Source organism: Scyliorhinus torazame, chromosome 5, assembly GCF_047496885.1.
Source record: "Scyliorhinus torazame isolate Kashiwa2021f chromosome 5, sScyTor2.1, whole genome shotgun sequence".
Lineage (NCBI taxonomy): Eukaryota > Metazoa > Chordata > Chondrichthyes > Carcharhiniformes > Scyliorhinidae > Scyliorhinus > Scyliorhinus torazame.
Window position 1 is genome coordinate 102,326,474 of NC_092711.1, and position 72,089 is coordinate 102,398,562.

Below are 72,089 nucleotides of genomic sequence, written 5' to 3' on the forward strand. Positions count from 1 at the left end.
CGATGTGGTAAATTTGGCAAAGTCCTGCATAAGAGATTATTGTGCAAGATTAAAACGCATGGAATTGGGGGAAGTGCATTGAGGTGGATAGAAAACTGGTTGGCAGAGAGGAAACAAAGAGTAGGAATTAATGAGTCAATTTTCAATTGGCATGCAGTAACTAGTGGGGTACCACAGGGATCGGCGCTGGGACCCCAGCTATTCACAAGAGATATTAATGTTTTGGATGAGGGAACAAAATGTAACATCTCAAAGTTTGCAGATGATACCATGTTGGGTGGGAGAGTAAACTGTGACGAGGTTGCAGGGATCCTACAGCATGATCTGGACAGGCTGGGTGAGTGGGCAAATCAATGGCAGATGCAAAATAATTTGGATATGTGTGAAGTTATTCACTTTGGACGCAAAAACAAGAAGGCGGATTACTACCTGAATGGTTGCAAATTGGGAGAGAGGAGTCTGCAGGGGGACCTGGGTGTCCTTGTGCACCAGTCGCAGAAGATAAGCATGCAGGTGCAGCAGGCGGTAAAGAAGGCTAACGGTATGTTGCCCTTCATTGCGAGACGTTTCGAGTACAGGGGCAAGAATGTGTTGTTGCCATTATACAGGGCCTCGGCGAGGCCACACCTGGAATATTGTGCACCGTTTTGGTTTCCTTTTCTGAGGAAGGATGTTCTTGCTCTTGAGGGAGTGCAGCAAAGGTTTTCCAGATTGATTCCAGGGATGGCGGGGCTGTCATATGAGGAGAGATTGACTAGGTTAGGATTGTTCTCGCTGGAGTTCAGAAGGGTAAGGGGCTATCTCATAGAGACTTATAAAATTCTAACAGGACTAGAAAGGGTAGATGCAAGGGAAGATGTTCCCAATGATGGGTGTTTCCAGAACCAGGGGTCACAGTCTGAGGATTCAGGGTAAACCATTTCGGACAGAGATGAGGAGATATTTCTTCACCCAAAGAGTGGTGAGCCTGTGGAATTTATTCCCACAGGAAGTTGTTGATGCTAAAACATTGATTATATCCAAGTGGCGGCTAGAGAGAGCACTTGCGGCGAATGGGGTAAAAGGTTATGGGGAGAAAGCAGAATTAGGCTATTGAGTTAGATGAGCAGACTTGATCAAGATAAACGGCGGAGCAGGCTCGAACAGCCAAAAGGCCTTCTCCTGCTCCTATCCTCTATGTATCTATGTATCTATGTACCAGGATCTTTACCTGATTAATTTTGGGCAAAGCTCTGAAGTGCTAGGTTCCTTTGTGAGTGTGGTGGTATTTGTGTGTCGTATGATATTGTGGTTTCGGATCATAGTTTGAGTGGTTTGAGACAAACAGCTAACAAACTGATGTGTAATTAGCAAATCTTTATTTTCAAAAGTTCTCAACCTATATCCATATCTACGGATAATTCCAGGATATGTTTGATAAACATGAGGAATTTTCATCAGGATGCAAATTCAAGCACATAAAATAAGATTATATTAATTTAATAAGGTTCATTGGAAGTTGCGTTAGGCTAAATGCAAATGACCAATCCGGTGTTGGATTAGTTCAGGGTTAAAACTTCCCTGTCACAACTGGCAGCATGCAAAAAGAATAATTCTGAGATTGCAGAAAGTAGTGTAAAGGACAGATGATTAAATAAACTAGGCCAACAATCATGTTTCTTGTTTCAACAAAAGAAGGATGGTGACAAAATGACGTCTGGTGGAGAACTCTTATTCCACCCCTTTTCAAACCAGCAGAGAATGGACACTTGCTTGTTAACAGCTGAAGATCTATTATTTATTGGAAATTACAAACCTTATGTTTTGATTGTCAGATTAGTTAACCCACTTTATTCCAAGCAGAATGGATCTTTTGTGTTTTCCTTTGCAAGTAACTGCAAATGGAACAAGCTTTGCAGTAGCTTCAGGACTTTGAGATAGTTGGGGAGAGGATATGGGTTATATTAAGGTGGCTTAGTAAACAGACACAAGCACGTCAGGGTCGGGTTCAAGCGAAACAGAATCAGGTGCGCAACCACGAGGAAAATAGATATGAAAATATGAAACAACAACAACTGAATATCAGACGTGTTCCGCCCATACAGGCGAAGCTTAATAGGATCAAAACTAACACCTGTCGACGACCAGGACCCTTGCGTTAGCATGAGTTAGCATGGGTAACTTCATCATGAAGTCAGGGGCTGGTAAGGTACCAAGCCACTTTATGTATTGTCAAATTTAATTGGAATATAACTAATGTATGTAATCTACAATCAAGATCCAACCGGAATGTGCTGCGTCGCTATTTAGTAAAATGTACAAAAATGCGTGTTTTCTTTTGTTCGGTGGAGAGACGGTCTGGGCCTTCAACAGACACCACCTCCCCACTGGCGAAATAAACCGTTTAATGCGAGGATCAGCCCTGAGCGTTGAGTGATTTCTTCGAGATTCTCTCCAGCTAACAATGTTATGGGATGTTAAGGGGGCCAATAAAACTGGAAAGTCATATCCTTAGCGATGGGAACAGGTCAAATAGGTTCAGAATTTATAACATAGAATTATCTCCAGTGCTGTTGCTGGTTAGATTTGTTTATATATAGTCCTCATTGACAATTGTTTGGAGTTTGAAGTCGGCTTGCAGCCAAGCAGTCAGTACTGAGGAAACAGATCTTTGAAAAAATATCCAGATGTTTCCTGCAAACAACACTGAACATTCGAGCCTGCCTGCTGCAGGCGTTTGGATTGCTGCCCAATACTGTGTTGGGAAGTTTAACCTGAATATGAATGGACAAAATGGGATTTATCCATTCAAACAATAAATATTTCAGTTGTACATGAAGTGAACCTTTTAAATGGTGTTCCATCTGAATAAATATATTCAGTGAATATTCTGTTCACTCTGAGATTAAAGCCGATCCGAAAATAGTAAACTGACCAGATGCTATTTATTTTATATTAGATTCGAGTAAAAGTCACACGAGTTATTAAATTCCGTTTGTTGAGAACCTAATAAACAGAGAGTGAGTGATGTTGATGCAGCCTATCCACAAGCCTAATCAGATGAGTTGAACTGTAGAAAAATAAGTTAATTTGAAAGAAAATCATAAAACTGCCTTGAACTCACCGGAATGCCTGGAATATTCTCCGAGTTGTTCTCCTCATTTAAACGGAGGCGTCTCGTATACCCGATTAGCCCCGCATTCTGTACAGTTTTAATTTGTGCTGATTTCCATTATTTAACAATCCCTCTCATTGCTACCAATGAGTGTAGAAATGACCAGTTCATGACCTGCTTCAGTGGAAGATAAAACATTTATTCTTGTGATATTGTGTAATATGACGCAAAGTCCTGATATCCTGTGTTCCCAACACCAGTGAATGTGAGACAGCTGTAGACATTAAAATTATCGGCAATGATATGGATGCTGAAGGATAAATTTGCTGATCGCCGTGTCCATTCCGATTCATTACCTTCTCTGTCAAATGTTAATATGAATTTTATGTTTCTCTGTCAACTGACTACTTAATTATCAGGCAAGCGGGCTTCTTCGACCTCTAATGTTCACAGGACTGTCTAAAGATCCGGGGCAGGTCGGGAACTGCCACGGGAATCATTGCACCATATGAGGAGTGTCATCTGGTTTTTAGACCCACATTGTGCAGTGATCGCCACTCGCAATATAAATGTGGGTCTTTGTTCAGCACTTTGTTCATGCCCCGCATTTAGTTCCAGAAATCGATCACAATTCCGCTGATAAATGACACTTTATTGTTGTAATGAGATAAAGATCTGGAATTCTGGCAAAGCAGACTAGCAGTCGGTTTATTCCTCCATATTATATTGTAGTCTGTTCACGTTCTTCCCTTTCTGTTGGAGAGTAGAAATAAAGGGACTAAATTTACAATGGAATTAGTTTTTATTAACAGATGCTCAATGTTATTTCGCCATTAGAACCATTGGAAACATCACCAAGAAAATATTCAGCCGATCAAATACCCCGATTCAGATAAAATGTCCGTTTTAATAATAATCTACTATAAATCTCTGAATCCATTATTTTCGCTGTGCAAGGTGGGACGTGGATCCAGTCGCCGCCTCCACCAGGGAATCAACAGGCGGCGCCTGGAAACCCGCCCCCTTCTGCCGGGTATTTAAATGCCGCTCACTGGGACCCGAATCCAACAGTCCGGGAGCGGGTTTGTTCACTGAGTTCCTGACACAACCATTTCCCCCAAATGACCAGAAGGATGAGGTGGGCCATTTCTCTCAGATTGTTGCTGACTTTCTTATCCCGTGAGTAGTTTTTATTGTCCAAGCCTCTCACTGTTACTGTCTCAGTGTTAGTCTCTCTCTGGAATGTTCCAGACTCACCAATCATTTCACCAGCATTAATCCTCGGGCTTTTTGATATATTTTTACAGGTGTCCAGTCGGAGGTTGTGTTGACTCAGCCAGAGGCAGAGACCGGGCGCCCCGGAGGCTCTCTGACATTGACCTGTAAAACCAGCGGGTTTGATCTAGGTAGCACTTACATGCATTGGGTTCGGCAGGTTCCCGGACAGGGACTGGAGTGGCTGCTGAACCACTATGGTTCATCAAGCAGCAGCGCTGCCCCAGGAATTGAGAATCGATTTACTTCGTCATTGGACGCTTCAAACAATATCTTCTCGGCGGACGTGAAGAACCTGGAGACTGAAGACACCGCCATTTATTACTGTGCATCTACAGCGGTGGGATTGGATGGCAATACGCTGGGCCATTGGGGACAAGGAACTATGGTGACGGTGACTGTAGGTAAGAATCATGCAATTATTCTGCAAGTGATTTACTTGAGTCTCTATTTTATATTTTACTCTATTCCGTCGTTCATTCGAATGCCTGTTTGGCGGATTCTGTACTGTGATTTTTTTTTGCAATATTACATGTGATTCTGCTGAAAAGGGTATTATATAATTCCATTGGTTTTTGACAAAAGGTGCAGTTCTGTGATTCAGTCCCTGGTTATTGTGGTTTTGTTGTTTTTCTGCTCAGTACTGTGTGGCCGGGTTACTTTAAATGCGGAACCTCTGTTATACAATTTGGCGTTGATACAATGTTTAATTTCAGTAATATCTGATGGTTGAAGGTATTGCCATCCAATGCAAAGATTACCTTTTTAAATATGCCTGACACATAACAAAATAAAGAATTAATGTGTTCAAGATTCAAAATAGATTTATTGAACATGTGCTGTATATTAGTAATGATGATGCTATCATTCATAGGGCAGCACGGTAGCACAGTGGTTACCTCAGTTGCTTCACAGCGCCAGGGTCACAGGTTCAATTCCCGGCTTGGGCCACTGTCTGTGCGGAGTTTGCACATCCTCCCCGTGTGTGCGTGGGTTTCCTCCGGATGCTCCGGTTTCCTCCCACAGCCCAAAGCCGTGCAGGTCAGGTGGATTGGCCATGCTAAACTGCTCTTAGTGTCCAAAAAAGGTCAGACTGGGTTTCGGGGATAGGGTGGGGGTTTGGGGCTTAAGTAGGGTGCTCTTTCCAAGAGCCGTTGCAGACTCGATGGGCCGAATGGCCTCCTGCTGCAGTGTAAATTCCACATTCTATTCCATATTTATGTTTGTTTAAACATTAAATTTTTTGGCAATGAGCGGGTTGTCTTTCTTCGATATTGAGCTTTTTAGGCAATGATACATTTGATTCGATTGGAAGTTTTCGTAGAATTGAGCTGTGTCTCCATGAAACTATTTTCAGCTCCTCCGTGATGTGATTTTTTGGTTTCCTGCTGTGGAGGTTGTATGCCTGCGTGACAGTGAATGTTGCAAATTTGTGAAAGGGGTTGGCGTTTCTGCATTGTTTAAAGTCGACGACGTATTTTGAGATTTAAAGGAAACTGTCTCCGTTTGTTGAAACTGCTTGAATAAAATTATAGAGAGGAAACAGGCAGGTTTCAGGAAAGACAAATACACATGTAAGGATATGTTACGGCAATTTTAAATTTAACTGATAATTGCAAGTTAAACTAAACCATGTACTGATCAAATCGATAATTTTTTCCAATACAATCTATTTAATTTACAAAAGGATTTTTTGAGTCCTAAGAAGATATTATAAATGTTCCATGTGCCTGTAATACTCCTTCAGAACATGGTTCGTTACTGGAATCACAAAATATATAATGAACAAATTTTCAAATTGTAGACCAAGATTAATATAATCTAAACAATTATAATGCACTAAAATTGCTCCTTAATAAGCAAATAAACGATCATTCTACCAATAGCATTAATCTTTAATGTCTTTTCAAAATTTTGGTGGGTACTGAGCACATTTAGCAAGAGCGCACGGTAGCAAGTGGTTATCACTGTTGCTTCAATGCGCCAGGGTCCCAGGTTCGATTCCCACTTGGGATGTCTGCATGTTCTCCCCGCGTCTGCGTGGGTTTCTTCCGGGCGCTCCGGTTTCCTCCCACAAGTCCTGAAATACGTGCTGTTTGGTGAATTGGACATTCTGAACTCTCCCTCAGTGTGCCCGAACAGGCGCCGGAGCGTGACGACGAGGGGATTTTCACAGTAACAGTTCTGAATGCACCACTGTGTTCACTTTTTAAATTAATTGTTTTGTCGCTGAATGCATTTGAATTCAGATAGAGGTTTTGCAGTGCACTTTAGCAATACATTTAGCCGGTAATTACATTATTTCTGTGCAGCCGGAACCATAGCTTCAGTGCCAATGGTGGTCGATAGTGAAATAATTGTTGTTTATTTTACCTTAAACTGTTTTCTAAGAGGTGGAAGTAGTTAGCAGTCAAAAAATTATTCAAATTATTTAATTAAAGTTCTGGGGAGGTTGGCTGGAGATTGGCAAGTAAGTTTGAAATTCAAATAAGCTGACCTATGAACAAAAAGTTAAATGAGCTTTCCAGTTAATAATTACATGCCGTTTCCCCGAGCTGTGCTGTACATAAGATAGAATTATAGGTAGAAGAGAAGACAGAATAGAAAAATTGACTAAAGCTGAACTGCATGCTAAATGCCTGTTAAATATTAAATTGAACAAAAAAATATCTAAACTCAATTTGCAACTTATGTTTTCGAGGCCCGCTTTAACGGGTGATGTGACAACCAGGGAACAAAGAACAATTAGTGTGATGCGAACCAGACCAAGGTTGGAAATAAATTGCGCTGAGAATAGAAGGAGTTTATGATTTCTCAAAGCGTTCAGAAATATGCATAAATTGCAACTTTGTGTGTTAAAGCAGAGCGGTTCAGGTAGTATTTTGAAATGTAAAATACCAAAATATGACCACATTTGAGTAAATGTCATTTACATGTTTGAATCTTTCCATATAGCATTTGATATTTTGACATTCTTTAACTGTCAGGTTCATTTCATTAAACTTTTATTATTGCAAAATGATACAGGCGGAAGCAACTTCTACTTTCCGAAAAAAATATGCTTTCATATTTATCGAGTAAAATTCAGCTAACAAGGAAATAATATTAGTGCCAATTAACTCAACTTAAATGGCTCCAACAATTGAAGTACACGTCTCATTGTAGCGATGTAACAAATCAAAGGGATGATATAATTTATCATTCAATGTAAAACCAGATTCGTGTTAAATTCGATAAGATGGTTCGCTACGATGATTTTGTTCGTTACATTTAATTATGAATTCATATCAAATCAGTGGGCAATACGTTTTCAATGTGAGTGTTTCCGAATTTGTTTAATTCTTACGCAGTCACGTCTTTGTTATGGACATCAAACTATGCTGAGTCTTTAATATTTCATGTGCTCATTTTAAGGGAAGCTACATCTAATACTGTTTCGGGATTGCAGAGAGAGCAGGAGAAACAGTGGAGGCTTTTGAAATGAATACAGGCTTAATTCAAAATAAGTTATGCAATTATTAGTCTCATAAATTGACCATTGGTCCATTAGAATCAGAATTTGAATGAAATTGACAGATTAAACAGATGTATCAACTGGGACCTCGATTGCTGCACGGTCTTTGTCATAGAGTTAGAATTTACAGTGCAGTGCAGGAGGAGATTCGGCCCATCAAGTCTGCACCAATCCTTGGAAGGAACGCCCCACGCCTCCACCCTATACCCGTCACCAGTAGCCCCACCTAACCTTTGTGGATACTGAGGGTCAATTTTGCGTGACCAATCCACCTAACCTGCACATCTTTAGACTGTGGGAGGAAACCGGAGCACCCGGAGGAATCCCACACAGTGTCTGTCCGCTCGTCGCCACATTACGGCGCCTGTTCAGTAACACTAAGGGAGATTTCAGAATTTTCCAATTCACCTATCAAGCACGACCTTCGGGACTTTTGTGAGGAAACCGGAGCACCGGGAGGAAACCCACGCAGACACGTGAAGAACGTGCAGACTACGCAGAGACAGTGAACTAAGCCGGGAATCTAACCCGGGTCTTATCTAACCTGGGAAGCAACAGTGCCGCCTTCATGATTGATTGTAAACCTTCTGCTTCCTTGTCCTGTGTTTCAGAGAGCGGAATTTATTTAATTTCTTCAACATTTTTTGCATCTGGAATGTAAAGGGTCACGTCATGTTTGACCAAGCGCCTGAGAAATGAGATTCGTGACATGCAAAAAGAACAATTCGGAAATGACCGATTGATTGTGGAATTAGATTTTGTTTATTTTAAACAGTGATATATCTGTTTGGAACTGTTCGATTATGCAATGCAAGTGGCGTTTTATTTTATTTTAATCCGTATTTAACAGACCTTGACCTGTTTCATGTGACAGAGTACAGCGACAAATTAGACATAATTTTAATCGTATCACGTGTGGTCGGTTCGTTGTCTAGGACAGCATTTGTTGTCTACACCGTACTTCCCTTTGAGAAAGTGTTGATATGACGCCTCCTGTAAAAGTTGGACTCCGTCTGGGGAGATATACCGGCAATTCTGTTAGCAAAGGAGGATTTTCACCAGGCAACATTGAAAGAACGGCGATATAGTTCGAAGTCAGGGTGGTGTTGGCTTAGAGGGGAACGTCCAAGTGGTGATGTTCCCTTTCATCTGCTGCCCTTGCCACTCTAGGTGGTAGAGCTTGCTGGTTTGGAAGGTGCAGTCGAAACTGTATTGGCGAGTTACGATAGTGCATCTTGTCTACATTCCACACTGCTGGTGCAATGCGTGAGTGGTGGAGTGAATGTTTAAGTGATGAGGGGGTGTAAATTTCCCGGGCTCCTTTGTCCTGGAAAATGTTGAATTTCCTGAGTTTTCGGGGAGTTTCACTCATTGAGTCAAGTGGAAGTTATTAAATCACAGTCCTCACTTGCGTCTTCCACAGTGCTGTTACTCGCCACACACTTCATACCCTCTGACCAGCTTTATATCTAAACCGGATTGAACCCTCCACAAGAAATATCTGATGAGACAATGTTCAGGGAGTTTTATTTTTGATGAAAGCAGCGCTGTAACTTACACGGAGTGCTTGACATTTCAGTGAATTCCACCATTGAAAGTTTTGATCAGAGCATTCGCGGGCATGAGTGAGGGTTTTGCTCTGTACCTGAACTTCTCCTGTGTCTGAACTGAAAGACGTTTCCCCGCAGACGTCAAGAAACCTGAATCAGCATCGAACTGACTAGCTGGGAGACGTAGAGTCTGATACGTGAAATTAAATTGTTTGATTGCTCGGGTGGAATGATGCAAGTCAATTAACTTCAACAACCTTTATGAAATAATGCATCAATTAGAATAAATGAATCAAGCTTTAGCATTTTAATATGGGACAATATGAACGTGAGTGCCCTGAGCACCAGCCCAATTTCAGAACAAACAGTACCAGGAAGTGAGGGTAACGCTCCAAAGAGCAGCGTCTGTTCTGATATCATGCACGGTGACACAATGGTTAGCACTGCTGCCTCACATCACCAGGGTCCAGGGTTCTATTCCGGCCTTGGTTGACTGTCTGAGTGCAGTTTGCATTTTCTCCCCGTGTCCCTCCTGCGTGGGTTTCCTCGGGGTCCTCCGGTTTCCTCCCACAGTTCAACGTTCATGCTATATTGTCACTTAGTGGCCAAAGAGTTGCAGGTTAGGTGAGTTCACCGGGATGGGGCGGCGTGTGGTCCTGGGTAGGGTGCGTATTCGGAGGGTTTTCGCAGACTCGATGGGTCGGCTGTCCTCCTTCTACAATGTAGGGATTCTCCGAATAACGACAGGTTAGTTTGACGACTCAAATGGACAATGGCCAGACACACTCCAAATAACTATCGCAATAAACTAATCTCTGAAAATATTATATTGTCAATTATTTTAGAAAGTTCACAATCAAGGAAAAGCTGTCGTGAGATCCGACTCGGTCAGAGCACTGATCACAAAGTTAGCAGACTACATTTCTGTGAACGATTTAAATATTTGCCCAACCCATGGCTTGCGAATGCGCAGTATGCTTACTGTGAGAGTGGGTGAGAGTATGTATGGAAGTATGAGGGTGAATGAGAATATTGGATTTGGGTTTATTGTCACGTGTGCCGAGGTACATTGAAAAGTGTTGTTCTGCGTATTGAGACTGGGAGTGATTCAAACAGACACCCTCACACATCACACTCTCTCACACACAAATGCAAACACGCGCACATTCACACATTCATTCTCCCTTATGCACCCACGCAAAAGCTTTCTCTTACACACAAATACATACAATATCGCGCCCTTTGTCACACTCCGTCACACAACCGCAATCTAACACACACTCTCTCACACACATGTGCACAAACACACACTTGCCAATATGCAATCGCTCTTCAAACTCACGCATTCGCTCTCTCAAAGCCACACTCTCAAGCGAGCTCTTCCCCCGCTCTCTCACATACTCTCTCATACACAGGAACACGCACTCACTCTCTCACATACACACTCTTTCTTACACACACAGACACACTCTCACAAACTCATACCCTTGCGAACACAAATTATTTATCACACACTCTCTTTCAACCTCACGCACATAAGCTATTCTCTCTCACGCAGACAGTAAGATGCACGCACTGGGCTTCAGATCCACACTCTCTCACACCCTCTCACTCATGAACTCTCACACTCTCGCTGTCTCTCGCTGTATAAAAGACAGACAGAAAGCGCACTTAGTAAGCATTGCGCTGGTCAAGGAGACACAGCCTGAGTAAGTGAGACAAAGACAGAGTGAGAATTTGGTAATTTGGTGCAGTGAGGTAATTCGGTGAAGAGTGGGAGAAGGTGCTTTTTCCCGACTGTTTTGTTCTCTCTCTTTCTTCGGGCCTAATTTTGGGAGCCGTTCGGAGGAGGAGGAGCAGTCTCTGTGAGTATAAAAAACTAACGGTAACTTCCTGTTTTCCAGTTTCCCCCCCAAAAGTGACGTCACAGGTAAGCTGTGATCTGATTGGTTGATAGCAAATCTGCCCCAAATTTAAAAAAAACACAGCTAAACTCGTAAACTTAAATTAAACTAATTAATTAATTAGTGATGGCTGGTCAGGTGATGTGCTTGAGCTGCTTGATGTGGGAGCTGGCAAATCCCATTGTGAGCTGCAGCGACCACATCTGCAGTAAGTGTTGGCTGCTCGAAGAGCTCTGGCTCAGAGTTGATGAGCCGGAGTCTGAGCTTCAAACACTGAGGCACATCCGGGAGGGGGAGACTTACCTGGACACTGTGTTTCAGAATGCAGTCACACCTGTCAGCGTAAGTAGTTTAAATCCTGCCAGTGGCCAGGGACAGCAGGGTGTGACTGCAAGTCAGGCAGGTAAAGGGAACCAGCAGTCAGGAACTCAGGAGCCTCAGCACTGACCCTGTACAACAGGTATGAGGTACTTGCTCCCTGTGTGGATGGCGAACAGGGCTGCAGGAAGGATGAGTCAGCTGACCAAGGCACCATGGTTCAGCAGGCCATTCAAGGGGAGGGAGTAAATAGGCAAGTTGTAGTTGTAGGGGATTCTATTATCAGGGGGATAGATAGTATCCTTTGTGAGCAGGATAAAGAGTCCCGCATGGTATGTTGCCTGCCCGGTGCTAGAGTGCGGGACATCTCTGACCGGCTTGAAAGGAACTGGAGAGGGAGGGGGACGTTCCAGTTGTTGTGGTCCATGTCGGTACCAACAACATAGGCAAGTCTAGAAAAGAGGACCTGTGTAGAGATTATAAAGAGCTAAGATTCAAATTAAAAAAACAGGTCCTCAAGGGTCATAATCTACAGATTACTGCCCAAGCCACGAGCAAATTGGCATAGGGAGGCAAGAATAAGGGAAGTTAACACTGAAAGAGTGGTGTGGGAAAGAGGGGTTCCTTTTCATGGGACACTGGCATCAGTTTTGGGACAGGGGGGATCTATACCATTGGGATTGTAACCACCTGAACCGAGCTGGGACCAGTGTTCTGGCGAAAAGAGTAAATAGGGTGGTCAATAGGACTTTAAACTAGAGATTGGGGGGGGGAAGGGAAAGTCAGGGAACCAAGAGGTGAAGTAATCAGTGGGAAGCGTAGCTGCTTAGGAATACAAAAAAGCACGAAAATTCAGAACACAGGAGAGGATACGATAGTCCCCATCCCACAAAATATGACACAGTGTATGGAAAGGTTCAGTAAACCAAGGTCCACCACACTAAGAAAGCAAAAAGGGACTGTCAATAGAGAATTAAAGGTGCTATATTTAAATGCACGCAGTGTACGGAACAAGGTAGATGAGCTTGTGGCCCAGAATGTGACTGGCAGGTATGCTGTGGTAGGCATCACAGAGACGTGGTTGTAGGGAGTTCAGGACTGGCATTGAAACATCCAGGGATTCACAACCTATCGAAAAGACAGAGAGGTGGGCAGAGGGGGCGGGGTTGCCTTGTTAATTAGGAATGAAATTAAATCAATAGCACTAAATGACATAGGGTCAGATGATGTGGAGTCTGTGTGGGTAGAGTTGAGGAACCACAAAGGCAAAAAAACAATAATGGGAGTTATGTACAGGCCTCCTAACAGTGGTCAGGACCAGGGGCACAAAATGCACCACGAAATAGAAAGTGCATGTCAGAAAAGCATGGTCACAGTGATCATGGGGGACTTCAATATGCAGGTGGACTGGGTAAATAATGCTGCCAGTGGACCCAAGGAAAGGGAATTCATTGAATGTTTACAGGAGGGCTTTTTGGAACAACTTGTGATGGAGCTCACGAGGGGACAGGCCATTCTGGACTTAGTGTTATGTAATGAGCCAGACTTGATTAAAGATCTTAAAGTAAGGGAACACTTAGGAGGCAGTGATCATAATATGGTAGAATTCAAGCTCCAATTTGAAAGAAAGAAGGTAGAATCAGATGTAAAGGTGTTACAGTTAAATAAAGGTAACTACAGGGGCATGAGGGAGGAACTGACGAAAATCGACTGGGAGCAGACCCTTGTGGGAACGACAGTAGAGCAGCAATGGCAGGAGTTTCTGGGAGTAATTGATGACACAGTACAGTGGTTCATCCCAAAGAAAAGAAAGGTTATCAGAGGGGGGATTAGGCAGCCATGGCTCACAAAGAAAATTAGGGAATGCATCAAAGCAAAAGATAAATCCTATAATGTGGCAAAGACTAGTGGGAAGTCAGGAGATTGGGAAGGCTACAAAAACAAACAGAGGATAACAAAGAGAGAGATAAGGAAAGAGAGGATTAATTATGAAGGTAGGCTAGCCAGTAACATGAGGAATGATAGTAAAAGTTTCGTTAAACACATTCAAAACAAATGGGAGGCAAAAGTAGACATTGGGCTGCTCCAAAATGACGCTGGTAATCTAGTGATGGGAGACAAGGAAATAGCTGAGGAATTAAATAAATACTTTGCGTCAGTCTTCACAGTAGAAGACATGAGTAATATCCCAACAATTCCGGAGAGTCAGGGGGCAGAGTTGAATATGGTAGCCATCACAAAGGAGTAAGTGCTAGAGAAACTAAGAGGTCTAAAAATTGATAATTCTCCGGGCCCAGATGGGCTACATCCTCGAGTTCTAAAGGAGATAGCTGAAGAAATAGTGGAGGCGTTAGTTAAGATCTTTCTAAAGTCACTGGAGTCAGGGAAAGTCCCAGAGGATTGGAAAATCGCTGTCGTAAGCCCCCTGTTCAAGAAGGGAACAAGGAAAAAGATGGAAAATTATAGGCCAATTATCCTAACCTCAGTTGTTGGCAAGATTCTAGAATCCATTGTTAAGGATGAGATTTCTAAATTCTTGGAAGTTCAGGGTCCGATTAGGACAAGTCAGCATGGATTTAGTAAGGGGAGGTCGTGCCTGACAAACCTGTTAGAGTTATTTGAAGAGATAACAAATAGGTTAGACCAAGGAGAGCCAATGGATGTTATCTATCTCGACTTCCAAAAGGCCTTTGATAAGGTGCCTCACGGGAGACTGCTGAGTAAAATAAGGGCCCATGGTATTCGAGGCAAGGTACTAACATGGATTGACGATTGGCTGTCAGGCAGAAGGCAGAGAGTTGGGATAAAAGGTTCTTTATCGGAATGGCAACCGGTGACGAGTGGTTTCCCCAGGATTCAGTGTTGGGGCCACAGCTGTTCTCTTTATATATTAACGATCTAGATGACGGGACTGGGGGCATTCTGGCTAAGTTTGCCGATGATACAAAGATAGGTGGAGGGGCAGGTAGTATGGAGGAGGCGGGGAGGCTGCAGAAAGATTTAGACAGTTTAGGCGAGTGGTCCGAGAAATGGCTGATGAAATTCAATCTGGGCCAGTGCGAGGTCTTGCACTTTGGAAAGAAGAATAGAGACATGGACTATTTTCTAAACGGTGACAAAATTCATAATGCCGAAGTTCAAAGGGACTTGGGTGTCCTTGTCCAGGATTCTCTAAAGGTAAACTTGCAGGTTGAGTCCGTAATTAAGAAAGCAAATGCAATGTTGTCATTTATCTCAAGAGGCTTGGAATATAAAAGCAGGGATGTACTTCTGAAGCTTTATAAAGCATTAGTTAGGCCCCATTTAGAATACTGTGAGCAATTTTGGGCCCCACACCTCAGGAAGGACATACTGGCACTGGAGCGGGTCCAGCGGAGATTCACACGGATGATCCCAGGAATGGTCAGCCTAACATACGATGAACGTCTGAGGATCCTGGGATTATATTCATTGGAGTTTAGGAGGTTGAAGGGAGATCTAATAGAAACGTACAAGATAATGAATGGCTTAGATAGGGTGGACATAGGGAAGTTGTTTCCATTCGCAGGGGAGACTGGGACGCCGGGGCTCAGCCTTAGAATAAAAGGGAGTCACTTTAGAACAGAGATGAGGAGAAATTTCTTCAGCCAGAGAGTGGTGGGTCTGTGGAATTCATTGCCACAGAGGGCGGTGGAGGCCGGGACGTTGAGTGTCTTTAAGACAGAAGTTGATAAATTCTTGATTTCTCGAGGAATTAAGGGCTATGGAGAGAGAGCGGGTAAATGGAGTTGGAATCAGCCATGATTGAATGGTGGAGTGGACTCGATGGGCCGAATGGCCTTACTTCCGCTCCTATGTCTTATGGTCTTCTGGTCTCTTCACACACACTACCTCTCTGGCACTCGCAAATTCTGCCGACGCCCCTGCTCGCTACACAGTCTCTCTCACATACAGACACTCTTTCGCAGAAGTAAACACTCTCAAATAGGCAATGTCTTTCTCAAAAACATGTTTTTATCCAAAATCACACACGCACTCTCACGCACACACTCCCTCAAGCGCACTCACTCAGGCACTTACACTCGTACAATGTCTCTTTTACATACACATCCGGACTTTCGCTCAGGCACATCTCGCACACACGCGCGCGCAAACACATTATCTATCTCTCCCACAGACTATTTCCCTCTCACACATATACAGTACTTTGCACTCTTACACGCACAAACTCTCACGCACAGACACAATCTGTCAAATTCACGTGATTACATTTTCTCACACATTCTCACACGCTCTCTCCCACATAGAGTCCACTGTCCCTCACACACGGAAACTCACACATACATAAATAGTGTCTTACACACAAACTCTCTCTCACAAACACACACTCACGGCAACGCTCTCCCTCAAACACGCATTATTTGTCTCTGACACACATGCTATCTTTCCTTCAGATATGTACTTCCTCGCACACACTCACAAACAATCATTCGCTCTCTCGCACACTCTCTTTCACACCCTCGTTCTCACTACACACTCTCACTCACAGACACACCCAGACACAATGCTGCCAGTGATACTTGATAGTGTTCGCATTTTTCAAATGTATGGTACGTTCCGAAATTGACAAAATATGTAATCAAAGTCATCAACAGTATCGTTGAAATTTTTCGACATGGCTTCGCTTCCACAATTGTGCTGCACACCAACAAAATTAACAGGAGCTGGAAAATGTTGAGGCTCACGGCAGTATCCAATTGTGTTTTTTTTAAAGTCCTAATTTCGTTGCAGCATTCACTTTAATAAGGAATCTTAAATTAATCGCTTTCTTCCTGGCTTATACAGGCGGCAGTTTGTGCTCAGTATCGGAGCCGCCGTCAGTTAATAATGCAGAAAAGCTTTTGTGTGTTACTTCCGTAAACCAGACATAATTGAGTATTTAATTTGCAATGCTGTTATTAAAATTGAGACTCACGTTAATCAGTGAAAACCTGAGAGATAAAAATCCACCAGCATCATCTGAAATATTGCAACTCAATGAGCACAACAGATACCAATATTAATAAGAAATAAATGTAGCTCTCACTTGTAAGCTGTCAACTGTCTTTAATTCTGTCCCCCGCCCAGCACAGTTTTTGGAGATTTTCTTCAATTCAACAGTTACATTTGTAATTAAGCTAAGCTGTTTGAATTACAATGTTTGTTCATTTCCAGACTTACCATAGAGATCTATCTTTTCAGGGAATGATTCTTGAATTACTTAGACCTGTTCTGTTTCTATGAGCGTGGTCACTGTGCGAATCAGGAATCCCTGTGCATAACAGTGAAACCTCAGGTTCGTTCTCCTGTATTTCAGGTAGCTAAATCTTCGCATTGATTTAAGAAGCTTGTATCTGTGAACAAGGTACAAATCTGTCCTTCAGATGACAAGGTGTCCATGAAATAAGATCAATATCATAGTTTACGAAATTCAAAAGTAGAATTTCAGTGCACACAGTTACGAAAGATGTTCAGTGCTTACTGGATCCGAGCCGCGATTTCTTAATTGCTGCATCTGAATGGAAGTTCTAACGAATAATATAATAATATTATTGTCACGAGTAGGCTTCAATGAAGTTACTGTGAAAAGCCTCTAGTCGCCACATTCCGGCGCCTGTTCGGGGACGCTGGTACGGGAATTGAACCTGGCCTGCTGGCGTTGTTCTGCATTACAAGCCAGCTGTTGAGCCCACTGTGCTAAACCAGCCCCCTATGCAGCCTCGATGAAGTTTTAGAATCATAAAATCACTACAGTGCAAAAAAACGCCATTTGGCTCATCGAGTCTGCACCGGCCCTTGGAAAGAGCACCTTGCTTAAGCCCACACCACCATCCGCTCCCCAAAACCCCACCTAACCTTTTGGGCACTAAGGGGCAAATTAGCATGGGCGATCCACCTAACCTGCACATCGTTGGACTCTGAGTGGAAACTGGAGCACCCGGAGGAAACCCAGCAGACACAGGAAGAAAGTGTAAACTCCACACAGTCACCGGAGGAGCTCCATGGTGGGGCAGCGTTTAGCACTGCCGCCTCATGGTGCCAAGATCCCAGGTTCGACCCTGGCCCCGGGTCACTGTCCGTGTGGAGTTTGCATCTTCTCCCCGTGTTTGCGTGGGTCTCACCCCCACAACACAAAGATGATCAGGGTAGGTGGATTGGCCACGCTAAATTGTCCCTTGATTGGAAAAATTGAATTGGGCTAAAAATGTATTTAAAAAGAGGCAGTCACCGGAGGCCAGAATTGAACCCGGGACCCTGGAGCTGTGAGGAAGCAGTGCTAACAGCTGCGCCAGAATACATTCCATCATTGCTTTACTGCGCTTCGCAGGCCCGTGAAAAGGCAGATTTCGAACTATTTTCCGCTTCCAGAATCTGACCTGTTTCTGTCTGCCCTGGAAGGGCTCAAGGAAGTTTAATTTATATCAAACTAACGACGTGAGAACTACGAGTTTTATCTGTAGGAATGAAGGTTTCATTTCCAAAACACGATTGGTCGAAAGCGTGCCCAAAAGACCTGACCTGCGATTGGCACAAGACGTCATCCACCCAGCCACCCAGCAAATACCTCAATTCAAGGCATCAAACCTGGACCATCCTCTCGAGCTGGGTAGTTCTAATGCGGACTTCTGGACAGGCCTGTGGCACTGTGGCACAATGATTAGCACTGTTGCCTCCCAGCTCCAGGTACCCGGGTTCAATTCCCGCCTCGAACTACTGTCTGCGTGCAGTTTGCACTTTCTCCCCGTGTATGCGTAGGTTTCCTCCGGGTGCTCCAGTTTCCTCCCACAGTCGAAAGATGTGCAGGAAGATGCTACCTCACAGTTATATTTAGTGGCTAGGTATGGATAAGGAAATTGAAAACGTAGTGCGCCAGTATACCCTGGTCAGACACAACCCTCCTGAAGCCAGCCTTTATCCTTGGGAATGCCTGGGGCGTCAATGCACCAGGCGCATGTACCTTTACAGGCCCCTTCTGGCGAAGGATGTTCCTTACATTCATTTCATTTCAGACGTTCATTCCAAATACTGATCCATACAAGAGGTGTGAGTGAAGACCTCAGCGGCCACAGTAGAAGATTTGCTCCGGGTATTTGTCATACATGGCCTCCCAGAAGCCACCGTCTTGGAAACGGCACTCCTTTCGCTGGGGATGAGTTCCAAAACTTCCTTCAAACAAACAGCCTCATATCACCCCGCATCAAAGGAGTTGGCGGCAAGAGCCGTCCAAACTTTTAAAATGCTGTGAAAAAAACAATTAGACCTCCCGTTGCACCATAGGTTGACCAATTTTCTCTTGTCCTACAATCCCCCGTGTTACCCCGGAGGGCAAGACAATCAGAAAGCATGTCGTGAGATGCCGGGGGATGACAACCCCCATTCCTGAGCCGACGTGTGAACGGGTGCTGTCCCAGAGCAGAGCGAGCTGAGGAGTTCCAAGTTGACTCTGCCAGCGGACCAGGTGCGAGCTGAAAAAGAAAGCCACCATACACAAGCTGTGGCGTCTCCTTGACCTTTGTCATCTGCAGGCAACAAGAAAGTTCAGTGAAGGAGGAGCCGATTCGGGAACTGAAGCGCTCCACAAGGACTCGAAGGTTTCTGGACAGACTGACTCTGTGATAAACTAGTTTCCCTTTTGTCTCTTGACCTTTTCACAGGCATATCAAAACAAGCGGCCCACTCAGGGACGGCGCCCACAGCAGACTCCGGGTCGCCGGAGGGGGCGGTGGAGCGCACCGCTGGAAAGGCCAGCACCAGCCTGCGGTACCCCTGGCAGTAGCGACGCGCACTAAGGCCAGACGCCCCCCCCCCACCCCACGGTGCCAGGCACCGAGGGGCCCAGGCATGCAGAGATGAAGGAAGGGGGTGGGGGACATGTAGGGGCAGTGCCTGCAGTGAAAACCAAGGCTATCACCTAGCCCGTTAGACCTTGTTGAGCACGGGGACACGCACCATGCTTACATGTCGGTATTTCGCACCCTGCAGATAATGGATATCGGAACACAACCACCAAGGGTGGCCTTCCTCCCAGTCGCTGCATCCCTGGGTAATGCACTGCGGCTGTACGAGCTGGAGCTGCTGAGGAGGTGGACGTTGCAGCAGCGGAGCCTGCCCCAGAGGAACGGAGGGCAGCCACCGAGGATGGCGAGTTGGCTACTCAACAGGCCGAAGATTAGGAGGTGCAAAATGAGTACTGCATGAGACCTCATGTGTATCTGATGTACCTGTTGTTCTAGCAGCTGCCAGACGAGGTATGCAGTCGAAGGCTCCGGCTGAGCAGTGGGACCGCACCACATATCTGCCAGATCATGGCGCTACTGGCACTGGGCGGGGTGGGGGGAGGACACCTGCTCCCTGTGGTCATCAAGGTGATGGCCGCACTGAACGTTTACGCCACGGATTCCCTCCAGGTGCCGAGTGGGGACCTGCCCGGGATCTCACGGAGTTCGGTGCAACGGTGCATCCGCACCATCACAGAGGCCATATATGCCCAGTCGGCCCAGCACATCCATTTCAATGACCGAGCTCATCGAGATGACCAGACAGCGTGTTTCGTCACCATTGCCAAGATACCCTGTGTCCAGGGGATGATCGACGCAGTGCATGTCGACCTTCGACTGCCTGCAGATTACTCGCTGATATTCACAAACCAAAATGGGATCCACTCGATGAATGCAGCTGATGTGTGACCATGAGGTAAGCATCATGCACCTCTGCACCCGATACCCTGGCAATGTGCACGATGCCTTCATCTTTGTAGACTCGACGATTCCTGGCATTTTCGACACTCACCAACAGCTGGGATATTGGCTCCTGGGGGGGGGGGGGGGGGGGGTCAAGGGTTATCCTCTGTGGTCGTGGCTGATGACGCCTATCCGGTGGCAACAGACGGATGCGGAGACCCGCTACAGCAATGCCCATGCCGCGACCAGGGGCATGATTGAACGGCGCTTCAGCATCCTGAAGAAGCGGTTCAGGTGCCTGGCTCGCACTGGAGGGGCCGTCCAGTATAGCACTGGGGGGTTGCTCATATCGTGCTGGCCTGCTGCATCTTCCACAACCGCGCAGCAGCGAGGCGACGTGCTGGAGGAGGAGATTAACGTCAGTCCTCGACCGACGAGGAGGATGCGGGCTTGGGCGGGGTTGGGCCGGACATGTGGTCCGCGGAAATACGGGAGGACACACAACACGTGCGCCCCAGAGCCAACGCGCACAAGACGCTCTGATCGACTCCAGGTTCACTGAATAGGTTGGGAACTGGCCAGGGGCATGGGCACCACATCGACCCCCTCACCTCCTTCGCCCCACCGGCAACCTCCCCCCCCCCCCCCCCTCCCGATTGCACCCATCACCAGAATTCCTACCTACCTCACTATGGCTGCGGGCTGTAGATTGGCAGTAACAGCGGGTATAGTCCATGGGATGGAGGTTGATGACTACCCACACAGCATTGGGCTCTGTTGCTCCGCATCATTTGAAGACGCCTGACTGTTGCCCACGGTAGCACATCCCACTGCTCACCTGGCTGATGCCTGCATGCGAGCTGACCATTCTACACAAGATCCCACTTAAACACTGGGGTGGTGGGACGGTGGGTATTAGACACCAGAGCTGTGAGCACTGGGTGAACCAAGGTCCCTGCAATCTGCCCATTCCCGCACTCACACCCACCCCACAGCGGCCGGTCTAGACCAACCCATCGCTCAAACCCATCTGACTGAGCTGCTGCAATGACCAACTGACTCTGGCACATTGCTGCCAGTGAGAGGGCAGCCCAGCCCTCGGTCTGAGCCCAAACCTGCACAGAGTGCCCCAGGCCTTGGACACGTTAATCTATGACCGAGATTGTCGCCTCCAAGGCCTCCACCACAATGCCACCCGTGCGTTGTTGGCCTGGGTGGCACGCATGTTCGGCACCATCTCCTGCTGCTGCACGTGGTTGGAATCATCCACCTGCGCCTGCAAACAACAAAGAACAAAGAAATGTACAGCACAGCAACAGGCCCTTCGGCCCTCCAAGCCCGTGCCGACCATGCTGCCCGACTAAACTATAATCTTCTACACTTCCTGGGTCCGTATCCCTCTATTCCCATCCTATTCATGTATTTGTCAAGATGCCCCTTAAATGTGACTATCTTCCCTGCTTCCACCACCTCCTCCGGTAGCGAGTTCCAGGCACCCACTACCCTCTGCGTAAAAAACTTGCCTCGTACATCTACTCTAAACCTTGCCCCTCTGACCTTAAACCTATGCCCCCTAGTAATTGACCCCTCTACCCCGGGGAAAAGCCTCTGACTATCCACTGTGTCTATGCCCCTCATAATTTTGTAGAGCTCTATCAGGTCTCCCCTCAACCTCCGTTGTTCCAGTGAGAACAAACCGAGTTTATTCAACCGCACCTCATAGCTAATGCCCTCCATACCAGGCAACATTCTGGTAAATCTCTTCTGCACCCTCTCTAAAGCCTCCACATCCTTCTGGTAGTGTGGCGACCAGAATTGAACACTGTACTCCAAATGTTTCCTAATTAAGGTTCTAGCCAGCTGCAACATGACTTGCCACTTCTTATACTCAATGCCCCGGCCAAAGAAGGCAAGCATGCCGTATGCCTTCTTGACTACCTTCTCCACCTGTGTTTCCCCTTTCAGTGACCTGTGGACCTGTACTCCTAGATCTCTTTGACTTTAAATACCCTTGAGGGTTCTACCATTCACTGTATATTCCCTACCTGCATTAGACCTTCCAAAATGCATTACCTCACATTTGTCTGGATTAAACTCCATCTGCCATCTCTCCTCCCAAGTCTCCAAACAATCTAAATCCTGCTGTATCCTCTGACAGTCCTCATTGCTATCCGCAATTCCACCAACCTTTGTGTCGTTACATTTTCCTCCAAATCATTTATATATACTACAAACAGCAAAGTTCCCAGCACTGATCCCTGTGGAACACCACTGGTCACAGCCCTCCAATTAGAAAAGCATCCTTCCATTGCTACTCTCTACCTTCTATGACCTAGCCAGGTCTGTATCCACCTTGCCAGCTCACCCCTGATCCCGTGTGACTTCACCTTTTGTACTAGTCTACCATGAGGGACCTTGTCAAAGGCCTTACTGAAGTCCATATAGACAACATCCACTGCCCTACCTGCATCAATCATCTTAGTGACCTCCTCGAAAAACTCTATCAAGTTAGTGAGACACGACCTCCCCTTCACAAAACCACGCTCCCTCTCACTACGTCCATTTGCTTCCAAATGGGAGTGGATCCTGTCTCAACGAATTCTCTCCAGTAATTTCCCTACCACTGAAGTAAGGCTCACCGGCCTGTAGTTCCCTGGATTATCCTTGCTACCCTTCTTAAACAGAGGAACAACATTGGCTATTCTCCAGTCCTCCGGGACATCCCCTGAAGACAGTAAGGATCCAAAGATTTCTGTCAAGGCCTCAGCAATTTCCTCTCCAGCCTCCTTCAGTATTCTGGGGTAGATCCCATCAGGCCCTGGGGACTTATCTACCTTAATATTTTTTAAGACACCCAACTCCTCGTCTTTTTGGATCTCAGTGTGACGCAGGCTACCTACACACCCTTCTCCAGACTCAACATCTACCAATTTCTTCTCTTTGGTGAATACTGATGCAATGTATTCATTTAGTACCTCGCCCATTTCCTCTGGCTCCACACATAGATTCCCTTGCCTATCCTTCAGTGGGCCAATCCTTTCCCTGGCTACCCTCTTGCTTTTTATGTACGTGTAAAAAGCCTTGGGATTTTCCTTAACCCTATTTGCCAATGACCTTTCGTGACCCCCTTCTAGCCCTCCTGACTCCTTGCTTAAGTTCCTTCCTACTTTCCTTATATTCCACGCAGGCTTCGTCTGTTCCCAGCCTTTTAGCCCTGACAAATGCCTCCCTTTTCTTTTTGACGAGGCCTACAATATCTCTCGTTATCCAAGGTTCCCGAAAATTGCCGTATTTATCCTCCTTCCTCACAGGAACATGCCGGTCCTGAATTCCTTTCGACTGACACTTGAAAGCCTCCCACATGTCAGATGTTGAATTGCCCTCAAACATCCGCCCCCAATCTATGTTCTTCAGTTCCCGCCTAATATTGTTATAATGCAGCTGTTGGATGCTCAGTGATAACCCCTCGTGTAGTCAAGAGAAACAGAAGATGCACAATGGTAGAAAGTCCGAAGCATGCATCCTAGGGGGATGTAGATGGTTGCCACTGTAGCCAGGGCATCGACGATGGCGGCCGAAAGGGTGCCAGGATGTGGCGCAGGATGAGGGTTAGTCCACTCTCCCGATGCGCGTGGGAGCGACGGGGCTATGGGTGTGTGGGACGATGTTTGGTGCCGGGGGCATAGTGCTGCCGACTCGCAGTGGCAGCCCTGAGGAAGTCATGCAGTTTCTTCCGGCACTGACGGCCGATCCGGAAGGTGCTGCCCATGGTGATGGACCGACCCTGCCACCTCTGCCCTGTCCTGACGAACGTCGGTCGGTGTAGCATCCTTCCCACCCCGGGGTGAAGAGTCGCCTACCTCTCCTCCAGGGCGTTGAGCCGGATCTCCAATTCAGCATCGGGAAACCGTGGTGCCCCGCATCTTGCTGCCATATTGTTAGCTGGGATGAGTGTCTGTGTGGAGAGAAGTGTTTATATGCGAGTGCAGCTTGTCAGCCTCCTCAGTGTATATCACGGACCTGGCGAATCCAACACCGTTTCCCATTGGAATCGGGCATGTTCCATGTGGCGCTAGTGCTAGCCCCTCAACGGCCGCTGAATCATCGATCATCAGAGAATTTACAGTGCAGAAGTAGGCCAATCGGCCCATCGAGTCCGCACGGTTCATGGGAAGAGCACCCTACTTAAGCCCACATCGCCACCCTATTCCTGTAACCCAGTAACCCCATCTAACCTAAGGGCAATTTAGCATGGCCAATCCACCTAACCCTGCACATCTTTGGACTGTGGGAGGAAACCCACGCAGACACACGGAAAACGTGCAGACTCCGCACAGTGATCCAAGCCTGGAATTGAACCTGCGACCAGATGCGGCGCCAGTTCTCTATCGTAGAATCCTGTACTGGCGTCAACACTTTGTCTCAGGAACAGGAATCTGTACCCAGATGTACAAGCAAAACATTAACAAACTGTTTATTTATTCGTAGAGTAAAAGCTTAACAAATATAACAACTAACTGAAACGATGGCCTACTGGTCTACAGGTTCCCCAAAACCTTGTCCCGTCCTCTATCCAGACACACACAAACAGACACAGAGTGAAGAAATAGGAAATGGGTTATAATAACGGGAATGGAAGGAAAATATCTGAAATTAATCTTCGCTGCTGTGGTTAATCGCTGGTCTTATCAGAATGCAACCCTCTGGGAATTGGGTCATACAAATGATTCAGGTCAGTGCAATTCTGACCTTCGACCACCAGATGGAGCTTTTCCCAGGTGATTCGGATCGATGCAATTCTGAACTCTGAACAGCAGATACAGCTTCATACCTGAGAATTTCAGTCTTTTCAGAAACATCAGCGGTATTACGAAGATTGTTCTCATTTTGCGCTCTAGCACGCCATTCAGACACAGGATTAGTGTATTAAGTCCTGGTAAGAAACTGCCTGAACTCCAGAAGACCCCTTCACAGTTCTGATTGCTGTCTGTCGTTTTAATAGGGCTGCAATCACAGGTCTGATTAGGTGTTTTTAAAATCTTCTGGCGGACAGAGAGCAGAGAGAGAGTGCCTTTCAGCAGCCTCCGGGTGGAATCTCTTCACAGAACACATGACAAAATGGAGCTAATGGGTGGCACGGTAGCACAGTGGGTAGCACTGTTTCTTCACAGCTCCAGGGTCCCGGGTTCGATTCCCAGCTTGGATCACTGTCTGTGCGGAGTCTGCACTTTCTCCTCGTGGGTTTCCTCCCACACGTCCCGAAAGTGTGTTAGGTGAATTGGACATTTTGAATTCTCCTTCTGTGTACCCAAACAGGCGCCGGAATGTGGGGACACTCGGGGCTTTTCACAGTAACTTCACTGCAGTGTTAATGAAAGTCTACTTGTGACAATAAAGATTATTATTATTATTAATAATAATCAAAGGACCCACCTTTCTTTTTTTAATACATTTAGTAAGAAGTCTTACACCACCAGGTTAATATTCAACAGGTTTATTTGGAATCTCGAGCTTTCTGAGCGTAGCCCCTTCATCAGGTGAGTGAAGGAGTAGGTGCCACAAACACAGCATATGTAGACAAATCAAATGATGCAAGATGATAGTTTGTGTAACCGACCTCTTCATTCACCTCATCAAGGTGCGATGTCCGAAAGCTTGTGATTCCAAATAACCCTGTTGAACTTTAACATGATGTGGAGATGCCGGCGTTGGACTGGGGTGCGCTCCTTGGAGATTCACTTGAGGAAGGAACTGCGCTCCGAAAGCTAGTGATTCGAAACAAACCTGTTGGACACTAACCTGGTGTTGTAAGACTTCTTACTGTGCACACCCCAGTCCAACTCCGAATCCTCCACATTATAAATTCAGAGTATCCAATCATTTTTTTCCAAGTAAGGCGCAATTTAGCGTCGCCAATCCAACAACTTTGCACGTCTTTGTGAGACCCACGCAGGCACGGGGAGAATGTGCAAACTCCACACAGACAGTGACCCGGGGCCAGGATCAAAGCCGGGTCCTCGGCGCCGTAGGCAGCAGTACTAACCTCTGCACCGCCGTGCCACCCTAGAACGCACCTTTCTTCAAGTAGGTTCTCAATGGCTCCACCAATCGCGACCAACAACAGGAGATAGCTCAGAATTTCAGATTCACCGATTGACTGCTTGCCAAATTCATCAGACTGAAATCATGGACTCTACCATTGACCCAAACAGGAATCTTGGCTAATTCATTAGATGTGTTTCGGTTTGCCTAAAGTCTGAAGTTTAAGCAAAAGTCTCAGTGTGGCAGCAGCCAGCACAAACTGTTCATTAAAAGCAGGCAAGATAGGAATTCATTATTTTTCCTTTTCCAATGAAGGGGCAATTTAGCGTGGCCAACCTACCTACCCTGCACATATTTGGTCTATAAGGGTGAGGCCCACACAGACACGGCTAGAATGTGCAAACTCCACAAGGACAGTGACCCGGGGCCGGGATTGGAACCCTGTCCTCGGCACAGTAACAAAGGTTTTACAACAGTGTCCCAAAAATACAAAAACTGCAATGCATGCGGCAGGAAATATGCCCTTTGCAGCTGCAGTATGAGAAAATGCAACCATTCCCCTGTCACCCACTGTAGGGAAACACTTTGCAGATGCAGTACAACGAGGTGAAATGAGAAGTCATATACTTCGAAGTGGAAAACGGAAAGGAAGAGCATTACTTAAATGGTAGTTTATTGAAAAGTGTGGATGTGCAGAGGGACCTCGGTGTTCTTGTGCACCAATCAATGCAAGTGGATAAGCAGGTGCAATTTGGAAGGCAAGTGGTATGTTGGCTGGCATTGCAATAGCATTCGAGTCCAGAAGTAAATTTCTTACTGCAGTAAGGCATGGCTGAGATGAGACGACACCTGGAGTTTTGCGTGCAGGTTTGTCCCCGAACAAAGGATATACTTGCCACAGAGGGAGTGCAGCGGAGGTTCACGAGGCTGATACCGGGGTTGACAGACTCTCTTATGAGCAGAGATTGCTTCGACTAGCCCTGTATTAAATAGAGTTTAGAAGGTTGAGTGGACATCTGATTGAAACTTACACAATTTTCACAGCTTTGGACTGGCTAGGTGTAAGGAGAATGTGTCCCCTTATCGGTGAGTCTAAAACCCGGGAGCACAGTCTCGGGCTGTGGGGTGAACCATTTAGTACTCGAGTAGGCTCGATGGGCCAAATGGCCTACCCCTGCTCCGAGCTTCTATGTTTCTCAGGAATTCGAGAAGCATATTTGTTTCCATTTAGGCATGTTGGTAAGTAAAGTAATCTGCTACAAAACCAGCAGCAAAACATTGAAAGGAAAGAGTATGAATTCTTGCTCCACTGAACGGCGTCTGTAGAACCTAGAATTCTCTATCAGAAATAATAGGACGAACAGAATCCAAAAGAGTTCGTAAAATTGGATTACTGTATCGAACATTGCGAAGTGTAAATCGAGCGGGACTGGTAGAGAGATAATTCAGACTTCTCATTGGCCGAATAAACTCCGTCTGTGCTATCAAATTATATTATGCAATGCCCCTGAATCATGCTTTATAATCTTGTTAGAATGTAGTCTAAAGGTAATACAACTATTAGATGTATCAGTAACAGTGACATGATTTCGTAGAATAAATGCTGATGCAAGTTCTCCAAGTTTATACGCTGAAAACTGCAGCAATTTGGGTTTATCTGGCGTTTCTAAACCAGTAGAACGGCTCACGACGATGCACAAATGTAAGCAGATAAAATCCGTCCCTGAACGTTTGTGCAGGTATACGATGAGGCGAAGTTGGAGCAGTGATACCGGAGTAGTGTCATTGGACCAGTGCACTTAAACACTGAGCATGGAGCTCTGGGGACCCAGTTTCAAATCCCATCCCGGCAGCTGGTGAAAATGTAATAATCGTAATAAAATCTGGAACTGAAAGCTGGTCTTCGTAATGCTGCTGCGGAAATTGTCAGCAACTATGGCAAAAATGATGTGTCAGAAACAAAAGTGAAATTGATTGGGGAATGAGAGATGCTATCCTCAAGAGAGCACCAAAAACTGGATGAAGGTCAGGATATAATATTCTAAATTTAAATGCCAATAAAATGGACTCAAGGACAGGATTTCCCCTTTCAGACCCCTGCCCTCACTTGTGTAAAAGTGTGGCCGATGATGAAAGCGTGCTCTCTGTGGTCTACTATCTCATAAATGCAGACTAACATCAGAATGTCTTAGTATTAATTCATATCTATCATAAAACGTCGACCTTTTGCTTATTTCATAATACGAATCAAAATTCTAACTTGCTCACTCGACCATTCTTTCGCAGCAAAACCGTCTGTGCCTTCGCTCTACGCTCTGCTCTCCTGTCAGCAACACAACACCGACGGCCCCCTTACCTACGGCTGTTTGGCGATGGGCTACTCCCCAGAAATCACCAGCCTCACCTGGAAGAAGGATCAAGAGACGATCACCACTGGACTGAGGACTTACCCATCAGTGTTGAACAAGAAAAGAACCCACACCCTCAGCAGCCAGTTAACAATCACTGAATCGGAGGTGGGAAGCAGCAAAATTTACTGTGAGGTTCAACGCGATGGGACGGTCTGGAAGAAGGAGATGCCAGGTTAGTGTTGTTGGATGCACGGGGCGGCAGTGCCGGGTGTGGGTGAAGAGTGAATGTGGACAGCAAATAAATTGTGTTCAAACTATGGATCAAACCGGTCAGAAGCGAGTGCAAGTATTGTGTAGTGTCCAGATTCTCACATCATACTTGCTGCCTTGTGGATAATTATATTACATACCGCACACTTAATGTACTGTGCAAGGTTCTAGTCTCCACATCACACTAATTGTATTGTGCGTACCTCTATTCGTCACATCACACGTGGTTTAGTCTGTACAGTTCTGATCTGCACGTGACACTTTGTGCAATGCGTACAGCAGCTCTTGCCTCCATTTCATACTGAGAGCACAAATTCATTTCACACTCAGTGTACTGTGTACAGTTCCGGCCTCCACATCACACTTAATGTTCTGTGCAAATTCCTGGTGTACAGTTTTGCTCCCCATAATGCACTTAGCCATTAGTGTACATTTCTGGCCCCCACAGGGTGACTTGGTGAGTGGCACAGTGGATAGCACTGCTGCCTCACAACTCCAGATTCCCGGGTTAAATTCCGGCCTCGGGTGACTCTGTGTGGAGTTTGCACTTTCTCCCCGTGTCTGTGTGGGTTTCCTCCGGGTGCTCCGGTTTCCTCCCACAGTCCAAAGATGTGCAGGTTTGGTGGATTCGCCATGATAAATTGCCCCTTAGTGTCCAAAAGGTTCGGTTGAGTTGCGGGTTAGGATGGAGGTACGGTGCACTTTCCAAAGGCTAGTGCAGACTCGGTCGGCCGAATGGCCTATTTCAGCACTGTAAATGCTCTGATTCACAATGCACTTAGTGTTTTGTGTACATTTCTGGTGTCAACTTTACACTTAATATTCCGTGTACAATTTGTCCAGAACATACTTCGTGATTTGGGTACATTTATGGTCCCCACAGCACACTTTGTCTTCTGTGTACATTTCTGGTCTCCAAATTACACGTATAGTGTACTGCATGCAGTTTTGGTCGCACAATACATTTAGTTTTCTGTACACATTACTCCATTATCACTCCTACAATAATGCATTCAATTTATTCCATGTCAGGAGAATAATACAGGGGAATTGGAATAGGAGCAAACCTAATCATGAGGGCGATAGATTATCTTTGCCAAGACAGACTGGATAGCATGCCAGCCTTTTCTCTACTCAGCAGAATTAAGGTAATCAGACTTATGAAGCAGATGGATAGATCAGACTCAAACTACCGTCCATTTGTAAAACAGAATGACTTAACAGATGCAATCCGTATTTGAAAACTCCTTTACAAAAAGAGTGAGCACAACGTAGAGCTTGCTGTGTTTGTGGCGTTACATAGGTTTATTCAGGGAAACATTAATCGATACATACGTACACAAGGAAGAATAAGAATAATGTTGTTTCCATACAGCGAGATGAAGCAGGGTGAGAAGATATTCACGTGGAATATAAACACTGCCGCTGAACCCTGCGGTCGAGTGGCATTGTTCTGTTTTGTGGCGTTTATATCAATAATTCAAATATTTGTAATTGTTTGGTTTGAAACAAAATTAATTGAGAATAACACACATTTTCTCGAAGACCGTGTGGTCCATCATCCAACTATTCTCCTCACATTGAGTGCCAGAGAAGAAATCACAAGCAACAGATTTGCAACTATAGTCTGTTTAATCGTTGATTTTCGTCCGATTTCCATCAACGTGAAGTGGTTGAAGAATGGTCAAGTCATAGACTCGGGCTTCATCACCTCTCCCGGCTTCGAAGTAAAAGGGAACTTCTCAGCGACGAGTCATCTGACAGTGCCTGCTCGGGAATGGTTCAGCAACACGGTCTATACTTGCCAGGTCACTCATAAAAACTCCACTCAAAGCCGAAACATCACCAGATCTCAGGGTAAGAGACCAACCAAGAAAGTTAAAGGTCATTCTTATTTCGCTCAAAGTCAATAATAATATTAGAATCTTTAGAAGTACTAGAATTAGTCCTATTTGTCAATTGCGTAATTTGTGCCGCCTTCCAAATTTCAAAGAAAAGAAAGCCTTTCCTTTACACACTGTCTTTTCGAACATCGGATAGACCCAACCAATGGCCTCACAAATGTGCACATTGTATTAGAGTAGAACACTTGTTAGCGGGTGTGCACAGAACATCCTAGAAAAAGCGATTTTATGCCAATACATTTTTTGGGTCTGATTCTGTTTCTTGAGGGCTACGTCTTTCCCAGGAAATAGTCAGGCTTCATCTGAGTGTTTCAATCGTTTTCCTTATTATTTTCATTGTCTATTTCCAGCATCTACAGATATTGGATTTGAGAATGGTTTGTTTTCCTAACATAACGTCGAGGTATCTTAGCTGACATCACAAGAATACAATCACTAATTATGTGGACTTAATCCAGAGCAAATATTTTCACTGTAACTTCAATTTCATTCTTAGTTTTTCTTCCAGGTAGTAACATAGGAAATTTCACATCACACTGACAAAGAAGATATTCCCTGAGCTTAGCATCTCACGCTAAAATCCATATCTCCCACAATAAAGTACTGGCTCGGTGCCACATTGATAATGTCACTACAATCGTGTGCTAAGAAAAATCTGGCGTGTGAATTCTACCCACGCTCCTTGTGAATCAGAAATCATCAGTATTCAAGGTTCCAAGACCTCACACAATAACGTGACATTTGTTTTTTTTTACTTTTCAAATTAAGGAGCAATTTTGAGGGACCAACCCACCTAACCTGCACATCTTTGGGTTGTGGGGGTGACCCCCATGCAGACATGGGGAGAATGTGCAAACTCGACACGGTCAGTGACCCAAGTCCGGGATTCGAACCCGGGTCCTCAGCATCACAGTCCCAGTGCTAACCACTGCGCCACATACCACCCTTTAACGTGGGATTTCTGATCAAACGTGGGACAGTCAGTGGGTGGCTATTTGTTTCACCTTTATCCCAAATTGGGACTGGTAGTAGCTGACTGCAAAACATTACTGCACACAACTCCAAATCTAGCAATGATATACAAATTATACCTGCTTTTGCTTTCAGTTTAAGCAGCACAGCTGGCAGGTTCCATCGACAAACTCGCATTCCATTGATCGTTAATGATTAATGGTTGAGCTAATTGAGGTGTTTCCGTTAATTCATGAAATTGAAGTTACAGTGAAAATATTTGCTCTGGATTAAGTCCACATAATTAGTGATTGTATTCTTGTGATGTGAGCTAACATACCTCGACGTTATGTTAGGAAAACAAATTTAGCCTTAAGTGATGTATATTTGTATTGTTAAATATTACCAAAATGTATCATTTTAAGTGTGTTTAGTTTAATGTTTCTGTGTAAAACATGGTAAACCTTTAGTTATATTCCAGCTGGACAAAGATGTTCAATGTTTGGAGGTTTTGGTTTCAGTTCAAACTGTGCTTCAAGTGTGCTGAGAGATGTTATGGAGTGAAGAGGAAATAACAGCTAGCAGAAGCGTAAGGCCATTGCTTAGCAAACGGGAACAGGTTTGCGAGATATTATTGTAGTCTGGGAGAAATTATTTGAAATAATCGTGAAATTCGGTGGCTGATCTCTGAGATTGCTAAAAAGCCTTCAAGACTAAATAAACCCTTAAGACGGGATTGTAAAGCGTGGTCAAGTATCATTGATGGAAGGTGCTGAGGGAAATAATTGTTTAAAATAAGATTTGAATGTGCGTTGTTTAAAAAATTGAAGTTGAAATCGCTCGTGTGGAGGCCGGAGTTAAGTGAGACAAGGTGGCTCATGGTGTAAGATTGATCTCGGGGTGGGGGATGGTGAGGATTTTGAGGCGAAACCAATAAACATTCAGATGAAAGGAAATTATTGCGGATGGCGGAATCTGAATGGAAAACAGAAAATGCTGGAAAATCTCAGCTGGTCTGGCTGAATTCTGGAGAGTCAAAAGAGCGAACGTTTCAAGTCTGAATGACTCTTTGTCAGAGCTAGTGGAAACTGGAAATAGGACGAGGTTTATACTGTCGTCGCGATGTGGAACACTGAGTCCCGATAGAGAGTCAGCACTAGGTGGAGGCTCTACGTTGTACTTTTACATACTGCTTATCTTTGTTCTGCCATTAAGGTATTCTGAACTCTTAATGTGCCACTACCCGCACTTTCTTAGTCATTATCGCCACCATTTAAATTCCTTTTGCCTTTTTGTCCACAGTATGTTTGTCAATCTCTCCCTAGCCTCCAGCTGTTGCTGGCCATCTATCCAGCCCCACTACTCCATACCTCCCACTACAATTTAAATTTTCCCTTACGTCCAGTATCTGTTCTGACGAAGAGGAATGCAGACGTTCGCCCTGTTCTCTTTCTACAATGATGTATGACCTGCTGAGATTTTACAGAATTCTCTGTTGTTCTCCAAAGATGTGAAGATGCCGGCGTTGGACTGGGGTTAGCACAGTAAGAAGTCTTACAACACCAGGTTAAAGTCCAACAGGTTTGTTTCGGAGCGCTCCGAAAGCTAGTGACATCGAAAGGAGTAAAGGAATAATGTATCTTAAATGTTTTAATATCATAGAATTTACAGTGCAGAAGGAGGCATTTCAGCCCATCGAGTCTGCACCGGCTCTTGGAAAGAGCACCCTACCAAGGTCAACACCTCCACCCTATCCCCATAACCCAGTAACCCCACCCAACACTAAGGGCAATTTATCAGGGCCAATCCACCTAACCTGCACATCTTTGGACTGTGGGAGGAAACCGGAGCACCCGGAGGAAACCCACGTTGACACGGGGAGAACGGGCAGACCCGGCACAGACAGTGACCCAAGCCGGGAATCGAACCTGAGACCCTGGAGCTGTGAAGCAATTGTGCTAATCACCATGCTACCGTGCTACCCCTGTTAATGTTTAATAAATGCTTTTAGTTATTCTCAAAACCAATTAACGATCCTGTGAGGTGTTCCTCGAGTTTTCTAATATATAAACTAAAGAGCCAGGGTTTAATTCTGGGATTTCCTGTTCAGTTATATAACACCAACAGGGAACATAAAAGCGTTTTTTTCACACTGTAGACCATTATAACTTTAATTCTGCCCAAGAATTTCTATTGTATAAAAAGAGAGATTGCCATTTTCTCGGCAACCACATCACGGCTTCCAAACGAATAAAATATGTGCCACGCTATATGGACTTCTCCTGTATTTTAAATACATTTGAGTATCCAATTATCTTTTTTCAATTTAAGGGGTAATTTTAATGTGGCCAATCCAACTCTCCTGCACATATTTTAGAGTTGTGAAGGTGAGACCCACACGGGGAGAATGTGCAATCCCAACATGGAGTGACCTGGGCCGTGATCGAAGTCGGGTCCTTGGCGCCGTGAGGCAGCTGTGCTAACCACTGCGCCACCGGGCCGCCCTGACCTTCCGTGTTGTGATAGTCTTTTGGTTCTTAGTTTTCTTGCATTCGGTTGTGGGGATGTTCATTCTGTAGCACGATTCCCCCTGTATTTAATGTAATTATTGTCACTGGTATTTTGTTTAGCCATTTCCAATGGTTCGGCCTGGACATAAACAGGAAATTCTATTGAGTCTTCCGGAACTGTTGTAAATCCCTGATTTCCAAATAATGATAGTGTTTGACACGACAGGGAGACATGAAATGTCACAAATATATATTTACCTTGTGAGAGTGAAAACTGAATACCGGTGTTCCTATTTTGAAGATGACATTTTATTTGAAATTCACGTCTGCTTCCCAGATAATTCCCGGTGCACGGATCCTGTAATGACTCTGCTGCCACCGCCAATCGAACAAATCTTACTGGAGGCCACAGTAACCTTAACCTGTATCGTTTCTAATGCTCCCTATGGAGTCACTGTGTCTTGGACCCAGGAGAAGAAGGTGCTGAAATCAGAGATTGCCTTACAACCTGGAGAAGATCCTCACAGTGTGGTCAGCAAATTAAACATCTCGACACAAGCCTGGCTGAGTGGGGGGGTGTTTGACTGCGTGGTGAGCCATCAGGACCTGCCAACTCCTTTAAGAAATTCATTCTGCAAGGAAGGTGAGTGATAAGATTGAAACTACAAGTGAGTGGTTGTGTCTATTTCCAGTTTACAGGTATATTTGTGGTATCCAGTGTATTATCGGACCACTTTGATTGCTAATTTCACGAAGAGGAAACGTCTGCAACGGTATATGATACAGTTCAGGGCAAGTGCACAAGGGGAGCCAGGGAAAGGGTTGGCCCACTGAAGGATAGGAAAGGGAATCTACGTGTGGAGCCAGAGGAAATGGGCGAGGTACTAAATGAATACTTTGCATCAGTATTCACGAAAGAGAAGGAATTGGTAGATGTTGAGTCTGGAGAAGGGTGTGTAGACAGCCTGGGTCACATTGAGATCCAAAAAGACGAGGTATTGGGCGTCTTAAAAAAAATTAAGGTAGGTAAGTCCCCAGGGCCTGATGGGATCTACCCCAGAATACTGAAGGAGGCTGGAGAGGAAATTGCTGAGGCCTTGACAGAAATCTTTGGATCCTCACTGTCTTCAGGTGATGTCCCGGAGGACTGGAGGATAGCCAATGTTGTTCCTCTGTTTAAGAAGGGTAGCAAGGATAATCCAGGGAACTACAGGCCGGTGAGCCTTACTTCGGTGGTAGGGAAATTACTGGAGAAAATTCTTCGAGACAGGATCTACTCCCATTTGGAAGCATATGGACGTATTAGTGAGAGGCAGCATGGTTTTGTGAAGAGGAGGTCGTGTCTCACTAACTTGATAGAGTTTTTCGAGAAGGTCACAAAGATGATTGCTGCATGTAGGGCAGTGGATGTTGTCTCTTTGGACTTCAGTAAGGCCTTTGACAAAGTCCATCGTGGTAGACTAGTACAAAAGGTGAAGTGTCACACGGGATTAGGGGTGAGCTGGCAAGGTGGATACAGAACTGGCAGGTATGATGTGGTAGGCATCAGAGAGGCATGGTTGCAGGGGGTTCATGACTGGCATTTAAACATCCAGGGATTCACAACCTATCGAAAAGACAGAGAGGTGGGCAGAAGGGGCGGGGTTGCCTTGTTAATTAGGAATGAAATTAAATGAATAGCACTAAACGACATGGGGTCGGATGATGTGGAGTCTGTGTGGGTAGAGTTGAGGAACCACAAAGGCAAAAAAACCATAATGGGAGTTATGTACAGGCCTCCTAACAGTGGTCAGGACCAGGGGCACAAGATGCACCACGAAATAGAAAGTGCATGTCAGAAAGGCCAGGTCACAGTGATCATGGGGGACTTTAATATGCAGGTGGACTGGGTAAATAATACTGCCAGTGGACGCAAGGAAAGAGAATTCATTGAATATTTACAGGAGGGCTTTTTGGAACAGCTAGTGATGGAGCCCACGAGGGAACAGGCCATTCTGGACTTAGTGTTATGTAATGAGCCAGACTTGATTAAAGATCTTAAAGTAAGGGAGCACTTAGGAGGCAGTGATCATAATATGGTCGAATTCAATCTCCAATTTGAAAGAAAGAAGGTAGAATCAGATGTAAAGGTGTTACAGTTAAATAAAGGTAACTACAGGGGCATGAGGGAGGAACTGACGAAAGTCGACTGGGAGCAGACCCTAGTGGGAAAGACAGTAGAACAGCAATGGCAGGAGTTTCTGGGAGTAATTGAGGACACAGTACAGAGGTTCATCCCAAAGAAAAGAAATGTTATCAGAGGGGCGATTAGGCAGCCATGGCTGACAAAGGAAGTTAGGGAATGCATCAAAGCAAAAGAGAAAGCCTATAACGTGGCAAAGAGTAGTGGGAAGTCAGAAGATTGGGAAGGCTACAAAAACAATCAGAGGATAACAAAGAGAGAGATAAGGAAAGAGAGGATCAAATTTGAAGGTAGGCTAGCCAGTAACATTCGGAATGATAGTAAAAGTTTCTTTAAATACATTAAAAACAAACGGGAGGCAAAAGTTGACATTGGGCCGCTCCAAAATGACGCTGGTAATTTTGTGATGGGAGACATGGAAATAGCCGAGGAACTGAATAAGTACGTTGCGTCAGTCTTCACAGTAGAAGACATGAGTAATATCCCAACAATTCCGGAGAGTCAGGGGACATAATTGAATATGGTAGCCATCACAAAGGAGAAAGTGCTAGAGAAACTAAGAGGTCTAAAAATTGACAAATCTCCGGGCCCAGATGGGCTACATCCCAGAGTTCTAAAGGAGATAGCTGAAGAAAGAGTGGAGGCGTTGGTGATGATGTTTCAACAGTCACTGGAGTCAGGGAAAGTACCAGAGGTTTGGAAAATCGCTGTTGTAACCCCCCTGTTCAAGAAGGGAACAAGGAAAAAGATGGAAAATTATAGGCCAATTAGCCTGACCTCGGTTGTTGGCAAGATTCTAGAATCCATTGTTAAGGATGAGATTTCTAAATTCTTGGAAGTGCAGTGTCGGATTAGGACAAGTCAGCATGGATTTAGTAAGGGGAGGTCGTGCCTGACAAACCTTTGAAGAGATAACAAATAGGTTAGACCAAGGAGAGCCAATGGATGTTATCTATCTTGACTTCCAAAAGGCCTTTGATAAGGTGCCTCACGGGAGACTGCTGAGTAAAGTAAGGGCCCATGGTATTCGAGGCAAGGTACTAACATGGATTGACGATTGGCTGTCAGGCAGAAGGCAGAGAGTTGGGATAAAAAGGTTCTTTTTCGGAATGGCAACCGGTGACGAGTGGTATCCCACAGGGTTCAGTGTTGGGACCACAGCTGTTCTCTTTATATGTTAACGATCTAGATAACGGGACTGAGGGCATTCAGGCTAAGTTTGCCGATGATACGAAGATAGGTGAAGGGGCAGGTAGTATGGAGGAGGTGGGGAGGCTTCAGAAAGATTTAGACAGTTTAGGAGAGTGGTCCAAGAAATGGCTGATGAAATTCAACGTGGGCAAGTGCGAGGTCTTGCACTTTGGAAAAAAGAATAGAGGCGTGGACTATTTTCTAAACGGTGACAAAATTCATAATGCTGAAGTACAAAGAGACTTGGGAGTCCTAGTCCAGGATTCTCTAAAGGTAAACTTGCAGGTTGAGTCCGTAATTAAGAAAGCAAATGCAATGTTGTCATTCATCTCAAGAGGCTTGGAATATAAAAGCAGGGATGTACTTCTGAAGCTTTATAAAGCATTAGTTAGGCCCCATTTAGAATACTGTGAGCAATTTTGGGCCCCACACCTCAGGAAGGAATTACTGGCACTGGAGCAGGTCCAGTGGAGATTCACACAGATGATCCCAGGAATGGTAGGCCTAACATACGATGAACGTCTGAGGATCCTGGGATTATATTCATTGGAGATTAGGAGGTTGAGGGGAGATCTAATAGAAACTTACAAGATAATGAATGGCTTAGATAGGGTGGATGTAGGGAAGTTGTTTCCATTAGCAGGGGAGACTAGGACCCGGGGGCACAGCCTTAGAATAAAAGGGAGTCACTTTAGAACAGAGTTGAGGAGAAATTTCTTCAGCCAGAGAGTGGTGGGTCTGTGGAATTAATTGCCACAGAAGGCGGTGGAGGCCGGGACGTTGAGTGTCTTTAAGACAGAAGTTGATAATTTCTTGATTTCTCGAGGAATTAAGGGCTATGGAGAGAGAGCGGGTAAATGGAGTTGAAATCAGCCATGATTGAATGGTGGAGTGGACTCGATGGGCCGAATGGCATTACTTCCACTCCTTTGTCTTATGGTCTTATGGCTAGGTCATAGAAGGCAGAGGGTAGCAATGGAAGGACGCTTTTCTAATTGGAGGCCTGTGACCAGTGGTGTTCCGCAGGGATCATAGAACATAGAACATAGAACAATACAGCGCAGTACAGGCCCTTCGGCCCACGATGTTGCACCGAAACAAAAGCCATCTAACCTACACTATACCATTATCATCCATATGTTTATCCAATAAACTTTTAAATGCCCTCAATGTTGGCGAGTTCACTACTGTAGCAGGTAGGGCATTCCACGGCCTCACTACTCTTTGCGGAAAGAACCTACCCCTGACCTCTGTCCTATATCTATTACCCCTCAGTTTAAGGCTATGTCCCCTCGTGCTAGCCATTTCCATCCGCGGGAGAAGGCTCTCACTGTCCACCCTATCTATCCCTCTGATCATTTTGTATGCCTCTATTCTGTCTCCTCTTAACCTTCTTCTCTCTAACGAAAACAACCTCAAGTCCATCAGCCTTTCCTCATAAGATTTTCCCTCCATACCAGGCAACATCCTGGTAAATCTCCTCTGCACCCGTTCCAAAGCCTCCACGTCCTTCCTATAATGCGGTGACCAGAACTGTACGCAATACTCCAAATGCGGCCGTACCAGAGTTCTGTACAGCTGCAACATGACCTCCTGACTCCGGAACTCAATCCCTCTACCAATAAAGGCCAACACTCCATGGGCCTTCTTCACCACCCTATCAACCTGGGTGGCAACTTTCAGGGATCTATGTACATGGACACCTAGATCAGTGCTGGGACCTTTTCTGTTTGTAGTATATATAAATGATTTGGAGGAAAATGTAACTGGTCTGATTAGTAATTTGCAGACGACACAAAGGTTGGTGGAATTGCGGATAGCGATGAGGACTGTCAGAGGATACAGCAGGATTTAGATGGTTTGGAAACTTGCGCGGAGAGATGGCAGATGGAGTTTAATCCAGACAAATGTGAGGTAATGCATTTTGCAAGGTCTAATGCAGGTAGGGAATATACAGTGAATGGTAGAACCCTCAAGAGTATTGAAAGTCAGAGAGATCTAGAAGTACAGGTCCACCGGTCACTGAAAGGTGCAACACAGGTGGAGAAGGTAGTCAAGAAGGCATACGGCATGCTTGCCTTCATTGGCCGGGGCATTGAGTATAAGAATTGGCAAGTCATGTTGCAGCTGTATAGAACCTTAGTTAGGCCACACTTGGAGTACAGTGTTCAATTCTGGTCGCCACACTACCAGAAGGATGTGGAGGCTTTAGAGAGGGTGCAGAAGAGATTTACCAGAATGCTGCCTGGTATGGAGGGCATTAGCTATGAGGAGCAGTTGAATAAACTCGGTTTGTTCTCACTGGAACAACGGAGGTTGAGGAGCGACCTGATAGAGGTCTACAAAATTATGAGGGGCATAGACAGAGTGGATAGTCAGAGACTTTTCCCCAGGGTATAGGGGTCAATTACTAGGGGGCTTAGGTTTAAGGTGAGAGGGGCAAGGTTTAGAGTAGATGTACGAGGCAAGTTTTTTTACACAGAGGGTAGTGGGTGCCTGGAACTCGCTACCGGAGGAGGTGGTGAAAGCAGGGATGATAGTGACATTTAAGGGGCATCTTGACAAATACATGAATAGGATGGGAATAGAGGGATACGGACCCAGGAAGTGTAGAAGATTGTGGTTTAGTCGGGCAGCATGGTCGGCACGGGCTTGGAGGACCGAAGGGCCTGTTCCTGTGCTGTACATTTCTTTGTTCTTTGTTCTTTGTTCTTTGTTTGAATGAATGGGCAAGGACTTGAAGGATTAAAGTTAGATGAGTTATGGAAGGAGGAACATTGTGTTGATCTTGAACACCAGCATAGAGCAGTTGGGCAGATGGGCCTCTTTCTGTGCTGTAAACGTTATACATTGTTCAACCTCCTCATTTCTCCAGTGAAAATGATAATGTCCAACGCTTCTCCGCGCTGGCAAACGAGACAGTTTCCAAAGTTGAGAACGGAAAAAATAAAATCCAAAGCAAAACGCAGTTTTCTCACATCTAACTTGCGGTTCCATTGCCTCCGAATTCCCCATTTATTGATATTTATTGTACATTTCAGTCGATCCGAATCCGCGGGAACCGTCCGTCTCTGTCTTCCTGCCCTCGGCTGAAGGCGTCTCCGCTCAGAGATTCGTCTCCCTCAGCTGCTTAGTGAGAGGTTTCTCTCCCCGAGAGATCTTCGTCAAGTGGACCGTCAATGACAAGCCGGTGAATCCCGGGAACTACAAGAACACCGAGGTGATGGCGGAGAACGGCAATAGCTCCTTCTTCATGTACAGCCTGTTATCCATTGCAGCGGAGGAGTGGGCCAGCGGCGCTTCTTACTCCTGTGCGGTGGGACATGAAGCCATCCCCTTGAAGATCATCAACAGGACGGTTAATAAATCCAGCGGTAAACCGAGTTTTGTAAACATTTCCCTTGCTCTGATGGACACCGTTAATTCATGTCAATGAGAATATATCGAGTAGAATTCTTATTTTCGTATAAATAATAAAGGCATGTTCCCCACTTGTGAGTTAAATACACAAACTCTGAATTAATGGTTTTTCAATTTTGCTGATATTCGACATGTTAAATTTAAGGCACATAGTCACAGCCTCAGCTCTTTTATAACTCAATCTCAAATATACCTGGCTTAGAGACAGAGGAAAGATCATTCATTTCACAAAGTAATTTTATCATCTTTCCTTCCGTTGACGAATGATCTGACAATTTTCTATTTCAGACGAACACATCACATTTAGATCTCGGTGTTCCTGCTTCTCTCAGCGTCCATCCCTTTAAAATTGATGTCAGCTTTATGTTGCTGCATCAACCCACTGGGAGAAAAAATGATTGCCATTCAGGAAAGCAAATTATATCTCTAGTTCCCAACCGAGGTGCAAGGATGGGTATCATTGAACACATTGAACACCCACCTCCCCAACAGAGTGAAAGTTCCACACATACTCTCGGACACAAGATCAATGGCGCGCAAACACAAACACACACACAGGCACACAACAAACGCACACACACAGACTCACAGAGACACAAACGCACACGAATAAACTCATACACACTCTGACATTGGATCACACGTACACTAATAAGGGTCAAAATGTAAAGTCACCGTAGCCCCAGGTGACGATCGGCTGTTTTCCCTTTTGAGGGGGAGAGCTGACTGGTGGTGATTGAACCTGTGGATCACCGCACTTCAGGCGAGGGGCAAGGTTGAGAAGACAGGGATAACCTCTACTACACTAACATACACTAATCTAGGCAGACACAGGCTCAGGCACACACACAAACAGATGCCCGGACAGACGCGCACACAAACATATTCATACACACATACACGAACACAAACATTCATAGAAACACAAAGCTACATGGGCATGCAAAAGCATGTACCCACAGAGACATACTGACACAAGGTAGCAGGCACGAGCATAGACACATCCGCAAACCCACTCTCTCACACACGTACACTTGTAGCGACGAATGATGTCACACAAAAGCAAACCCCAACTCACACAGCAACTCAAACAGACGCTAACATATATACGGACACAGCCAAACACAGTTACACTCACAAAGCCACGTGCACGAATTCATGCATATGCAGCCAGGCATGCAGACAGAGATTGAAACACATACGCAGAGCAACATAGACGCAGGCTGACACAAAATTACTCACATAAACACAAAGATGCAGACACAAAGAAACACCCACCCACACAAGATTATTCATACGCACTTACATGCAACGACAAATGCTCACACACACACATACCTAAAACACAGGCACCCGCACATATATGGACACAAGGACACACAAAGCCCAATGCATCAAGATGCACAACCAGAAACATGCAGATGCAACCACACACGCACAAAGACTGATACAAGATTACTCACAGAAATACACGCACACTATGTAACGCATACAAACAAACACACACACAAAGTGACAGAAGATCACTGACATCAAAATATTACACAAATACACATACAAATGCACAGATTCAAGCACACAGATACAGAAGGTGACATACATGCACACAAAAAAACACATAGACGCAGACAGGGGCAGCACGGTAGCATTGTGGATAGCACAATTGCTTCACAGCTTCAGGGTCCCAGGTTCGATTCCGGCTTGGGTCACTGTCTGTGTGGAGTTTGCACTTTCTCCCCGTGCGTGCGTGGGTTTCCTCCGGGTGCTCCGGTTTCCTCCCACAGTCCAAAGATGTGCAGGTTAGGTGGATTGGCCATGATAAATTGCCCTTAGTGTCCAAAATTGCCCTTGGTGTTGGGTGGGGTTGCTGGATTATGGGGATGGGGTGGAGGTGTTGGCCTTGGGTGGGGTGCTCTTTCCAAGAGCCGGTGCAGACTCGATGGGCCGAATGGCCTCCTTCTGCACTGTAAATTCTATGAAATACACACGAGATCACGGACAAACTATACATCCCTCAAATTTATATACACTGGTGCAAAATCATACACGCATACACGCAAACACACATACACACAACAGAAACACAGAGAGAAGCACACACAAAGTGAATCAAGATCTCTGTCACAAACAATAATGCACAGCACACACAGGCACACGCAAACACATAGACGCAGACAAGATCATGCTCAGGGCACACGCAAACATACAGACACAACTGTATGAGCATAAACCACTCGCACTCATACAGTCACAAACTGAGAAGCACAGACATGCACACACGCCCATCACACACACATACAGATGCAGACACTGCACAAGATCACTCACACAAATGCAACCACACAAGGGCACACAAGCACAGATGCACACAGAGTATAGAGTGACACAAAATTACAAACCCATACGTAGTGACACAAGATTACTCATACACATTAACACACATGCTCACAAGACACACGATTACTCACGCACAGAAACATTCACACGTAAAGTGGCACATATCCGGGCACACACACGCACAGGCACAGACTAATACTGTCAAAAGTCATTCACATAACTATGCCAGAGCATCACACACATGCACAACCAGAAACATGAACACACAGACAAAAACACACATGCACAAGCTGACACGCCAGGAAAGGACACACGAGTACACATTCATACAGCAATACACAAGTACACACACAAAAGCACACACAATTACACTGACATAGGATCACACACAGCACACAAGCATGTGCACATACGCAGAGGCACAGGTATGCACACATTCAAACGGACATGTAAACACACACATGCACGTACACACAAACACACTGACACAAAATCACTCGTACGCATTCACACAAAGATCGCAAAAACAGACACAATCACAAGATCACACAAACTCAGAGCATGCGCACGAACACAGAACACTAGACAGACACACAGATAGAGACATATAGGCAAACAAACATGTACCTAAACACTCACTGACACAGATACGTAGACACAGACACATGATCACTCACACGCATTCACCCGATACACACACATATGGAAACACACACATGTGCCACACGCATACTCACAGACAGAGAGAAATACAAACAAAAGCACAAGGACACATGCACACACAGAGAAGGCCAGACGTAGATACACAAACAAACTAACACAAACACAGAAATACACACCAAGAACATACAGACACATTGAAACACACACAGGGACTTAGAGGCACACATACAAAGAACAAAGAACAAAGAACAAAGAAATGTACAGCACAGGAACAGGCCCTTCGGCCCTCCAAGCCCGTGCCGACCATACTGCCCGACTAAACTACAATCTTAAAGAACAAAGAAAAACTACTGACGAAAACATATACACAGATAAACACACAAACAAACCCACAAAAACCTGAAGACGTGTAAATGCCAACAAAAACATATCTATAGGCACACACTAATCCATACGTATAAACACCGAAGCATACTGAGATGCACATGCACAAATTGGGCGAGATTACTTGCCCTCTCCGAGGCGGATTTCGCAGTGGCGAGATCTTCGGGTCTCGCTGGCATCAATGTGATTTCCCATTGAATCCACCCCACGCCGCCGTGAAACCCACGGTGGTGGTGAGACATTGGTGGAAGCGGAAGGCCCCAATGTTGAACAGCCGGAAGATCTGGCCCCTCTGGGGCTCAGAAGTGAAGGGGGGAGAATAGAAAAGCAATAGTTGTAGGCGATTCAATGGTTAGGGGAATAGATAGGAGATTCTATGGTCGCGAGCAAGACTCCCGGAAGGTATGTTGCCTCCCGGGTGCCAGGGCCAGGGATGTCTCGGATCGTGTCTTCAGGATCCTTAAGGGGGAGGGGGAGCAGCCAGAAGTCGTGGTGCACATTGGTACCAACGACATAGGTAGGAAAAGGGGTGTGGAGGTAATAAACAAGTTTAGGGAGTTAGGCTGGGAGTTAAAAGCCAGGACAGACAGAGTTGTCATCTCTGGTTTGTTACCGGTGCCAAGTGATAGCGAGGCTAGGAATAGGGAGAGAGTGCAGTTGAACACGTGGCTGCAGGAATGGTGTAGGAGGGAGGGCTTCAGGTATTTGGATAATTGGAGCGCATTCTGGGGCAGGTGGGACCTGTACAAGCAGGACGGGTTGCATCTGAACCAGAGGGGCACCAATATCCTGGGAGGGAGGTTTTCTAGTACTCTTCGGGAGGGTTTAAACTAATTTGGCAGGGGAATGGGAACCTGATTTGTAGTCCAGCAACTAAGGTAGCCGATATTCAGGACGCCAAAGCATGTAATGAGGCAGTGGGGAAGGGAACACTGACAAAGGAGAGTACTTGCAGGCACGGAGATGGGTTGAAGTGTGTATACTTCAACGCAAGAAGCATCAGGAATAAGATGGGTGAACTTAAGGCATGGATCGGTACTTGGGACTACGATGTGGTGGCCATCACGGAAACTTGGATAGAAGAGGGGCAGAAATAGTTGTTGGAGGTCCCTGGTTATAGATGTTTCAATAAGATTAGGGAGGGTGGTAAAAGAGGTGGGGGGGGGTGGCATTATTAATTAGAGATAGTATAACAGCTGCAGAAAGGCAGTTCGAGGAGTATCACCCTATTGAGGTAGTATGGGTTGAAGTCAGAAATAGGAAAGGAGCAGTCACCTTGTTAGGAGTTTTCTATAGGCCCCCCAATAGTAGCAGAGATGTGGAGGAACAGATTGGGAAACAGATTTTGGAAAGGTGCAGAAGTCATAGGGTAGTAGTCATGGGCGACTTTAACTTCCCAAATATTGAGTGGAAACTCTTTAGATCAAATAGTTTGGATGGGGTGGTGTTTGTGCAGTGTGTCCAGGAAGCTTTTCTAACACAGTATATAGATTGTCCGACCAGAGGAGGGGCAATATTGGATTTAGTACTGGGTAATGAACCAGGGCAAGTGATAGATTTGTTAGTGGGGGAGCATTTTGGAGATAGTGACCACAATTCTGTGACTTTCACTTTAGTAATGGAGAGGGATAGGTACGTGCAACAGGGCAAGGTTTACAATTGGGGGAAGGGTAAATACGATGTTGTCAGACAAGAATTGAAGTGCATAAGTTGGGAACATAGGCTGGCAGGGAAGGACACAAGTGAAATGTGGAACTTGTTCAAGGAACAGGTGCTACGTGTCCTTGATATGTATGTCCCTGTCAGGCAGGGAAGAGATGGTCGAGTGAGGGAACCATGGTTGACAAGAGAGGTTGAATGTCTTGTTAAGAGGAAAAAGGTGACTTATGTAAGGCTGAGGAAACAAGGTTCAGACAGGGCATAGGAGGGATACAAGATAGCCAGGAGGGAACTGAAGAAAGGGATTAGGAGAGCTAAGAGAGGGAATGAACAATCTTTGGCAGGTAGGATCAAGGAAAACCCCAAGACCTTTTACACATATGTGAGAAATATGAGAATGACTAGAGCGAGGGTAGGTCCGATCAAGGACAGTAGCGGGAGATTGTGTATTGAGTCTGAAGAGATAGGAGAGGTCTTGAACGAGTACTTTTCTTCTGTATTTACAAATGAGAGGGGCGATATTGTTGGAGAGGACAGTGTGAAACAGATTGGTAAGCTCGAGGAAATACTTGTTAGGAAGGAAGATGTTTTGTGCATTTTGAAAAACTTGAGGATAGACAAGTCCCCCGGGCCTGACGGGATATATCCAAGGATTCTATGGGAAGCAAGAGATGAAATTGCAGAGCCGTTGGCAATGATCTTTTCGTCCTCACTGTCAACAGGGGTGGTACCAAGGGATTGGAGAGTGGCGAATGTCGTGCCCCTGTTCAAAAAAAGGACTAGGGATAACCCTGGGAATTACAGGCCAGTTAGTCTTACTTCGGTGGTAGGCAAAGTAATGTAAAGGGTACTGAAGGATAGGATTTCTGAGCATCTGGAAAGACACTGCTTGATTAGGGATAGTCAGCACGGATTTGTGAGGGGTAGGTCTTGCCTTACAAGTCTTATTGAATGATTTGAGGAGGTGACCAAGCATGTGGATGAAGGTAAAGCAGTGGATGTAGTGTACATGGATTTTAGTAAGGCATTTGATAAAGTTCCCCATGATAGGCTTATGCAGAAAGTAAGGAGGCATGGGATAGTGGGAAATTTGGCCAGTTGGATAACGAACTGGCTAACCGATAGAAGTCAGAGAGTGGTGGTGGATGGCAAATATTCAGCCTGGGTCCCAGTTACCAGTGGCGTACCGCAGGGATCAGTTCTGGGTCCTCTGCTGTTTGTGATTTTCATTAATGACTTGGATGAGGGAGTTGAAGGGTGGGTCAGTAAATTTGCAGACGATACGAAGATTGGTGGAGTTGTGGATAGTAAGGAGGGCTGTTGTCGGCTGCAAAGAGACATAGATAGGATGCAGAGCTGGGCTGAGAAGTGGCAGATGGAGTTTAACCCTGGAAAGTGTGAGGTTGTCCATTTTGGAAGTACAAATATGAATGCGGAATACAGGGTTAACGGTAGAGTTCTTAGCAATGTGGAGGAGCAGAGAGATCTTGGGGTCTATGTTCATACATCTTTAAAAGTTGTCACTCAAGTGGATAGAGCTGTGAAGAAGGCCTATGGTGTTCTCGCGTTCATTAACAGAGGGATTGAATTTAAGAGCCGTGAGGTGATGATGCAGCTGTACAAAACTTTGGTAAGGCCACATTTGGAGTACTGTGTACAGTTTTGGTTGCCTCATTTTAGGAAAGATGTGGAAGCTTTGGAAAAGGTGCAAAGAAGATTTACCAGGATGTTGCCTGGAATGGAGAGTAGGTCTTACGAGGAAAGGTTGAGGGTGCTAGTCCTTTTCTCATTAGAACGGAGAAGGATGAGGGGCGACTTGATAGAGGTTTATAAGATGATCAGGGAATAGATAGAGTAGACAGTCAGAGACTTTTTCCCCGGGTGGAACAAACCATTACAATGGGACATAAATTTAAGGTGAAAGGTGGAAGATATAGGAGGGGTATCAGAGGTAGGTTCTTTACCCAGAGAGTAGTGGGGGCATGGAATGCACTGCCTGTGGAAGCAGTTGAGTCGGAAACATTAGGGACCTTCAAGCAGCTATTGGATAGGTACATGGATTACGGTAAAATGATATAGTGTAGATTTATTTGTTCTCAAGGGCAGCACGGTAGCATTGTGGATAGCACAATTGCTTCACAGCTCCAGGGTCCCAGGTTCGATTCCGGCTTGGGTCACGGTCTGTGCGGAGTCTGCACGTCCTCCCCGTGTCTGCGTGGGTTTCCTCCGGGTGCTCCGGTTTCCTCCCACAGTCCAAAGATGTGCGGGTTAGGTGAATTGGCCAATGATAAATTGCCCTTAATGTCCAAATTGCCCTTGGTGTTGGGTGGAGGTGTTGAGTTTGGGTAGGGTGCTCTTTCCAAGAGCCGGTGCAGACTCAAGGGCCGAATGGCCTCCTTCTGCACTGTAAATTCAATGATAATCTATGATTAATCTAGGACAAAGGTTCGGCACAACATCGTGGGCCGAACGGCCTGTTCTGTGCTGTATTTTCTATGTTCTATGTTCTATCGTTTTTACAGAAACCCACACCTAAGAAAACACACATGCACACATAAAGATATGCATAAATACACATGCAAATACACGAAGGTTCATACAAACATAATCCCATTAGCAGAATGATAGAAGCTCGTGCATGACTATTGCCATATTCATTGTTATACCTTTAAGAACACCGAATTATAGCCATAAACTACACTATCATATTGATTAATGGAGGCACTTTGTACAACGTTATGAACTCTTTGATACAAGGACACATAAAAATTATTCTCAGACATTGAGAAGATATAACAATTAATATGGTTACACAGCCACACACATAAACACACGCAACAATACACATGCGCACGTAAACAGATATCAGCACATAGTTATCAATGTTCATCGACACGTAAAGTCAACCATTATAACACAGAGGCACTCAAGGGAGCACCGGCATGTGAGTGTCACCGTGTGTGAGTGATCGTCATTAAACTAACAATGTAAAAATATATATAAACAGATATATTAACAGCATTGACACACTTTAGCACAAATGTGGATATGGAAATCTGAACATCAAAACATAATCAGACTGATAAATGCACTCACGTACACACAGTTATAGATGAACAGACTTGCACCCACCGAAACAAACACGAAAAGAATCGTATCAACACTCGTGGCACATAAGACCATAAGACCTAGGAGCAAAATTAGGCCACTCGGCCCATCAAGTCTGCTCCGCTATTCAATCATGGCTGATATTTTTCTCATCACCATCCCCCTGCCGTCTCCCCATAATCCCTGATCTTTTTATTAATCAAGAACCTATCTACCTCTGTCTTAAAGATACTCAGTGATTTGGCCTGCACAACCTTCTGTGTTAAAGAGTTCCACAGCTTCACCATCCTCTGGCTGAAGAATGTCCTCCTCACTTCTGTTTTAAATGATCGTCCCTTCAGTCTGAGATTGTGTCTTCCAGTTCTGTTTTTTCCGACAAGTGGAAACATCCTCTCCACGTCCACTCTATCCAGGCCTCACAGTATCCTGTACATTTCAGGCCTAGATTCCTCAACCGTACCTCATACGGCAAGCACATAATTCCAGGGATCATTCTTGGAATCTCCTCTGGACCCTTTCCAAGGCCAGCATATCCTTCCTTAGATACGAAGCCCCAAACTGCTCACAATACTGCAAATGGGGTCTGACAAGAACCTCATACAGCCTCCGAAGTAGAGCCCTGGTCTTGTATTCTAGCCCTCTCGATATGAATGCTGACAATGCATTTGCCTTCCTAACTGCCGATTGAACCTGCACATTAACCTGAAGAGAATCGCGAACAAGGGCTTCCAAGTCCCTTTGTGCTGATTCCCTCAGCATTTCCCCATTCAGAAAATAGTCTGTGCCCAAAATCCTCCTTCAAAAGTGCATAACCTCACACTTTTCGACATTGTATTCCATCTGCCATTTCTTTGCCCATTCTCCTAGCCTGTCCAAGTCCTCTGCAGCCCCGCTATTTCCTCAGTACTACCTGCTCCTCTACAGATCTTTGTATCATCTGCCAACTAAGCAACAGTGCCTTCAGTTCCTTCTTGCAGATCAGTAATGTATATTGTAAAATGTTGTGGTCCTAGCACCGACCCTTGAGGCACACCACTAGTCACCGGCTGCCACCCTGAAAAAGACCCCTTTATCCCCACTCTCTGTCTTCTGCCAGTCAGCCAATCATCTATCCATGCCAGGATCTTACCCTTAACACCATGGGCTCTTAACTTATTTAAGTCTCCTATGCGGCACCTTGCCTCCTGGAAATCTAAATGAATCATGGCCACTGTTTCCCTTTGTCTAACTTCTTTGTTAGCTCCTCAGAGAACTCAAACAGATTTGTCAGACATGACCTCCCTTTGACAAAGCTGTGCTGACTCAGTCCTATTTTATCATGCACTTCCAAGTATTCCGCCATCTCATCTTTAACAATGGACAGTAAAATATTACCAATTACCGAAGTCAGTCTAACCGGCCTACAATTTCCTGTCTTCTGCCTCCCTCCATTCCTAAACAGTGGTGCTACATTAGCCACTTTCCAGTCCACTGGGACCCTTCCGGCCTCCAGTGATTCCTTAAAGATCAGGGCAGCACGGCCGCATAGTGGTTAGCACAATTGCTTCACAGCTCCAGGGTCCCCGGTGCGATTCCCGGCTTGGGTCACTGTCTGTGTTGTGTCTGCACATTCTCCCTGTGTGTGTGTGGGTTTCCTCCGGGTGCTCCGGTTTCCTCCCACAGTCCAACGATTTGCAGGTTAGGTGGGTTGACCGTGCTAAATTGCCCTTAGTGTCCAAAATTGCCCTTAGTGTTTGGTGGGGTTACTGGGTTATGGGGATAGGGTGGAGGCGTGGGCTTGGGTAGGGTGCTCTTTCTAAGAGCCGGTGCAAACTCGATGGGCCGAATGGCCTCCTTCTGCACTGTAAATTCTATGATTCAATGCCTCAACAACCTCCTCAGCAATCTATTTTAGAACCCTGGGGTGGAGTCCATCCGGTCCAGGTGATTTATCCACCTTCAGACCTTTCAGTTTCCCCAGAACCTTCTCCTCAGTGATGGTCACTACACTCAGCTGTGCCCCCTGATTCTCCTGAAGCTGTTATCCCACTGGTGTCTTCCACCGTGAAGACTGATGCAAAGTAACTATTCAGTTCCTCTTCCACTTCTTTGTTTCCTATTATTACTATTCCAACCTCATTTCAATGTCTATTTCTGTCTCTCTCTTACCTTTTCTAAAATGAAAAAAACTCTTCCTATCTTCTTTGGTATCACTAGCTAGCTTGCACTCATATTTCATCTTCTCCCCCTTATTGCTTTTTTAATTGTCCTCTGCTCGCTTTTAAAGGCTTCCCAATCCTGATTTCTCACTAATCTTCGTCACTTTGTATGCTTTTTGTTTTGTTTTTATGCTGTCCTTGACTTCCCTCGTCAGCCATGGATGCCTTGACCTCCCTTGAGCATGTTTCCTCCTCATGGGATGGATTTCTGTTCTGCCCTCCGAATAACCCCCAACAACTCCTGCCATTGCTGTTCCACTGAGGTCTTTCCTGTTAGGCTTCTTTTCCAATCAACTCTGGCCAGCTCCTCCCTCAGGTCTTTGAATGTACATTAACAGTGATAATAATAACCTTTATTGTTGTCACATGTAGGCTTACATTAAGCGAACAATGAAGTTACTGTGGAAACGCCCTAGTCGTCACACTCCGGCGCCTGTACGGATACACAGAGGGGAAACTCAGAATGTCCAATTCACCTAATCTGCACACCTTTGGATTGTGGGAGGAAACCGGTGCACCCCGAGGAAACCCATGCAGACACGGGGAGAACGTGCAGACTCACACAGACACTGACCCAAGTTGGAAATCGCACCCGCATGGCTGGAGTTGTGAAGCAATAGTGCTAACCAATGTGCTACGGTGCCACCCATAAAACACACACACACAAACTTTAAATACCAGGCACTAGCGTCTCGTCGGGATATCAATTGGAATGTAGTTTTTCAATGGATGCACCCTCCGAAAAACTTACAGGCACTCCTACGATAACCATCAGAATATTCTTCAGTTGTAATCGTGCCATCGTCTTTCAAAAGAAAAGGCACTGGCAGAAAAACGCATTTTTGTGTGAAGAATGTTCAGGAAGAACAATTTCGGTGTTGCGATTGTTAAAAGTCACTAACTTAATAAAACGGGAATTGGACATTAAAGTCGAGAAAATGCAATAGATTGTCGAAGAAACAACAGAAGATATAAAGAAAAGGTCATGCTGGATTAATAAACCATCTAATTATACTTACTCGGTAACATCCTTGTAGATGCCACAGATCGCATCTGGATTGAAGACGATGGAGATGATAACAGCAACATCTGGACAACCGCTTCCACATTCATCACCCTGTTCTTCTTCAGCATGTCCTACAGCGCTGCGGTCACTTTGGTGAAGGTGAGATGATTCAATCCACTTATAGTTAGGTCCAACAGAAGCTGTTCAAAAATATCCCAATGTTTCATTCATTCAAAACGTTAAAATTAATTTCCCAGATCACAAACGTCTGTTTAATTATTTTATCCTCTTTTACAGATCAAGTGATGCACTGAATTGCGAATTTCAGATGCCGTAGATTTTCCTGACTTGTTTATTAAGATTTCCGCATTCCGAACTATAAATTTGTACTCTTGATCATTCAAAAAATGAAATCCTTCAGTTTGCGATTCCAAACTATAACTAGGCCTTCATGGACAGTATTTCAGTTTTTCGATTTGTAATGTAAAGATGTTAATACTTAAAGTGTGCCAGACACCAAACAGAATACAGAAGCTCATTATAAATTGAAGCGAACAATATTGAATAATAAATTAGAAAAGGTACTTATTTTTACATTGATTACAATCTACTGGAAAATTCGAGGCTATAATTACATTGCCGGCACACTGTTGAGTGGGTTAATGTTTCTGCTTATGGCAGATCAGCACCCAAAAACTCTGTTTTCATTGTGGCGTTCAAACATTATATTCACGGTTGTTAACTTTAAAATAAACGTTTCTGCAAACTGTTCTCTCAAATTATTAATTAATCTTAAATGAAAATGAACTATGACTTTGGTGAATTGCTTTTTCGAAGATCCATCACCACGTTGCGTTTTCTCCATTAAAAATCCACGTCACCCCAGGGATCCTCTCTCCCTGCTCCATTCCCTCTGATACCATCCCCCTGAACTCACTGAACATCACCCCAGGAATCCTCTCTCCCGGCTCCATTCCCTCTCATACCATCCCCCTGAACTCACTGAACATCACCCCAGGAATCCTCTCTCCCTGCTCCATTCCCTCTGATACCATTACCCTGAACTCACTGAGCATCATCCCAGGGATCCTCTCTCCCTGCCCTATTCCCGCTGATACCATCCCCTGAACTCACTGAACATCACTCCAGGAACCCTCTCTCCCTGCCCCATTCCCTCCGATACCACTCCCCTGAACTCACTGAACATCATCCCAGGCATCCTCTCTCCCTGCTCCATTACCTATGATACCATCCCCCTGAATTCAATGAACACGCCCGAAGAATCGTCTCTCCCTGCCCCATTACCTCTGATACCAGCCCCCTGAATTCATTGAACCTCACCCCAGGGATCTGCTCTCCCAGCTCCATTCCCTCTGATACCATCCCGCTGAACGCACTAAACATTAACCCAAGGGATCACCTGTCCCTGCACCTTTCCCCCTTATTTCCGTCCATTTACTGGCATTTAAGAAATTGGCGGTCATATTTGGAACAGAAACTGAGCACATTTGCTGACATAATTGCTTTCTGGGTGTTTGTCTGTTCTTGGGCTTCTATGGCTCTCAGATTTTATGTCTTATATGTTTGCCAAGGCGTTTAGATTCCCACTTACCTCAATTAAAACTTAATTCAAATCAGTTTTGTAGTTTCATATTAAAATCGTAGAAAGGATAAAGTTATAATTGATGTGCGGAAACATTTCTTGCTCCATTTGTTTTTTAATTGGTCACCAACTTGGCATCCACATGTTGCAAATGAAGAGTGATATACATTTTCAGAAAGCAACGTTTATACAGAGACACCGAGTCGTTGTGCTTAAATTCTTAGCGTAATGGGACATCGAGAGAAATAACTTATGAATATAAATGCTCCAAATTGAAATCCGCGGACATTAAAACTTTTTCTGCTGAGGTTGTATGTAACAAGAACAGTGAGATAGAAGTTCAATCGCCAATGTACAAGGACGGATTGTTTACCTGGTTAGCTCAATTGGCTGGATCGTTAGTGTTTGGTTAGAATAATGGCAGCAGCACAGGTTCAATTCGCACTCTTACTTGGGACTTGCCTCCTCATTCCCGAGTGTAAGGTAACAGCAAACTCCACTGATAAAGCCTGCTCAGATGAAAGCTCAGCGTGAAGCATCAACGGACAATAAGCCAAGGACCTGCTTCTTTGGGCGGCACGGTAGCACAGTAGTTAGCACAGTTGCGTCACAGCTCCAGTGTCCCAGGTTCGATTCCCGGCTTGGGTCACTGTCTGTGCGGAGTCTTCTCTTTCTCCCCCTGTCTGCGTGTCCCTCCGGGTGCTCCAGTTTCTGCCCACAGTCTGAAAATGTGCAGGTTAGATGAATTTGCTCTGCCCTTATTCTCCAACGACGTTAGGTGGGGTTACTGGGTTACGGGGATAGGGTGGAATGGTAGAGTTGTAGGCCTGGGTGGGTAATTCCTTCCAAGGACCGGTGCAGATTCAATGGGCCGAGTGGCCACCTCGTGCACGATAAATGCTATGATTCTTCGATAATCATCAGGAAAGGCTGAAAATTCTGAGCCTCTTCTCTCCAGAGAGATGACCTGTGAGAAATGGAAAGATTTGATCCTATTCCTTCCGGGATTCCAGGAGAAATTTATTCACTGAACTGATGATTCTGCATCGAACAAATAACGAAATGGAAAAATAAAGATTCTCCATTGAGAAGCATTTGATCGCATTTTGTCATCTGCTGAATAAACATTTTTGTCAAGCTCTCTCTCTGTGACACTACTGTACAACACTGGCCACAATCATGGTATCCGAGTATTTCATTGGTTGCAAACACATTTCATTGTCACCAGTTCGTGAGATGTTCTGTTCAATTTACGTCTTTCTTTCTCTTCTTTCCGTCTGTAAATCTATGTTAAAAGTCATATGGAATATATAAGTGCATCCAATCTATTCAGTGACTCCCCCATTCTATATCTTCATCTGTCCCTCGTCTTTGCAGGAGAATGGTCACAGGAGATTCCTACACTTCCTGGCGAACACTCCTGCTGTGCCTGGTGGTCAGCCTCTTCCTGACAACCTCGCTATATGTGTTATCCATGACCATCTCCACCTCGCGGATGCGCCACAGTGACGCCAGCCACCACTCCAGCTTGGAAACCCCGGCTTCCAGGAGATGTCGCTGGATATACATCCTGCACACAGTTTGGCCCGGGCACTGGAAATTTTCCCGGCCTCCCACATGTAGCAAGAGGAGCAAACCATAGTTTTGAGTCCTCCTGCCATTACTTCCCGTTTTACATTACTTGGAAGCTTTGGAAGATGCCTGGTATTAGATTAGATCCAATTCTGTGTGGACCTTATTTCCTTGTCCTTGTTAGTACGAATTATTGCCCTTAAAGATTAGAAACTGATTTTTTTTTTAAGAAAACATTTTATTGAGGCATTTATAATTTTAACATTTTATCATACTAAACAGTAGAGCGGTCGAACACACGCAAAAACCCACAGTAACATACCCAACGTACCCCCGCCCTAACTTCTAGCTACCCATATATTAGATTCCCTGCCTTACTCGCCACTGCCATGCCTCCTTTTTCCCCCCTCCCCATTCCCCCCCCCCCCCCCACACACTTCTGCTGATGGTCAGTTTTCCTTGAGGAAGTCGCTGAACGGCTGCCACCTCAGTGTGAACCCCTGTAATGAACCCCTTATGGCGAACTGAATTTTCTACCCAAACTCCTGACTTTGGAGGCTCCGAGTCCCTCCATCCCAGTAAAATCCGTCTCCGGGGCACCAGGGCGGCAAAGGCGAAAAGGTCGGCCTTTCCCGCTCCCTTGGACTCCCGGATCCTCCGAAACTCCAAATACTGCCACTTCTGGACGCGGAGTCACCCTCCTTTGCAGGACCTCTGACATGACATCTGGGAATCCTTGCCAAAATCCCCTCAGATTCAGACACGCCCAAAACATAGGGACATGATTGGCCGCACTTCCCCCGCAGCGCTCATACCTGTCCTCCACGGCCTCAAAAATCCTACTTATCTGGGCCAGTCATATGAGCCCTGTGGACCACCTTGAACTGGATTAAGCGAAGCCCGGCACAGATGAGGATGCATTGACTCTTTTCAGGGCCTTCTCCCATAGCCCAACTTCCAACTCCCCTCCTTACTCATCCTCCCACTTCCTCCACCTCCCTGATTGGGACCCCTTCCCACTCCATCAATTCCTTATATATTTCAGAGGCCCCTCCTCCAAACCCCTGCTTTACACATCACTTTATCCTTTAGTCCCCTTTGAGGGAGGCGAGGAAAGATTGGAACCTGCCTCCGGACAAAGTCCCGTACCTGCAGGCACCGAAATCCGTTGACACCTGGAAACTCAAACTCCTCCTCTAGCTCGTCCAGGCTCGGGAACCCCTCCTCAATGAAGAGATCCCCAAATCTCTCAAATCCTGCCCGCTACCAACTCCTGAAGCCCCATCCAGCTCCCGCCGGAGCGAACTGATGATTGTCACAGATCGGTGACCACACCGACGCCCCCTCCAGTCTCATATGCAGCGTCCATTGCCCCCACCCTGACAGGGCTGCCACTACCACTGGGCTTGTGGAGTACTGAGCTGGCGAGAACGGCAGAGGTGCCGGTGACAGAGCCTCCAGAATCGTGCCCTAACAAGATGCCGCCTCCACCGGCTCCCACACCGTCACGTCCCCCACTACCCACTTCCTAACCATCGAAATATTAGCCGCCCAGTAGTAATTAATAAAGTTCGGAAGGGCCAGGCCTCTCTTCCCGCGCCCCCGCTCAAGAACAACCTTCTTCACCCTCGGGGTTTCCCAGACCATATAAAAGCTGAGATCGCCATGTTAATTTTCTGAAAGAATGCCTTCGGGATAAAGATTGGGAGACACTGAAACATAAACTGCAATCTCGGGAGGACTGTCATTTTCACAGTCTGTACCCTCCCCGCCAATGACAGTGGGCACACGTCCCACCTGCGGAAGTCCCGTTTCATTTGCTCAATCACCCTGCCCAAATTTAGTTTATGAAGCTGACCCCAGTCCCTTGTCACCTGAACCCCCAGATACCTAAAACTCCCTCCGACCACTTTGAACGGCATCTCCCTCATCCTCTTTTCCTGTCCCCGTGCCTGGATCGCGAAGACCTCGCTCTTGCTCATGTTTAGTTCATATCCTGAGAACCGGCCAAATTCCTCCAGTATTCCCATAATTCCTGCAATACCCGCGCCCCCCCCCCAACCCCCCCCCCAACCCCCCACCCCCAACCCCCACCCCCCCCACCCCCACCCCCAACCCCCACCCCCACCATCACCACCCCCCCCCCCCACCCCCGCCCCCCCCACCATCACCACCCCCCCACCCACGCCCCCCCCACCCAGCAGCGGGTCTGTTATGTACAGGATCAGATCGTCCGCATAGAGCGTGACCCGATGCTCTACTCCCCTCTCACTGTACCCCGACAAATGTCCGATGCCCTCAGCGCCATTGCCAAAGGTTCTATGGCCATAGCAAACAGTAGCAGGGAGAGTGGACCCCCTGCACAGACTAATATACTCAGACCGGAGCTGGTTTGTCCCTACATTCGCCACCGGTGCCTGATATAGCAACCAGACCCAATCCACAAATCCCTGCCCGAACCCGAACCTTCCCAGGAATCGACTCCACTCGATCAAAGGCTTTCTCTGCATCCATAGCCACCACCACTTCGACCTCGCGCCCCTCGGCAGGTATCATAACCAAAGTTAGGAGCCGTCTAATATTGGACGGCAGGTGTCATCCCGTCACAAATCCCGTCTGGTCCTCCCCTATTACCTCTGGGACACAATCCTCTATGCGTGTGGCCAAGATCTTTGCCAGCAGTTACGCATCCACATTCAACAGTAAGTCCAGCCTATAGGACCCACAGCCCTCCGGATCCTTAACCACCTTCAAAAGAAAGGAAATAGATGCCTGCGATAACGTTGGGTGGTGCACCTCAAGCTCCTTTGACTTATTAAAAGACTTTACCAGCAACCCAGAGAACGTTTTATAAAACTCAACCGGGTATCCGTCGGGTCCCGGGGCCTTACACGATTGCATTGCCCCCAACCCATGTATAACCTCGTCAAGCCGAATCAGGGCACCCAAACCCTCCACCAACTCCTCATCTTTCCTCGTTAACTCCAGAGCCCCCCCCCCCCCCCCCCCCACGAATCGCTTCATACCCTCCTCCCGGCTGGGGGTTCCAATTTATACAATCTACTGCAAAACTCCCGAAATACATCATTCACCCCCGCCTGATCCAAAACCACCTTCCCCCCTATATTCTTCACTGTCTCAATCTCTCTCGCCGCCTCCCGTTTCCACAGCTGATGCGCCAGCTTCCTGCTGGCTTTTTCCCCACGTTCATATATGGCCCCCCTTACCCTCCTCAACTGTCCCTCTGCCTTACCTGTCGACAGGAGCCCAAATTCCAGCTGCAGTCTCTGACGCTCTTTCAAAAGGGGCTCGTTTAGCACACTGTGCTAAATAGCTGGCTTTTAAAGCAGACCAAGGCAGGCCAGCAGCATGGTTCAATTCCCGTACCATGTGGCGACTAGGGGCTTTTCACAGTAACTTCATTTGGAGCCTACTTGTGACACTAAGCGATTTTCATTTCATTTTCAAAAGACCGTCATCCGGAGACACCGCATACCTCCTGTCCACCTGTAAAATTTCGCCGTCAAGTCTGTTCAACTCCGCTCGTTCAGTCTTCTCCTTATGGGACCGAATTGAGATGAGTTCCCCCTTCATAACCGCGGTCAGTGCCTCCCACACCACCCCTGCCGAAACCTCTCCTGTGTCCTTGATCTTTGTATAACTCCGAATGCCCTCAGTCAACTGCTCGCTCACCTCCTCCTCTGCTAACAGCCCCACACCTAACCTCTATTGCGGCCGTTGGGCCTTACCTTTGTTGAGTTGCAGGTCGACTAATTGCGGGACATCACAATTGCGAATATTGTACATCGCCTAATCTGTCTGGCCGACCTCATAATGCGTTCCTTGTCCAGGACCCGATGTAATCGTACCACCATCGTCCCCGGCTGTTCACCGCCCTGGTCTTGCGTATCAGTGCTCTGTGGGCCCGATCCACCTCCAGCAGTCGATCAAATGCACCTTCCCCAAGCAGCTTCTCCAACATCTTCGCCACATACGCACCTGCATCGGATCCTTCGATTCCCTCTGGCAGACCCACGATCCGAATGTTCTGCCTCCGTGAACGATTTTACAGGTCCTGCACTTTCTCCAGCAACCTCTTCTGCTGGTCACGCAGCAACCCAATCTCTGCTGCCAACGAGATGGACTGGTCCTCATACTCCCCAGCCAGCTCCTCCAACCTCTGGATCGCCTGACCCTGGGCCACCCGTTTTGTCTCCACGCGGTCAACCACTGCCTTGATCGAGTCCACTGCCCGGGCCAGGTCCTCCACACTTTCCTTCCGTTGTTGTGTGAACTTCTCGCTTAAGAAGCTCACCAACTGTTCCATCGTCCATTGGACTGACGGGGTCCGACGCTGTTCGTCCGCCATCTGCACACACGTTGTCTGCTCCTCACTCGTCAACACCATCTAGTTCGTCCTCTTCCGATGACTTCTGGGCCGCAGCTTCATATACTGAGGGCCTCTTTCTTCTGATCTTGATTCTACGCCCTTTCTCTACAGAATTCCTGAAACAATCCGGCATAAAGGTCATACAATGAACACCATGAGCGGGAGCTGCCAAATGTGCAACCGCTCACTCCATGGTCGCCACCGGAAGTCGAAACTTATTTTAAAAATATAAGTGATAAAAGTTTCAATGAGTTATCAAGCTGACCCACTACTTACCAATCAGCTCGCTCACTTGTAGCCTCAGCTGGAGCATACAAATACCCATCTCTGAAGATTTAAAAGCTACAAAGCAAGGAGTACCTCTTCCGGCCTTTCCATCGAATTCTCACTCGACTTCAAATTCCCAAGTTTAAACTTAATTATGTCTGTGCCTCACTCCGGATGTGGGTTCTCCCTCTGCTCCTGCACCAAGCTAACTGTGAGTGCGCTTTGAAGGTCTTTACTTAAATAGAGTTGGATTGTCTGAGATGAGTCAGATGAAGCACACACCAGCTAAGTTTCAATAGTAAGAAACCAACACCTCCTGACTCCTAATCATCCTTCAGGATGTCACTAGCTAGGACTTCCGGGAGCCGCCATGGAGTGAGTGATAGCTTATTTGTTAGCTTATTTGGGCGGATAACGAGCTGTGCATTTACCAGGACTTACGTGCGGAACTGGCCAAAAGAAGGGCGAGCTTCAATAAAGTTAAATTGGCCCGCTTTAAGAAGGGGTGAAGTTCGGCATGCTGTACCCAGCTCGTTTGTGGGTCACTTACGAGGGCCAAGAACTTTAGTTCGGATCGCCAGAGGAGGCGATGAACTTTGTTAAGGACAGGGCACTGGCAGGTGATGGAGGACATCAAACTTGGGGGCGGGTAATTCTGTACTTATGCTGCTAAATTTATTTTCTCGTTAGGTTCTGTATGTATAGTTTTTGCACTAACATTTGGGCTGGTGCTGCGGGTGAACTTTGTTCTTAATGGGGGATCATAGATTTTCATAGAATTTACAGTGCAGAAGGAGGCCATTCGGCCCATCGAGTCTGCACCGGCTCTTGGAAAGAGCACCCTACCCAAGGTCAACACCTCCACCCTATCTCCATAACCCAGTAACCCCACCCAACACTAAGGGCAATTTTGGGCACTAAGGGCAATTTATCATGGCCACTCCACCTAACCTGCACATCTTTGGACTGTGGGAGGAAATCGGAGCACCAGGAGGAAACCCACGCACACACGGGGAGGATGTGCAGACTCCGCACAGACAGTTACCCAAGCCAGAATCGAACCTGGGACCCTGGAGCTGTGAAGCAGTTGTGCTATCCACAATGCTACCGTGGCGGGTATAATTTTGTTTTTTTGTGTTTGTTGAGGATTGTACTGTTTTGCATATGTATATTCGAGCGGGGGGAGAGAGATCAGTGGGGGTAGGATGCTTCGTGCCATGGGCGGGGTCTACCAGGCTAGCTGGGCGGGCTAGCTCTCGGAAGCGCAGTGGGAAGCAGGTGATAAGTTTGTTGAGGGGGTTTGGGATTGCTATTTTGCTGTTAGTGGGGGAGGGAGTGAGAGGGGGAATTTTTCTGCTGACAGTGGGGTCCGGTTCTTGTAGCCAAATTGGATGTCGTGACGGTGGGCACACGAGGGCGGGCTTGAGGAGGCGCAGGACCCGGGCTGGAGGCTGGCCTAAGAAGAGCGATGGCTGATAAAGGGGTGGGGCAAGGTGCCCCTCAAACAGGCTGATCACATGCAACGTTAGAGGGCTGAATGGGTTGGTCAAGAGGGCTAGCGTGTTCACTCATTTGAAGAGTTTGAAGGCAGACGAGACGATGCTACAGGAGGCACACCTGAGGGTGGTGGGCCAGAGTAGGCTGAGGAAGCGGTAGGTTGGGCAGGTATTTCATTCGGGGATCGACTCTAAAACTACGGGGGTAGCGAATTTGATCAATAAGTGGGTGTCATTTGAGGTGGGCAGTATAGTGGCGGACTAGAGAGGTAGGTACGTTATGGTGAGTAGGAAGCTAGAGGGGATACCGATGGTATTAGTGAGTATGTGTGCACCAAAGTGGAATGATGCGGAGTTTATGAGGCGGGGGTTGGCGAAGACGCCGGACTCATCGGCTGATCATCGGGCGGGGGGGGGGGGGAGGAACTTTAATACGGCTATTGACCCGAGGTGGAATCCGTCGCGTTCAAGGACAGGGAGGGTGCCAGCTGTGGTGAAGCAACTAAAATGGTTTATATAGCAGATGGGAGGGATAGATCCGTGGGGGTTCGGGCGGCCAAGAGCGAAGGAGTTGTGTTTTTTTCCACGTGCACAAAGTGTACTCCCGGACCGATTTTTTTCATTTTGAACAGGGCTTTGCTGGCGGGGATGGGAGATGCTGAGTATTCGATTACGACCCCAGAGTCCTAAAAGAGATAGCAGAGGAAATTGTGGAGGCATTAGTGATGATCTTTCAGGAATCACTGGAGGCAGGAAGGGTCTCAGAGGATTGGAAGGTTGCTAATGTAACACCACTGTTTAAGAAGGGAGGGGGGGCAGAAGACGTGAAATTATAGGCCGGTTAGTCTGACTTTGGCCATTGGTAAGATTTTGGAGTCTGTTATTAAAGATGCGATCGCGAAGTACTTGGAAATGCATGGTAAAATAGGACTGAGTCAGCACGGCTTTGTTGAAGGGAAGTCGTGCCTGAAAAATCTGCCAGATTTCTTTGAGGCGGTAACAAGAAAGTTAGACAAAGGAGAACCAGTGGACGTGATTTATTTAGATTTCCAGAAGGTCTTTGACAAGGTGCCGCATAGGAGACTGTTAAATAAGTTAAGAGCTCATGGTGTTCAGGGTAGGATCCTGGCATGGATAGAGGACTGGCTGGCTGGCAGAAGGAAGAAAGTTGGGATAAAGGAGTCTTTTTCAGGATGGCAACCGGTGACTAGTGGTGTGCCTCAGGGGTCTGTGCTGGGACCACAACTTTTTACAATATACATTAATGATCTGGAAGAAGGTACTGAAGGCACTGTTGCTACGTTTGCAGATGATCCAAAAACCTGTAGAGGGACTGGTAGTATTGAGGTGGCTGCAGAAGTGATTGGACAAGCTAGGAGAGTGGGCAATGAAGTGGCAAATGAAATACAATGTGGAAAAGTGTGAGGTTATGCACTTTGGAATGAGGAACTTAGGCACAGAGTATTTTCTCAAAGGGGAAATGCTTCGGAAAGCAGAAGCACAAAGGGACTTGGGAGTGTTGTTCACGATTCTCTTAAGGTTAATGTGCAGGTTCAGGTGGCAGTTAAGAAGGCAAATGCAATGTTAGCATTCATGTCAAGAGGGCTAAAATACAAGACCAGGGATGTACCTCTGAGGCTGTATAAGGCTCTGGTAAAACCCCTTTTGTAGTTTTGTAAAGCAGTTTTGTGAGCAGTTTTGGGCCTGGTATGTAAGGAAGGATGTGCTGGCCTGGGAAAGGGTCCAGAGGAGGATCACAAGTATGATCCCTGGAATTAAGAACTTGTCGTATGAGGAACGTTTGAGAACTCTGGGTCTGTACTTGTTGGAGTTTAGAAGAATGACAGGGGATCTTATTGAAACTTGCAAGATACTGCGAGGCCTGGATAGAGTGGACGTGGAGAGGATATTTCCACTTGGAGGTAAAACTGGAACCAGAGGACACCATCTCAGACCACATGGACGATCCTTTAAAACTAAGATGAGGAGGAATTTCTTCAGCTGGAGGGTGGTGAATCTGTGGAACTCTTTGCCGCAGAAGGCTGTGGAGGCCAATTCACTGAATGTCTTTAAGACAGAGATAGATATGTTCAAGATTACTAAGGGGATCAGGGGTTATGGGGGGAAGGCAGGAGAATGGGGATGAGAAAATTGCAGCCATGTTTGATGGTGGAGCAGACTCGATGGGCTGAGTGTCCGAATTCTGCTCCTATGTCTTTTGTCTCATGGCCTTATGGTTGAGTCGGACCATGCCCCACACTGAGTGGATCTACGGGTGAGCACGAAGGGGTGCCAGAGCCGGCAATGGAGATTGGATGTAGGACTGTTAGCAGATGAGGAAGTATGCGGGCAGTTGAGCGAGGCCATCCAGAATTATTTGGAGATAAATGACGCGGGGGGGGGGGGGGGGTTCGGGAGCAACGGCGTGGGAGGCACTGATGGCAGTTGTTAGGGGGGGAGGTGATTTCAATACGGGCTCAAAGGGAGAAGGTGGAGAGGGCAGAGATTGTTAGGTTGGTTAGTGAGATACTCCAGGTTGACAGAAGGTACTCTGAAGCCCCGGAGGCGGGGCTGTTGAAGGAGCGACAGATGCTGCGGATGGAGTTTGGTCTGATATCAGGGATGGCGCTGATGTAGTTGTGGAAGGCGAGAGGGGCGATACATGCGTCTGGTGAGAAGGCCAGTAGGATGCTAACATACGAGCTCAAGAAAAGGGAGGCCGCCAGGGAGATCGGAAGAGTGAAGGACAGAGGGTTGAACAAGGTCTTGGGCCCAGCGGGGGTGAACGGGGTGTTCAAGGAGTTTTACAGTCGACTGTATGAGTCGGAGCCCCCAGCTGGTGTAGAGGGGACGAGGCAGTATTTGGAAGGGTTGCAGTTTCCGAACACATGGTCTCGTTCACCTACTTCTGTATATTTCTGACCCGTTCGGGGGGATGGGAGAGATAATGCGGATTTTAGGGGAATTTGGCAGGTTATCGGGATACAAATTGAACATGGGTAAGAGCAAGGTTTTTGTGATCCAGGCGAGGGGGCAGGAGAGGAGACTGGGGGAGTTGCTGTTTAAAGAGGTGGAAGGCAGTTTTCGAAACTTGGGTATTCAGATGGCACGGGGATGGGAGCAGCTGCATAAATTACGTTTGGCTCAGTTAGTTGAGCAAATAAAGGAAGACTTTCGGAGGTGGGACATGCTCCCATTTGTCACTGGCGGGAGGGTAAAGACCGTAAAGGTGACGGTTCTCCCGAGATTTTTGTTTGTTTTCCAGTTTCTCCCAATTTTTATACCAAAGACCTTTTTAAAGCGGGTGAATGAGGTGATCTCTGGGTTTGTGTGGGCGGGTAAAACCCCGCAAGTAAGAAAAGTGGTGCTGGAGCGGAGCCGAAGGCTGTAAGGGGGAGGGGATGGGGTGGTGGGGCGATTGGCACTGCCGAACTTGTTATGGGTTTGGACATGTTGGGTAAGGGGTGATTTCCCCCTTCGAAACAAAACAAGTATATCTTTCGTCTACCTCATTGTTCACCTTTGGACTCCGATGTGTTGTTAACGCTATCGTCTGCACCAGATCGTTCTCCACCTTCGCTCCTTTCTCAGAACCCTCCTTCCGAACCCTTACAAATTCAATGGGCCTTCGTTGCAACTTCCAACAGACTGAACTATGATGTCCTAAGAAGGATGTGGTAGGCTTTAGAACGGGTGCAGAAGAGATTCACGAGAACGTTGCCTGGTATGAGGGCATTAGCTATGAGGAGAGGTTGAATAAATCGTTTTCTTCTCACTGGAACGACGGAGGTTGAGGGCCGACCTGATGGAGATTTACAAAGTTATGAGGGGCATAGACAGGGTGGGTAGTCAGAGACATTTCCCCAAGGTAGAGGGGTAAATATCTAGGGGGCATAGATTTAAAGTGCGAGGGGCATGGTTTAGGGGAGACGTACGGGGCAAGTATTTTACACAGAGGTTAGTGGGTGCCTGGAATTCGCTGCCGGAGCAGGCGGTGGAAGCAGGGACGATAGTGACGTTTAAGGGCCATCTTGACAAATACATGAATAGGATGGGACTAGAGGGATACGGAGCCAGGAAGTGCAGAAAATTTTAGTTTAGACGGACAGCATGGTCGGCACAGGCTTGGAGGGCCGAAGGGCCTGTTCCTCTGCTGCACTTTTCTTTGTTCTTTGTTTATGTCCCACCTTGTTACAATGATAACATCTAGGCTTCCAAGTCCCCCATCCACACTTGGTGCCTTCAGTTTGATTCATGGAGGAGATCTTGAAGCCTTCTCAGCTTCCACTCCCCACCTTGGCTACCCCCTTCCTCTCACCCTCCCACCTCATATGCTTGTCAAATTTATGGGGGTGATGGAACAAAGGTTTAAATTTATGGTTTCGCTCGTAATCGGCAGCCATAACTGCTGCTTGACGAGCCGCTTGTACCCTCTGGCTTTCAACATGGGTTCTTATTATCGGAGGAAAGGAATTCTTAAATTTCTCTAAGAGAATAATGTCTCTTAGAGCCTCATAGGTAGTCGCAACTCCCAATGCTCGTACTCATCTGTTAAAATTGTTCTGTTTAGCCCTCTCAAATTTTGCATAAGTCTGTGACGGGAGTCTCTTCAAATTCCAGAATTGTCGTCTACACGCTGCGGCAATCAATTCTTATGAATCTAGAATAGCCATTTTCACCGATTCATAATCCCCAGAGTCCTCTTTTGACAAGGTGGCATTAACGTCCTGTGCCCTCCCTGTCAAGCTTCTCTGCAGGCGTAATGTCCACTTCTCTTATGGCAACTCTATTTGAGTCGCTAATTTCTCAAAAGTCTGGAAGAACGTTTCGACTTCATCCTATTCAAATTTTGGGAGAACCTTTATGAACTTCAACATATCATCACTATGTTCTGATCTAAGACAAGGCTCTTTGTCAAGTTCCGGAAGCTTCCCACGCCCTTCCAGGGCCTTAAGCTGGAAGTCTCTGTCTAACTTTAAGTTCCTCATTTCCATGTCTATTACTTTCCCGTTTGTTTTCTCCCCCTTTTCTCTCTCGTCATTTCCATTTCCATTTTTTTTCTCTGATTTTGCTACATTTCTAACTGTTTCATCTGTAACTGGATCTTACGCAGTTCTACTGACTGTTGACCTGGCTTCGGCTGTATTGCCTTCAAATTTAAATGTTGAACAAACGCATCAATCACTTTCCCCTTCTTAGTTCTGGCTGGTCCAACCAGTTTCATTTCCTCGGTGCTAATTCGTTGAGCGAGTCTTTGCAAAGCTCCACAGAAATACCAGACATGTCATCCACCTGGAGAAATTTCTTAGTAGCTTTCATAATCATGTTGATATATTACTTCAAATCAGGTGTCCCTGTCTAGTTCACTCTGTACCCCCAAATTCTCCGTCGAACGTTCCCAATCCCAGATGAGCCAGAATTTATGTTCCGATACCTTGGTCAATTCCAGCCCCACAGACCCGGAGTGCCAACATAAGTTAATTAACCAATAATTTGTATTTTATGATCTTAAATCCTTGACTGCTTCAATTAGTTACAGACACCTGTGTCATAAGTAGAACATGAACAAACTGTTTATTAATAGAAAGAAGCAAAGATGAACAGATAATGAAATGACAGGATAATCGTCTTCCATACTACCTAATACCAAGATCCTGTCCCACCCTCAACCCTCTTATAAACAAGTTGGACACAAAGTAAGGGTTGGCGGGGAATTAAGAAAAAACAGGGCTTAAAGGGGTAGGTCTGAGATGAGGCCTCACTAATGCGGTTGCAACCTCTGGGAAATTGATGAACTCGAGATGTTCAGGTTGGCACAATTCCGTCCTTCGACCACCAGGCGGCATTTCACCTAAGAATTCCAGGCCGGTGCGATTGCACCCTTCGGCCACCAGATATAGCTGGGTGCGGGGTGTTTAGAATAGTGCAGTTCTCGTCGCCGGCCACACAGGATGCTGAGGACTACACTCAAGATCACTTTCCCAGTTCTGTTGGCTGTCTGTGCTCCTTTATCCAGGAAAGCCTTCACAGATTTGGGTAGAACGCCAAGTCACACGCCCTGCTTTAGGTGCGTCCACTTTCCGTCACACAAATAATACCTGCCTCGAAGTAATCAGATAGGCACAGGCCAATACATCAGCCTCTTTTCCCAACTGCACTCTCGGATCCTCCGAAACTCCAAATATTGCCACCCACGGGCTGGCAGCCTTCTTTACCCATAGAATCTCCGATATTACTTCTGCGTAAGTTGTTCAAAAGGCCTCCAGCTTCGGGTTCAGCACAGTGGGCTAAGCAGCTGGCTTATAATGCAGAAAAAAGCCATCAGCGCGGGTGCAATTCCCGTACCGCCCCCCCCCCCGCCCCCCCTCCCCCTCCTCAGAATAGGCGCCGGAGTGTGGCGACCGGGGATTTTCACAGTAACTTCATTGAAGCCAACTTGTGACAATAAGCGATGGCTATTATTATTATATGTCCAGGGCATGTGAACGTGGTCCTCCGGCCACCCCTGTGCACATTCCACATCAGTTCTCAGCGCTGGGAAAGAAACGACTCATCCTATGCCCCGTCACGTGTGTCCTAAGCACTATAATAAACTGGATGAGACTCAGCCTCGCACATGATAAGGTTGAGGTTAGCCTTTGCAAAGCCTCTGTCCATGCGCCAGATTCAACAACCCAGCCCAGCTCCTCCTTCCACTTCTATCTTACCTCCTCCACCAAAGATCTCTCTCTCTCTCCATCAGCTCCTCGTGTATTTTTGAAACTTACTCTCCCCCACCTCATCCTCTGACATAACTTTATCTTGTAGCGCCGGGGTGGCAACTCCGGGAAGGAGGCCAGCTCCTTCCTCAGAAAGGAAAGAATTTACAGGGAGTGAAACCCATTCCTCTTTGAAAACTGGTACGTCACCTCTCAGTTCTCCAACTCTGCGAACCTCCCCACTTTAAACAGGTCCCTCAGGTATTCTACCCCCGCCTGTTCCCACATCCTGAATTTAGAGCCCAGCCCAGCCGGAACAAACCGATGATTGCTGCAAATCGGTGCCTACAATTACATGACTTCAATCTTTAATTGCTGTCAGTACTCGTTCCACACCCTCAGCGCCGATACCACTGCAGCGTTTGTTGAGCCCCTTGCCGGCGAGAAGGGCCAGCGAATCGCCCTCAAACGCACTGCTGCCTCAAGGTGCCGTAGTCCCGGGTACTATCCCGGCCCAGGGTCATTGTCTGTGTGGAGATTGCTCATTCTCCCGTGTCTGCATGTGTCTCACCCACACAGCCCAAACGACGTGCAGGGTTCTCGCAATTTGTAAAAATAAATTACAATAAAACAAGCCCTCAAACTCTACGCTCTGCACGAGGCCTCTTCCATTCACCCCACAACGACCCCTCCTCCACCGCCCACTTCCAAACTTTGCGACATTTGCGCCCCAGCAATAGTTCTGCAAGTTCGATAAAACGAATCCCCCTCTCCGTCTATCCCTCTCCAAGAACGTCTTCCTCGTCCGAGGTACCTTACCTACCCATGTAAACGCCGAAATCATTTTCTTGTTCTTTCTGACAAAGCATTTGGGCACAAAGATCGGGATATTCTGGAAGATGACCAAAATTAGGCCACATCGTCACCTTTACCGCCTTGGCCCTTGCAGCACATGACAACAGCAACACATCCCACCTCTTAAAATCTTTCTTCATTCCCTCCACCACATTCACCAAATTGAATTTTTTTTTCTTTTTAATTCATTTCCGGGATGTGGGCGTCGCCGGTTAAGCCATTATTTATTGTCTATCACTAACTGCCCTTCAGAAGGGCCGCTGCAGTCCTTGAGGCGTAGGTTCACCCACTGGGCTGTTAGGGAGGCAGTTCCAGGATGTTGTCCCAGCGACAGTGAAGGAACGGCGATATATTTCCAGGACAGGTTGGTGAGTGACTTGGAGGGGAACGTTAAGGTGGTGGGAATCCCAGCTATCTGCTGCTGGTCCTTTTAGATAATAGTGGTTGTGGGTTTGGAACGTGCTGTCCAAGGAACCAGCTATGAACATATTCATTTCTTATTGTCACAAGTGGGCTTCAATGAAGTTACTGTGGAAACCTGGGCCCAGCTCTGCGCCACCGGTATTCCCAGCTAAAGAAAGCTCTTTCCCTGACCCTCTGCGTTGATCGGAAATATCTTGGTCTTCACCATGTTGCGTTTTCACCTCGAAAACAAACTAAACTCCCCCAAAATCTCCACAATGCTTCAAAACTCTCCACATGCGTTTGAAATATACAGCAGAAGATCGTTTATGTCAAGGGAGACTCAATGTTCCACATCACCAACACCCATAATACGCTTCGCCCCCTCCGAACTCCTAAGTGCCAGAGCTGAAGCGAAGAGCTACGGGGAGAGTGGGCAGCCATGTCTCATCCCCCGTTTAACCAAAAGTATTCCGAAGCAATGTTATTAGTCCAAAGCCTTTATTGTGAGTATATTTTATACCAAACATATTCAAAAGTATGAAAACAGAAATAAATCGGAGAACATTTTCCAACATTCTCAGAGTCAGCATGGTTTTATGAAGGAAAAGCATGTTCGACCAACTTCCTAGGTCTATACCAGGAGGAGCGGTTTGCGAGTGCGGGAGAGCAGTGTACAGTTTGTACAGGTTTTTTCCCCATTTCACCCCCTCCCTCCTCTCCCACCCTATCTCCCTCCGCGATGTAAAAGTCCTCAAAATTGGTCTTCAACAGTCCCCACGGAGTCTCGAATCGCTCTGCTGATCCCCTCAATGTCAGCTTAATCTTCTCCAGCCAGAGGAAGTCGTACAGGTTCCCTAACCAGGTCCCGGCGGCGTTGTCGGCCGCCATTCCAGCAAAAACCTTCGCCGCGAAACTAGACAGCTGAAGGTCACCACATTATCATTCCTTCCCTCCATCAGCTCCGGCATTTTCGACACCCCATAAATAGCCAGCATACGGTTCGGCCCGGGCTCTACCCCCTTCCCCCATAATATTTGCTAGCCTTCCGAACGCCCCCTCCCAGCATCTCTCCAACTTATCGCAATCCCGGAACATATGCACTTGGTTCGCTCGTCATCGCCCACACTTCTCACACTCGTCTGCCACACCCTGGAAGAATCCAGACATCCTCGTCCGTGTCATGTGCACCCTGTGTACCACCTTGAACTGAATCAAACTCATCCTCGCACATGAGGAGATCGAAGTCACACCACACTCCCCATCCTATCTCCTCCTTCTCCCATTTCTCCTTAATCCTCATCACTTGCGCTGCACCCTGCTCCCCCAGCCACTCGTATATGTCCATGATCCTACCCTCCCCCTCCACTTCCGGGAGAATCAACCGTTCCAATAGGGCATATTTAGGCAGCTTGGGAAACCCTTTCCATACCTTCCGCGCAAGGACCCTCGCTTTCATATACCTGAATTTGCTTCCCTTCGCGAACTCTACCCTTTCCCTCAGCTCTTCCTGACTTGCAAACCGCTCCTCCTGCTATAGACCTAGGAAATTGGTCGAAAATGCTTTACCTTCATGAAACATTGCTGACTCTGATGTATTGCGTTTTGACTTTCCAACTGACTTGATATTACTTCCTCAACAATTCTAACAATTTGCCAAAGACACATGTAAAACTAACTGATCATTACTTTCTTACATTCTGCCTCACTCCGCAATGAGTAATCTCATAGACTCTACCCTCTGCCAGTCAACTCCAGGTCACATCAAATGGGCCATTCCAAACCCTCTTTCACAATGACCACTGGGGTCGCGGGTCCAGATTCTGGTTCCTGGCGCTTCGAGGTAACAATATCTCTGGATTGTCGACTGAGTGTTCACAGCCGGATGCCCCCCTTAAATGCTCAACATTTTTTTGTGATGTGGACTGTGGGCGTGGCCTAATTGACCGATTTAAGGGCGGAATTTAATTTTAGTCCTGCTCTGACGCACAGTCTCCCAGAGCAGTCCAGGTCTGCAGTCTCCATCTCCCCGCCATCTAAACCATCAGCTCCAGGCAGCAGAACGATGGGGAGCCTCTTTGTTTTCACCCTGTGTGTCTGTTTACCCGGTGAGTACCCATCAAACTAACCCACATTGTGTGGATTTAATATAAAGCTGCCCGAGTCCATTCCAATTACAGACCCTGCCTGGGGTTTTAGCCCTGATGTGTGTTTCTGGCTGTGATAGCCCAATAAACTGTCTCTGTTTAATTTCCAGGATGTTACAGTCAGTCAGT

At 46.3% G+C, this 72,089-nt stretch overlaps 1 gene segment (V, D, J or C); it reads left to right on the forward strand.

Annotated features, from left to right (window-relative positions):
• The first annotated feature begins 4,172 nt into the window (after window positions 1–4,172).
• Window positions 4,173–41,250, forward strand: LOC140422669 (Ig heavy chain C region-like). The segment is given in 6 exon segments: window positions 4,173–4,273; window positions 4,402–4,773; window positions 28,683–28,979; window positions 30,563–30,874; window positions 34,720–35,025; window positions 40,797–41,250. Coding segments are annotated over 6 exon segments (1,740 nt in total).
• The last annotated feature ends 30,839 nt before the right edge of the window (window positions 41,251–72,089 follow it).